The 72,089-nt window shown below is 33.7% G+C and overlaps 3 protein-coding genes across 3 annotated transcripts; all 3 read right to left on the reverse strand.

Moving 5' to 3' along the window:
* Window positions 1–28,038: 28,038 nt before the first annotated feature.
* LOC137404731 (uncharacterized) lies at window positions 28,039–29,019 on the reverse strand. The gene has a single exon (XM_068090963.1). It carries the CDS (start codon window positions 29,017–29,019, stop codon window positions 28,039–28,041), a length of 981 nt encoding a protein of 326 aa, XP_067947064.1.
* Window positions 29,020–29,356: 337 nt separating this feature from the next.
* LOC137404732 (uncharacterized) lies at window positions 29,357–30,076 on the reverse strand. The gene has a single exon (XM_068090964.1). It carries the CDS (start codon window positions 30,074–30,076, stop codon window positions 29,357–29,359), a length of 720 nt encoding a protein of 239 aa, XP_067947065.1.
* A 51-nt stretch (window positions 30,077–30,127) lies between these two features.
* On the reverse strand, window positions 30,128–33,841 carry LOC137404734 (uncharacterized). Its single transcript, XM_068090965.1, has one exon. It carries the CDS (start codon window positions 33,839–33,841, stop codon window positions 30,128–30,130), a length of 3,714 nt encoding a protein of 1,237 aa, XP_067947066.1.
* Window positions 33,842–72,089: the final 38,248 nt, after the last annotated feature.

Here is a 72,089-nt window from a genome sequence, read left to right on the forward strand (position 1 = left end):
TTCATTTCTCAGTTTAAAACTTTGAGCATTAAAATGTATTGAAACTTTAGAAATGTTTTCATTTTTAATGAGGTCAACCTTAATTTATAGCTTTTGAGTTTTTTCTAACTCCACACGGCCGATAGCATTGTTAATCATGAATTTACACAAAACTTTAGGAAATGTTATTTGAAAGTTTCCTAGTTTTACTATCAGTTGCGATTGTTTGTATACTTGAGTTGATGTGACTGCAGGAATTTTTCAGTATTGAAATTGAAAAAACTTGATCGCTATTAACCAAAAAAAGATATACATCTGAAAGGTCACTAGTTGCTATCATTGCTATAGCTGATACCGACTATTGCAGCATTATGCGTCGCTATTTCGTTGGCTTCTTTGCAGTTATAGATGCTATAATTCAACTTTCGCTTGACCTGAGCATTTTACTGTGATCAAGTTTTATAAATTTCATTCTTGAAACGTCTTTGTAATCAGATCATCTCAAACATCTAAAAAGTTTGTAAAACATAGAAAAATGTCAATACTTTTTGATGAAATATATTGAAACTTTTTGCAAGTTCATCTATTAGTAATTTAAAAACAATTTCTTCCTGGTTTACTCTTGGAGGTTACTTTCACCCTTACAAACAATAAAGTGTGTAACTAGAACAGTAGCTGTTTTGCAGATTTTGCCACTAATTACTTTCATCACCAAAACACTCAAAGGCTCAAACACTCAAAAATGAATGACAGCTGTTGGTTTCTTCCATTTAATCATCTCTTATTTGATGTTGCAAGGACTTCATATACACATAGCTTTTTAATGCTGCAAGTTTCATGATGTCTAGTTAACGCTGTCGCAAGTATATTAATTGATCAAACCTTTGTTTACAGAGTGAATATATTTGCAAAACGATTAACAATTTGTACATGGGGATACATAGAACGTCCTAGCTTTTTTATTTACAGGAATAACTACATGAAAATTTAAATACATGTAACTCACACACATAGTAGTCACTACACCCTCACCCACGTTGTAGCACTACTAGTAGTTATATCATGACCGTTGGCACGTTCAGATTCATCACTATCACTACTTGTTTCTGACTCTACATCAAAATCATTGGCATCGATATCGCTTCCACTAGAATTCATCACTTCCATTTATCAGTTTAAACCACATAATCAGCAATATCTTCTTCGTAGTTGGTTGCTGTGGCAAATTTTCGACTCGGTCTTTCCGTTTGACTTGCCATTTTTTTGTTTTGATAGTAGTTTTAGGCGTAGTAGTAGTTCGCGATAGAAGATGTTTCGGTGGTAGTTGATTGCCGTAGTGGTAACCATAGAAACTTTGTTTTTTGTTAGGTTTGACTGACTATTATAGCAAACAAAATAAGATTATGTTTAATAAGATAAAGCTAAAAGAATATTCGATAGACTAAAAAAATAATCTATAATCAAATGTCTGACAAAAAACGGCTTTTGAGATTTCCCAAACAGCATAAATGTCGTTATATGCTCAAAACTACCGGTGACATTAATGTCGCTGCGCTTACAGAAAGGTTAAAGCTATCTTTATTGTTAGATAAAGTACAAACCACTTTGAGTTTTTTAAAAGCTTCAACTTGTCTTTCTAATCTTATTATTTGTCGTGGTGGTAAAACAGTTTTAACTGAACTTGCAGACCAAATACAATTGTTCAAGTATGGAGTAACTTCTTTGCTTTGAATTAAAGCTAAAACAGAATTTTGTAAATATTTTAGGAGCTCAAAGATGGTTTACAATTTTGTTTTAGTGTTTATATTGCTTTGTACAATATTTACTGACACATTGAATACTTTACAAGTACTCTCTGTCTTAATAGGGCTGTGAAAGATTGAACAAATATCGATGTTGTAAAGTATTACCAAATTAATTTTATTTATAACTCTTTATTAATTTTATTGCACATCATTCTACTAGATAATAAGCTAATCTAAAGTTTAATATTTTAGGAGTCAATACACAAATGCAGGCCAATTAAGGACTACACAATCTTTATTTATAATCCTGAAGGAAGAGTGCTATACTCAGCTACAAATGTTATGGCTGGTAACATCACTGTTGAAGGAGCTCTTCCATTCACTAGATACTCTGTGTTCATAGAGGCAACCAATGATGCTGATTTAAGAAGTCAGTCAAATACATACTTCACTACAGCTGAGACTAGTGAGTCATAGTTTTTCAGTTTTCTAAAGCATATTCTTATTATGTTATACTGCCAACAATATGAAGTCACTTTTCATAAAGTTCCACTTTAAACTTGGTAACTGTTCAACAATCATCCAACCTTTAACAAAGGGAAGTGTGCAGAGATTTCGCTCACTTTATATGTGAACCATGTGCAATGGACAGAAGATTTTGTATCCAAGTTAAATTAAGAATCTTTACAAACTGTTGCAACAAAATTGTTCATTCTCTTTTATTTATAATTAAACAAATAAACAATTGCAAGTAGTTGAAGTACCGCCAAAAAATCACTTATGTTTAAAATGGAACTATGTTTAGAAAAATTTTGAAATAACACTATTCAAATATCAGTATTTCTTAAATGACTGACTTTGACAGTTTAAAGAAACATCACTATTTTTTTCTAAATACATTTTGCTCCGTTCGAGAAATTAATGAACAATCATGGGTGTGTTGAATATCTAATAATTATACTTTCAAAGCAAGAGATTTAAATTTCAATAAAGATTTTTTAATCTGAAAGATTTTCAATTTTTTTAGATTCAACCACTTTAAAGTAAGTTTTAGTTATTTTTTCCAACCATAGCAAGTTACTGAGAATTAATACTTTTTTTAAATTGTGCGCAAATTTGTATATTAAGCAGTCAAAAGCACATGTATGCTTTTTGATTCCTCTTTTGTATGCAGTTGCTTAGTGAGAAAAAGAAATAACTATGGTAAAAAAATCTAGTTCAATTGCATGAATTTAACATGAGAAGGATAAAGTTGTTCATCTTCAGAGACCTTAAAACAATGCAAAAATTTTAAAGAACAAATTTTTTTACAGTCAAAAAAAGTTTGGTAATTACTCTATTGCATGTAAAATATTTAAAGAAACTCATCAAGAATTCCCTAAAATTAAAGAAATGCATAGGTGGGTTTGAAACTTTAATTTACATACATGTAGTTTTCATATGGAATCGAAAATCATGTGTAGTTACATCAAATTAAAATATCTTATCGGCTGAGCAAACGAATCATAAAACGTCACATTAAATTAGGCATGTTCACTTGAAAAGACATCGGCAATGTTCTATGAACGAAAAAATATGGTAAAAGTAAAATCTGAATTAAATTTTACGAATAATACAAACCTAAATGTACTTTGGTCATATATCACTATATATAACTGTGTTTAAATTTACAAATATAACAGCGCATATACGTATATATTTATATATATATGGCTATATATACTATATATACAGGATATATACTGTATATATACTATTTATATACATTATACCTACTGAATATACTATATATATACACTATATATACAGTATATATAGTGTATACACTATATATACAGTATATATACTATATTTATGTCTATATAGTATATATGCAGTATATATAGTATATATATAGTATACCTACAATATACATGTATATATATATATATATATATATATATAAATATATATATATATAAATTGTTTCCTCACCCCGGATACCCCGTATGGGTGGTAAATTCTGCTCTAACTCGGGTCTCCTACCAGAGACCTGGGAGTTTGAGCACTCGCCTCAAGATCTTAGCTGTTCCCAATAGCGCACTTTGCTGCAACTCACCTGAGTTGATTGGCGTTGGTATTTGGGCAAGCCACATTTTATGCGCCGGTGTTATTGCGCCCAGTGCCCCAATGACTACTGGGATTACAGGTGTTCTTACATTCCAGCATTTTTCAATTTCTTCTCTAAGAGGGAGATCATTTTCTACCTTTTCTTTTTCTTTGCTGGCTATATTGTAGTCATTGGGTACTGCTATATCTATTATAGTAGCCCTCTTGTTCTCCTTGTCTACCTCCACTATATCTGGTTGGTTTTCTAGGACATGCTTGTCAGTTTGGATGTAGAAGTCCCAGAAGATCTTAGCGAGGTCATTTTCATTCACCTTACCAGGAGCTTCCCACGAGTGTTGTGGTTTATTGAGGCCATACTCATCACATAGACTTCTATACACAATACCTGCAACATGATTATGCTGCTCAGTGTATGCGTTCCCTGCTAGCTGCCTGCATGCACTGATGATGTGTTGGATGGTCTCAGGTGCATCTTTGCACAGTCTGCATCTAGGATGTCTCTAGTGTGATAGACTTTTGTTTGGAGTTGCCTTGTTGGTAGCCCTTGCTCCTGGGCTGCCATGATTAGCGACTCTGTAATGGCAGTTAGGTTTCCTTTGTTAGGCCACATATATGTCTGGTGAAGATCGCCATCGTTAGATATTTGTTGGTGGTAAGCACCATGAAGAGGTTTTGTGTGTCAGTCAATTTCCTCATCATCAGGGCGTAGGTCCGTTGTAAGAGCAGCCGATTGAAATTCAGCTAGCAAATTATCTGAGATGGCCATGGTATGGCGCCTTACAGTGCCTCGCCTTGCGCGTTCACAACTCGAGTTGTACAACTCGAGTTGCACAACTCGAGTTGTGAACACGCAACGTGACTTTTCAAAAGTAAGTTGCAATATATCGGTATTACGGTAGCATAACCGTAGATCTAGTTATATTAACAATGGTACATCAATAGGCACCCGTTAGCTAATAGAAATTAAACTGTATGTACTGTAAAACTAGAGCTAATAGCGAATTGTTAGAATTAGACTGTGCCGAGTTTGCAACTCGAGTTGTACAACTCGAGTTGTGCAACTAGAGTTGTACAACTTGAGTTATGTTTACAAACTCAAGTTGTACAACTCGAGTTGTGCAACTCGAGTTGTACAACTCGAGTTGCACACTCGGCACAGTATAATTCTAATAATTCGCTATTAGCTTTAGTTTTACAGTACATACATATAGTCTGGTGGCCCCAGGACATTTTTGTGTCATTTTAACAAATCTTAGATTTAATTGATAGAATAAAACATCTCCTAACTTTTTTATTATACTTACCGGAATTATTCTTGTCAAGCAGTGATTATTTGCCATTAAAAGATGGGTAGAAATGCATAAATGAGATTTCCCTTGCGCCATGCGTAATTAGCCAAATCAGCCAATCAGCTAGGTAAACATAAATCTATGCATTTGTTTAATACGGGGCGTATTTGCATTCACCGATAACATTTGTGCCCTTAGTCTGTTTCCGCTGTTCCGTGTTAGAAACTGACGTATACGTCGGTTAGTAGTAGCGCAAATTTAGTATCTTTTTTTTAAATTGATTACCACAGCTAGCTATTATCAGTTACATAATTCATTATAATCACGTTTTACATGCTAAGAAGTCAACAAAGTTTTACTAACGGAAAAAAGCGATAATCCAAAGTTTTTATGAGATGTAGAGCACCATCTACAAACAGTCAGATTGCAGCTCGCAGTGTTAGTCGTATGTAAATACCACACCGAATGCTTGAGGAAGATTGCTAGTGAGTCGAAATAACAAAGAGCTTCTCAAGTTGTAAAGAATTTCAAGCCCCTGAAAAAAATAAGGTGAGATGATAGCAAACTCATTTACTTAATATTTATGAATAATTAATCAAAGACTAAATGCATTGCTTTATTGAAAATCTTGCGTTTTCTTCACTGTGTACTATAGTCAGTTGGATCAATGAGTGATAGGTGTTGATTATAATGAATCAAACTCTCAAGTCAAACTTTTCAGTCCAGATTTTATATATCGGTTACAAACTATACAATAAACTAATCTCTGTCGTAGGTATTGTTGCTGTGTCTTCAGACACTCACTGTTTCATATACTCAATAGCTTAACTCAATTTGTTTAATTTTTAGGCTAAAACGGTAGCACTACATAACATTATAAGCTACTTATATTACTTACACTTATACTTACTTATACTAGAATACCTAGATTGGGTATTTTTTTAATAAACCAGTAATACTGGACTATTTGTAATATAGAATGCCTCTGCTGATTTTTATTAAGACTTAGCTCGCCTATTTACAAAATTGGAGACTGTATTGCTCTTTGAAACGTCAAACCAATATCAACACAAAGTGTAGTACCTTTATGCAAATGTATGATTGTTATTTAACTGATTGTTTGGTTAGTTTTAAGTTACTATATTGTGTCATGCAGAACTTATCAGTACTGTATTATTGTGTTATTACACTATATTCTATTGTATTGTATTATAATAGCTGTATTATGTTGTATTAAACTGATTTGAATTGTGCTATAGGACTGATATGTTGCATTATGTTGTGTCATATTATATATATTAATACATATTTTGTTGTATTTTAATCAATTGTATTATATTGTATTGTTATAGCACTCACATATCAATTATTACCTTACAGAAGTATGCGATGTATGATTTAACTAATTATTGTTGTGGTTAAAGCTAAAGGAGGTACATCTATTACTTTTATGTAGGGCTATGCACATTGCGTACACATTCAAATCAGTATTGTAGCTCTTGCTATTTTCAAGTTTTAATCTTATTGCTACATGCTTTGATAGGTTGTTTTTCTGGTAGGTTATGATCGATAAATATTGCACCATAAATGTATGTCAGCTCTTATATGTCTATATGATCATTTTGTATTTTGAACTCATTGTCTCTAATGGATGCGATTCTTTACATTGTAGTCGGCCGCCAGGGACTTGATATGACAAACATTTCTCGCCATCACCTTAGCCACTGATCTGCCAGAAACCCTCTTCATACTCGTTACATTGATACTTGTACAACTACTGATTGACAGGCTATACTGTATACCTCATTGGGTACACTGGTTGTGACGCAGACTAACTAACAAATCTAATGTAAACTTAATCTTTTTAATGAAATTATTACTATTAAAATTATTTCTTTTTTATTTAACTGACATCAATATGCAAAAATTCTGGCTTAGCTTAAGATTTATTGTACTGGTAGCATGTTAAAACCATGCAGTATTTTGAAACCATGTATGGTTGAAATGTTGAATATAACCAGTATGATGGAATGTGTGGTGCAGTATGTTCGATAACAACCAACTTTCTGGATGATTAATTAATATCATGTGTTTGTATGGGTATCTTAGTACTTATGATGACTAGTATGAAGATTATGAAGACTTATGAAGACTAGTATGATTATTATATAGCATGTTTACCAAAGTACATAGTCTGTTTATCATGATACATCAAAAACTGTTAACTGTTTCTAGAAAGCATATTGCAAAGTATTTAATAAAACTATTACATAATTGTAATCTTAAAGCTCATCATCACCGTCTAATTGATTACCATCCTCAATCTCGTCAGTGATTTTATTACTGCACTCTTCACAGCCGCATAGACTTGCAAACTCTTTTTTTTGTATGAGCAACTGGTCCATTAGACGAGCTGCCTAGGAATAGCTCTTTGCTCATCAGGAAAGCATTGCCCAAAAAACCCATCATCATCTTTACTCCAGACATGGTTTGTGGGATCTGGGGGCACCATTAATGGTTGAATTTTCCACTGCTGTATTGCTGCTTAGTAATTGACCCTCATTAAATGCCGACGGAGAGAACCCTCTTGGTGGAAGGTTTTTTTCATAAGATGTCCTTGATGAGAACATCCTGTATCTGGCGTCGGCTTCACTTGTAGAATCAGACTTGCCATAAATATGCAGTGTTAAATGTGTTAATGCGTTGAACAACCTTTATCTAATATAATGTGGTAGTTGATTATATTGAATTATGTAATCCATGACAGCTAGCTTTGGAAATCGGTATAAGTAGTAAATTAAAGTTTTCGATCATTACTCCAAACGCCGGCGGTCGCTCGATGAGACAGGAAACTGACTACAAACCTAATTGATATCGGGGTAATTTAATACCCCCGTACTACAACATGAGGTAAATGTTGGTCTACGAATCTGATTAGCTGGTCCGGCTGACTGCACACGGCGTAAGAAAAAATTTATTTTTGTATAACTTCTCACCATTTAATGGCAAATTACTCTTAGCTTATCAACTAAAATAGTGGTAAGAAACTAAATTAGTAATGAATAAAATAGAAACATGTTAAAAGTGTCAATTTACCATAGACCCCATCTTCTGCCACCTGTCGACACGATAATGCCCTGTGGCCACCAGACTAATAGTTTAATTTCTATTAGCTAACAGGTGCCTATTGATATACCATTGTTAATATAACCAGATCTACGGTTATTCTACCGTAATACCAATATATTGCACCTTACTTTTGAAAAGTTGTGTTGCACGATCACAACTCGAGTTGTGCAACTCGAGTTGATCAACTCGAGTTGCGAACACGAAACGTGAGGCACTGTAAGGCGCCATACCATGGAGGCTGCATATGCTTTGATGCTTTGCTCCTCCTCTTTCACTGTCTGCTGTACACTCTTGAGTCCCCTACCGCCATCTTTCCTATCAAGATACAATATAGTAGTATCAGACTTTGGGTAGAGTGCTCCATGCATGGTCAGCAGTTTACGAGTTGCTATATCTGTTTCTTTGATGGCTTCCTCTGTCCACTTTATTATGCCTGCTGGATATCTTATTACTAGCAGTGCATAGGTATTTATTGCCATGATTTGGTTCTTGGGCTACTGGCTAAAAACGGATGAAATGGACTCGGACTGATATATATATATATATATATACATATATATATATATATATATACATATATATATATATATATATATATATATATAATTTATAAAGAACTGAACACTTTGAAAACTGTTTACTACTTAAAGCTTCATGGTTGTTACCATTTATCAAGTAAAACTAAAATGATCTGAATCTCATGTGGCTGTATGCAAAAACACATCGAATAGCTTAACGATAAAAGCCAGCTATATACAATAAAACAAATTATTTGGTTCATGTCACAGCATTGCAAATCAAGTGATTATTTGATTGCCTGCACTTTGACACAAGCTCGTTTCGTGAGTTTAAACTTGCAAGCTCAGGTTTGTATAGAATGAAGTACTTTTACCAGATGCACAAATTGCACCGCTTACTACTCTCATTTTAACTACTGTAACGCTGTAATTTGTGTATTTGGGAGAAGTACTTCATTCCATACAAACCTGAGCTTGGAAGTTTAAACTCACGAAACGAGATTGTGTCAAAGTGCAGGCATTCAAATAAGCGCTTGATCTGCAATGCTGCGACATGAACCAAATAAATTGTGGTACTATATATAGCTGGCTTTTATCGTTTGGCTACTTGGTGTGTTATTGCATACAATCATATGAGCTTCACATCATTTTAATTTTACCTAATGAACAATAACAGCCATGAAACTTTAAGTAGTAAACAGTTTTAAAAGTTTTCAGTTCCTAATATATTTTATATAAATGCTCTATTTTAATATGGAGCATTCTCTTCTAGTGAACTGCAACTTTCTTCTTCATCTGTATATAATTATATATATATATATATATATATATATATATATATATATATACCCATATTTCCGAGTTAGGAGTTGAATAAATATATACCAGTTAGGAGGTTGCGGAATATAAGGGATTAGGAGTTAACGCAAATATATATGGGTAAGCCTCCTATATGGTCTAATTTATCTACATTGTAGATATATATATATTTATTCACCTCCTAATTATTATATAATTTTATGGAAATTTTAGGAGAATATGGTATCATACAATATATATTCATCGCCTTATCATACTTTGTATATATGCATACTAGAAAAACTGTCAAAACTTGGAGAATGTCTAGATGGTTGTTGTAAATTACATATCAATTTGAAGGTAAAATAATTCATACCTCAATGAGTAAGCAAAAATAATGATTACCAGTTAGCAGATTGCTACAAATTACACATAAATTAGAATGTTACCATTGTAACTTATGTAATAGTTACAATGGAAACATTACATAGCTTGGCATAGCTTACATACCCTTTAGTAAGATGCCGCAACTTATATCATTTAGGAGTTTGCTATAACTTGTTTCTTTTAGAAGCTGTACATATAATAAGAAGATTTACATATAATAAAGTATGTTGCTATAACTTATAGATCATTTGGGAAATTGATATAATTTGAATTTCACATAGTTGGTAGCAATTATCTATATATCAGTTAGGAGGCTGCTATGGATTATATATTAATTAGGAGGCAGCTGATATTTATATATCATTTAGGAGGTTGCTATAACTTACATATCATTGCAGAGGCTGCTATGAGTTACATATAATTTACGATGTTGCTATCACTTATAGATCACCTAAGACCTTGCTATAATTTGATATTTCCATAGTTGATAGCTATTATTTATATATCAGTTAGGAGGCTGCTATGGATTATATATTAATTAGGAGGCTGCTGATATTTATATATCATTTAGGAGGTTGCTATAACTTACATATCATTGCAGAGGCTGCTATGAGTTACATAGAATTTAGGATGTTGCTATGACTTATAGATCACCTAAGACCTTGCTATAATTTGAATTTTCATAGTTGATAGCAGTTATTTATATATCAGTTAGTAGGCTGCTATGAATTATATATTAATTAGGAGGCTGCTGCTATTTATATATCATTTAGGAGGTTGCTATAACTTACATATCATTGCAGAGACTGGTATGAGTTACATATGATTTAGGATGATGCTGTCACTTATAGATCACCTAAGACCTTGCTATAATTTGAATTTTCCATAGTTGATAGCTATTATTTATATATCAGTTAGGAGGCTGCTATGGATTATATATTAATTAGGAGGCTGCTGATATTTATATATCATTTAGGAGTTTGCTATATCTTACATATCATTGCAGAGGCTGGTATGAGTTACATATGATTTAGGATGATGCTGTCACTTATAGATCACCTAAGACCTTGCTATAATTTGAATTTTCCATAGTTGATAGCTATAATTTATATATCAGTTAGGAGGCTGCTATGGATTATATATTAATTAGGAGGCTGAGCTTGGAATCAAACCTGAGCTTGGAAGTTTAAACTCACGAAACGAGATTGTGTCAAAGTGCAGGCATTCAAATAAGCGCTTGATCTGCAATGCTGCGACATGAACCAAATAAATTGTGGTACTATATATAGCTGGCTTTTATCGTTTGGCTACTTGGTGTGTTATTGCATACAATCATATGAGCTTCACATCATTTTAATTTTACCTAATGAACAATAACAGCCATGAAACTTTAAGTAGTAAACAGTTTTAAAAGTTTTCAGTTCCTAATATATTTTATATAAATGCTCTATTTTAATATGGAGCATTCTCTTCTAGTGAACTGCAACTTTCTTCTTCATCTATATATAATTATATATATATATATATATATATATATATATATAAATACATATATAAATATATACATATATATATATATATGAAATTTTTTATATATATACAATGTATTTACATAAATTATTCTATATATGTATATATAAAAAATCAATCAAAAAGACTATAACTTCAGATAAAACACTTTATTACTATTAGTTTCATGTTTGGTAAGAGCAATCTTCAAATAAAATGTTAGCACCAGTTTTGGTTACGTATATACAGTTAGAAATATTAAAATTACTAAAACTTCGTAGCTGGAAGATTACGGATTCATAGAAACATTAGGTTTCGAAATTGGACAGTAGAAACTTGCTAGCATGTGTGCAGGCGCTAACGAGTTCAGTGTGTTTATTCAATGAACCAAGGTGTGGCCTGTATAAAATATAAAATGTTTCTTGTAAGCACAAGGTACAGGTTTTACAGCCATTTGCCAGCGGTATGAACTGCTCCAGTATTCTCCGGTTTATAGAATAGTTAGTGGTTGAATCCTTCAACCGCCATATGTGCTTGCTGCGTTCAGTGGCAGTTCTTTTATTTTGTTGTGTAAATGACGCTTTGTGATTGTTATAGCGTGTTTTAAATGAAGTTTCTGTTAAGCCAATGTAGTTAGTTTCACCATCAAGGGAATTGACAGTGGCTTGGTAAGTTATAGCGGACTGCAAACATTTCCTCTGTAGTATGCAGTTGGCTTTTACATGACAGTTGCAAGCATTTGCTGGTGAGTTTTTCCTAGTAGATTCTTTGCTCTTCAAGAGTTTTAGGTTTTGCGAGTCGATGATTGTTTTTATTTTTTCCATACAGCTCTACCTGATTTTCAGAGTGTTCTTCTTAAACATGGTGTGCAGTTTGTGGTTCTCAGGAAATGGTTTTCTGATAATTCTTAAGAATTACCTGCCAATGTTGGTTGCGACACGTTTTTTGAATTGGGGGGTTATACTAAGCAGTGTTACGCGCTCGGTTTTTCCTTTTAAATTGAGGAATTGTTCCTATAAGAGAGTATTGGAGTTTGTGGTTTTACTCACTATTCTTTAAGGCTGTTTGGGAGATTTTGGTCGACGACACAAATGTATTGGGGTCAGAGGAGAGCGCGCAAAGCCTGCTGTTTACACCTGCTGGAAGGTTTTTAATGATGTTTATAGGGTGGTTGGTTTATGAGCTCACATAAATTAGCAAATAATTTGGCTTGTTGAAAGGCTTAAAATTGTCGTTGTTTAAATCCAGGGTAATGTTGAGGTAGTTCACTGACTTTCTGTTTGTATCAATAGTGGTCTGCACTCCATGGTTTTTGAATATCTCGCATAAGTCTTTTTTAATTTTTTCTGTTTGTCATGAAGTGTGTTTTATCATTCCCAGCCCGTCATCTCTGTACAGTCCAAATGAATTGCCATATTTTGCTGCAAATTTGCTTAGTATGAAGTTTTCATGAAGCTCACACGTCTCGGCTAAAATGGAGCATCCCATGGTTACATCAAAGTGTTCCTCTGAGGAGGTTTTAGACCAGCTGCCTTTGCCTAAGTATAGTATAGACTTCTTGTCGCGGGTTTTGATATTTCTTTCATATTCTGAAATCTTGTCATATTTACTAGCAAAATCTAGGGCTACGTTTTACAGTTTGGCAGAGATGGAAGGATAAAATTCCACAATATTGAATATTATTAATGCATGTTGATTTCTGCGTGGTATGTTCGAGAACTATTCAATGACATCTGTTGTTTTCTTCCATTTGTTGAGTTGTAGTTCTGCTTTGATATTCAGACTTTAGGTACATAAGTAAAAGTGTAAAATCCGAGCAGAGTGATCAGTACCAGTGCTGTTGAGGAGCAGAATACCCTTGCTCCACAACAGTTGAGCACTCTTCTTAACTATTCGACAATGGAGAATATTAACTTTGGATACTCTGTAAAGAGCATCTCAATACCAGCAAATACAGCAAACCAGAAGAAAACATATTCTTCAGACAGAAAAACTATGCCAGAGAATGAGATGGAGAGCATTCTTTCTTTTCAACGCTGAAGCTAGACCTACAGCAGTAAACATATATGGATTAAACTCTAGGCGATCTCCACCACAAATCTTGGAACTTCTGAGCTTTGACGAAAAACTTCTAAGCATGATAAAAAACATCAAATTCCAACCTATCCACTGTGAATTCCAAAAAAGCTAACGTTGCTCAGACGTAAACACACCACATATTCACAAAATCTTCTAATAGCAGCCGATAAACCTACCAACTTTTACTAGCTTGAGACACAGATATATAAACAAATATTACAAAACAGTGTAACAAAGTCTTACAAAAAACTTGACAAGTCAGCTACCGCCTCTATAACATTGGAAGCTAAATCCATTGCCCAGAAACTCGATATGGATGACAGATTACCAACTACAGCAGAGTGACAGACGTTTCTCACCCTAAAAGACCACAAAGACCACTTCGCAAGTCACCCTACTTGCAGATTGATGAACCCAGCAAAGCCTCAACTCGGCAGAAGTAATAAACAAATCTTAGACCGCATAAATCTGAATATCAAAGCGGAACTAAAAATCAACCAATTGAAGAAAACCACATATGTCATTGAATGGTTCTCGAACATACCACGCAGAGATTAACATGCATTTATGATATTTGATAACATAGAATTTTATCCTCCCATCTCAGGCAAACTATTAAATGCAGTCCTAGACTTTCCTAGTAAATATTACCACATTTCAAGTTATGAAAAAAGTATCGTAACACACGCTAAAAGATCCGTACTAAACTCAGGCATGACAGCTGGTCTAAAACCTCCTCAGCGGAGCAGTTTGACGTAACTATGGGATGCTTCGACGGAGCCGAGAGGTGTGAGCTTGTCTGAAACTTCATACTAAGCTAATTAGCAGCAAAGTACGGCAATTCCTTTGGACTGGGAGATAACGGGCTGGGAATAATAAAAGACACTTCACAACAAATAGAAAAATTCAAAAAGACCCCTGCAAGATATTCAAAAACCATGTACTGCGGATCACAAGGGATGCCAGCAGAAAGTCAGTAAACTAACTCGACATTACCTTGGATTTAAACAACGGCAATTACAAGCCTTTCAACAAGCCAAATAACTTGCAAATTTATGTGAGCTCAAATTCCAATCACCCTAGAAACATTATTAAAAACCTACCAGCAGGTATAAACAGGAGGCTGTGCGCGCTCTTCTCTGACAGCACTACATTAGAGTCATCTACCAAAATCTACCAAACACCCTTAAAAAATAGTGGGTGCAACCACAAACGCCAATACTTTTCTATAGCAACAACACCTCAATTTAAAATGAAAAACCGAGCGTGTAACACTACTTGGTATACCCCCCCCCCCCCATTCAGCAAACATGTCGCAACCAACATCGGCAGACAACTTTTAAGACTCGTCAGGAAAGAATTTCCTGAGAACCACCCACTGCACACCAAATTCAATAAGTACACTCTAAAATCAGCTACATCTATATAAAAAATGTGAAAAACATCATCGACTCGCACACCCTAAAACTCTTGAAGAGCAAAGAATCTATTAGGAAAAACTCACAAGCAAATGCTTGCAACTGTCGTGTAAAAGCCAACTGCCCACTAAAAAGGAAATGTTGGCAGTCTGCTATAATTTACCAAGCCACTTTCAATTCCCTCGATGATAAAGCTAACTACATTGGCTTAACAGAAACTTCATTTAAAACGCGCTATAACAATCACAAAGCATCATTTACACAACAAAATAAAAGAACTGCCACTGAAATCAGCAAGCACATATTTGAGTTGAGGGATTCAAACACTAACTATTTCATCAACTGGAGAATACTGGACCAGTCCATGTTGCTGGCCAACGGCTCTAAAAATGGACCTTGTGCCTACAAGAATATTTTTATATTATATACAAGCCACACCTTGGTTCATTGAAAAAACGCAGTGAACTCGTCAGCGCCTGCAGACATGCTAGCAAGTTTCTACTGTCCAATTTTAAAACCTAATGCTTTTATGAATCCATAATCTTTTAGCTATGAAGTTTTAGTAATTTTAATAGTTCTAGCTGTATATAAGTAACCAAAACTGGTGCTAACAGTTTATCTGAAGATTGTGCTTACCAAGCATGAAACTAATAGTAATAAAGTGTTTTATCTAAAGTTATAGTCTGTTTTATTGATTTAAATTGCTCTAATTTTATCAGTGAGCACTCTGCTCGGATCTTTCTTTTTTACTTATGTATATCTATATATATCTGTATATATAAAAAATGGTTTCCTCACCCCGGTTAACTCTTATGGTTGGTTATTTCTGCTCTAACTCGGGCTTCCTACCAAAGGCATGGGAGTTTCAGCACTTTTTTCAAGGTCTTAGCTGTTCCCAATAGCACACTTTTCTGCAACTCACCTGTGTTGATTGCTGTCGGTATTTGGGCAAGCCACACTTTATGCGCCAGTGTTATTGCGCCCAGTGCCTCAATGACTATTGGGATTACAGTTGTTCTTACATCTCTGCATTTTTCAATATCTTCTCTAAAAGGGAGATATTTCTCTACCTTTTCTTTTTCTTTGCTGGTTATATTGTAGTCATTGAGTACTGCTATATATATTATACTGGCCTTCTTGTCTCCTTGTCCACCACTACTATATCTGATTAGTTAGCTGGAACATGCTTGTTCGTCCAGATTTAGAAGTCTCAGAGAATCTCATCTTTATTGAACTTACCAGGAGCTTCCCACGAGTGTTGTGGTTTATTGAGGCAATATTCATCACATAGACTTCTATACACAACGCCTGTGACATGATTAAGCCATTCAATGAATGAATTTTCTGCTAGATGCTTGCATCCGCTGATGATGTGTTGGATGGTCTCAAGTGCATATTTGCACAGTCTGCATCTAGGAACATCTTTCGTGTGATAGATCTTTGTTTGAAGTGGCCTTGTTGGGAGCACTTGTTCCTGGGCTGCCACGATTAGCGACTCTGTATTGGCTGTTAGGTTTCCTTTGTTCAGCCACATATATGTCTGGTGAAGATCACCAACCTTAGGTGTTGGTCAGTAGTAAGTAGCATGAAGAGGCTTCATGTGCCAGTCAATTTCCTCATCATCAGGGAGAATCTCCATTGTCAGAACAGCCGATTAAAATTCAGTTGCAACTTATCTGAAGTGGCCATGGAAGCTGCATAGGCTTTGATGCTTTGTTTTTCCTCTTTCAGTTTCTTATGTACACTTTTTAGTCCCCTACCATCATCTTTCCTATCAAGAAACAATCTGGTAGTATCAGATTTTGGGTAGAGTGCTCTATGCATGGTCAGCAGTTTACGAGTTGCTATATCTGTTTTCTTGATGGCTTCCTTAGTCCACTTGACTAAGCCTGCTGGATATCTTGTTACTGGCAGTGCATAGGTATTTATTGCCATGACTTGGTTCTTGTCATTGAGCTGGCTCTGTAGAACCCGCCGAAGGCGTTTTTTTGTATTCAGTAATGGCTTTGTGATGTACCTCGGCTTTGTGGTTGATGTTGCTTTGCAAAATCCCTAAGTACTTGTACCCTTCTTCTATATATTTGATGGTACCATTTGGCAATATTAGGCCATCTGTTAGCATATAATGGTCTTTCATAAGAGTTAGCCTTCCACATTTCTCAAGACCAAAGGTCATTCCGATGTCCTTGCTGAGTACCTGAGTGAGGTGTATTAGCGAACCAACGTCCCATTCCTTGTTAGTGTGCAGCTTGATGTCATCCATGTGGAAGAGGTGGTTTATATTGGTGCCACTGTTAATCTGGTACCCATATTGGGTCTTTTCCAGCATATTGCTTGGAGGGTTTAGGCATATGCAGAATACCAGCGGTTATAAGAAGTCACATTGATGGATGCCTCGCTTAATTTTTACACTCGCCAGCTTTTTTCTATTAGCTTCTAGTTCCGTCTTCCATTTGGTCATTGACATCTTGATGAATGCAACAAGAGCAGGGTGAACGTTGTACATACTGAGGCACTCAAGTATTCAACTAACGGGAGTTGAGTCATAGGCCTACATATATATATATATAAAATTGGGTAAAAATGAAAGTTAAAGTTAAGTTTAAAACAACTTTATTACTAATAGTTTCATATTGCCATGCAATAATCATCAGATAAAATTGTTAGCACTGAAAACGACTTATATATAGATGGAAATAAAAGCGTAGGTCTTAAAATACCTAAATACACCACTGATACGTAGGATTAAAATTAGCAAGCAACACGATTTAAAGCCTCAACAAAGCAGAAGTTTAAAAGTTAAGTCTTAAAATTGCTTAAAAGGAATTTGCCAGCATGTCTACATGTTGAAACTAGTTCGCAGCGTTTGTTTAAGGTAGCAATGTTAGGATTGTATATAATATAAAATTTCTCATACAGACATAGGTTGCATCTGCCTGTGGTCTTGTTGTATGATGTAGCTCTTTTGACTATGCTCCACTTGATGTTATATTCTATGCCTTGGTCTTTTAAGGTCCATATGTGCTTACTGAGCTCGGTGCTTGATCTTTTCTCTACATTTCTAAAGGTTGTCATATGATTGTAATAGCGTTGTTTGAATGTGGTGTCAGTCAATCCTATGTAATGTTCGTCTGCAGATTGATCATTGGTGGTGACTGTCGCCTTATATATAATTGACTTGCTCAGGCACTTTCCTTGTAGTGGGCAGCCATTCTTATGTCGGCAGTTGCATTCTCTTGGTTCTGTAGTTATAGGGGTCTCATTGTGATGCTGCAGCAATCTGGTATTATGAGCGCTAATGATACTGCTCACATTGTTCATACAGCTGTAGCTTAATTTCACAAAGTTTCTATTGAAGATCTTACGAAGAGCGTGTGATTTAGGGAACTCTGTGTCCAGGATATTAAAGAAAATCTTACCGATGTTATTAGCTACATTTTTGCTGAATGGCGGGTTGTACCATAGTATCGGTCTTCGTCTTCGAGTCTACTGTATATATATATATATATATATATATGTCATATATGTATATATGACATCTATATATGCTATATATGCTATATATGTATATAAAGCATGTCCTAGCAAACCAACCAGATATAGTGGTGGTAGACAAGGAGAACAAGAGGGCTACTATAATAGATATAGCAGTACCCAATGACTACAATATAGCCAGCAAAGAAAAAGAAAAGGTAGGGAAATATCTCTCTCTTGGAGAAAAAATTGAAAAATGCTGGAATGTAAGAACAACTGTAATCCCAGTAGTCATTGGGGCACTGGGCGCAATAACACCGGCGCATAAAATGTGGCTTGCCCAAATACCAACAACAATCAACTCAGGTGAGTTGCAGAAAAGTGCGCTATTGGGAACAGCTAAGATCTTGAGGCGAGTGCTCAAACTCCCAGGTCTCTGGTAGGAGACCCGAGTTAGAGCAGAATTTACCACCCATACGGGGTATCCGGGGTGAGGAAAAAATTTTATATATATATATATATACATGCTCTTTCTTAAAATAAAGCACGAGCTTTTTTAAGCAAGCTTATATTTTAGAGCTTTTGCTTTAAAATAGCTCTTGCTTTTAGTAATTGAGCACTATGTTAGAAAAGTTTGGAACTGACATTCTATTCTATTAATTTATATATATGTACATATATATATATATATATATCTCAGAATGTATGAAGAAATTTGACGCTTGCTATCACGGTTCAGCTTTACTTGTTATAGAAAAGTCAGAACTCACAGCAGAAATATGATGAATTATTGGCCCACGGCAAATCTAAAGTTTACTTCAGTAAAACACACAAAAATTCAGCATCCGGTTGCTGTTTAGTAAGCTAAGTTTTATAAGCTATAAGCAATGTTTTTGTTATACATCTGCCTCAGAGGTGAGAAATCCTAATGATGTGTACTGCGTGTAGTACAGTGTATTGTAAAATCTTTATTCTGACCATAACTAGTGAATACACTAAAGTTACTTTAGGTAATAATAGCTACTAAGGATAGTGTACTAATGAGTTTTTATTTGTTATTATATAAATATTGTATTTAAACTTTGCCAATTTTTAACAGGAGATCCTTGAATTTAAAAAGTTAGTTGCACTTTTATACCACTCTGAACTACATTTTTGCTTCTTTGATAGCAACACTGAAATTAGTTTAAATCATATAATTGCTTACCAACTAATCTTTTCATTTTATTCACAGTGAAAGATACTTGGTTGATTCATTACAGTCTAATTAGTTAACATTTACAATTAAACACATCTTGTTTCATTTTTTATATTTATTTTAACTACAAAAGACTTTCAACAAAGCTAAATTCAAAACTTTTAAATATAGTTACACGCGGAAGATAGTTAACATCTATGTAAGCTATATACAATGTATATACAGCTTCAATTGCTGTGAACCCTCCTATTTGTACATCTTCTCTAGTTGAATGCCAATATAGGGTTAGTATTAAAAACTACACTGTGATGGCATGCAAACAAAGGTCTTTCACTTTTAGAAGTTATTGGCAAAAATTACTTTGCTTTATTGTAGCTTTTTGTGCAAAAATATAAATAGTGATGAACAAGCACAAATATTTACTTTTGATCAAACAATTTCAATATCAACGCAAAATCAATTCCTGTTTTCGATTCCAGTATTATCATATTGGTTAAACCAATCATCTATTATTTTGTGTCTTTTATACTTTTGTTAAACTTACCCTTGTTAACTTGTGAAAATATTTTTGTAAAGTATGACTGCTTATCAGAATAATTGTTTCCCATATGGATATACGCTGTATATGATGTTATTTATAGATATACACGTATATATTGTTATACATCTATATATATTTATATATGCAACAATTAATACTTTAATATTTACGCGTATATATATACAAACATATACTTATAGGTATATATACAAACATATACTTACATGTATATGTAAACATATGTATGTATACAAATTCATGTAAATATACATATTTATGCATGCAAAAATACCCAAAATTTTTTATATTTATAAAGACATATATGCGTATACATTTGACTATTACTTATGTATACACGTATATATGAGTTAAATACATACAAATTTTTCAATCTAATTAGATTGACTGACTAGAATTTCAAGGGATTATCGCTCAAATGCTTATGGCCATTGTACATATCTTACAGAGTAATCACAAGTCCTTGCTTTGCAGTTTAGATTTGCTTTCCTCTAATTATTTTTAGTGTGAGCATAAGCTGTCAGTTGCTTAGTGAGTTTAATTGTATGAGGTTGTTAGTTACATGCTTGTTGTCATTAAGGTAAAAATGTTTTTTCTGCGAAAAATTATCTTTGTTAACATATGCAACGTTTGACATTTTGACTTTTTAACTTCATATAAATGTAAAGTGTTTAGTCTAATTGGAAAAGAACTAGGAACCAAGATTAAACAAAAGTAAATGTGATCATTTAAAAAACAATTAGCAAGTAATTCCTATTTAAAACTTGAGCCGCAAAGAAATTACCACACAAAATGCTTTTAAAATGTCACGATAAACATAATGTGAAATAGAATTAAAGCCAAGAATATGCTTTATAACTAATAACCTTGAGAATCGATACATAGCAGTCTGTCTATAGAAAAACTTTTGATTGAAGCAGAAGTTATCCATTAAACACAATGAATAAAATGATGGTGGCAAAAATGTAGTTGCAATATCAAATTCAAATATATTACTGAAGCGCACAGGGGTAAGCAATCTTTTCTGAATGACAAGAAAACTTAGAGGTCATTTTAACTCATGGTAATGTAACATACTACCGTCCTTGCAAAAAACACTAGGTAACCCAACATACTGCTGCCCCTGTGAAAACTATTATTTACACTTTTAGTCAGTAACTTTAGGAGTTGCTGAATTGGAAGTTCCTACGAGCAAAACTTGATGCAAAAAATAAAGGCATGCAAAACAAGATGGCACATTGGAAAATGACATAAAATGTTTGAAACACAAGTTTTTAATTAAAAAGCAGGACTTTAATTAGTTATAAAAATCAAACCTCAAACAAACCAATTAAAAAATTATGAAACAGTTAAAATGAAAAACCCAGGCAAAATTGTGTTTGCACGCAATGATTAGGAGGTGCAAGTGTCTGAACGTAGCTAGGAACACTGATAAAAAAATTGAACTTGACAGATTTTGAACCTGAACATTCGGATGCAAGGATGTGAAGCCAAGCGCAGGTTGACGGTAAGCCGTAATAAGTACGTGTATTATTCCACAGTATGTCAAGATAGACGTAGTAGTAGAGTAGGGTATCTTATGCCTGGCTGCATAACTAGAGTATCAGAGTTCAACTCTAATTACTAGTGGTTTGTTTTGTTCGGTTTTAATTATTATAATTGGACAAACTGACATTGACTAACCAAAAACACAAAAAATAAAGTTGTTATAGTTTTATGTTGTAACATGACTTGAGAGAATTTGATGATACAGAAACTTGTTAATTATTTTAGCGGTACCAGAAGAACCTAAGGTCACGATCCAATCTAATACAAGTTGTATCATAATCAATTTAGAGAAACCAGATGTACCAAATGGTGTAATTAAGAACTATGAGGTAAGTTGGTACGCAATGACTTTACATAAGTATCTGTAATACCTATTTTTATTGAAAATTACAGAAACCTGAAGCTTTACATGAACACAACTCGATTAGCCTCAAATTTTAATTGATGTTGTGTCAGAAAAAGCTGAAGAATATGTTAAAACACTTGTAAAATATGCCCTAAAAGTTTTTTCCCAGAGAAATTAGCAAATTTCATTAATTTTCTAGACCGTTTTTTAAAGCCTTGACATATTTTTAGCAGCTTCTATCTCAAAAAAGATCTTTTTTTGCTGTACAAAATTGCATCAGTTTAAATGCGGTTTTTTTCAATGTTACCTGTTGACCATCATTGTTTATTTTTTATCAATACATCAGTAGCAAAGGGAAAGCCGTTACTGCATATTCTTGCAGTATGTGTTGGAAAAAAATATTTTCAAATTTAAGTTTTTGTGCAAAATTTATGAATTTTTAATTCTATTAGCAAGGTTTTTATACATACATACACAGCTGTATAACACAAATAAGCAAACGTACAAATTTATTTTACCATATTTTTTTCTCATTAATTATTGTTTCGTTTTGACATCCAGGTTACCTGTAGCTATCCAGAAGATATTAAAATGTCACTGAGGTTGAAAGCAGATTCTAATAAGACAGCCAAAGCAGAGTTTTGTGCAATTCCATCAGCCACTTTAGTTGATTGCTCCAGTTTCGCTACCAACTCCATTGGACCAGGAAAAGAGTCACAAAATAGTTTATACACTAAGCTTAAACGTGAGTTTCTATACTTTGATTCAGATTATCAGCCAATATATAAGCAGAGGACATTCAACAAGAACTTGCTTAAAAATTGCAATAGTTAAAAAGAGATGTTTACTAAAGTGTGGGAATGTTCGGTAGTGTAAATTAAAAGTATTAATGTTGTATTCTTACATTTTGTCTGCTTATCTAGGTAAGTGCCATATTGTAAGCTTAAAATGGGTCAAAAAAGTGCCAAATAATGTATAATTTTGCCATTAAGATTAACTGAAATGGTCATTGTAGAAATTAACAAAAATGTATTCTGTAAAACATGCCAAAAAACAATTCAGATAAATGACGTTGAATTTACTTCATCAATGAAACTTAGCATTGTTGTGTTCTGCTAAGATTACTGGTCAAAAATATCAATATTTTTAAATATATATAATGGTTCAATAGTTGTAAACACAGAAAAGTCTATGTTGGAAGAAATTAAAGAAAGTCCAAAGGGTCCATCGCTCAAGATCAAGATAAAAAAGATTGACACAGAGAAAGGCACAATAGGGTAAGACTTATTTTGCAATGCACCAATAACAATGTATAACATAGTTCCAAACTGGCTGTGAACATAGTTGGTTTCCATTTGGTAACCTTGATTGGAAGAGTCAGGTATAAAGTAAATGTATGTAAAAGTCTCCAAATCTGTGGATTTTTCAATGAATGCTTCCAAAATTCAAGTAAATTAAAGTCCCAAGAAATAAATTTGAACTGTCAGTCTCCAGAGCAATAAAGCCTACAACAAAACTAAGTAAATAGACAGAGAACATACCAAATGTGGACTTGCCTTAACTTACCCACTTGTGGCCAGTTTAAATAAGATGGCACATTATAGTACACTTGAAAACTCACTGACACCAGCCAAAAAAAAATTCAAAATACAATGGGCTGCCAAATTTGAGCTTTCACTTGGTTTATATCTCTCCAATATCAAAAAAAATAAGCATTAAAAGCAGTTCAGTTAAAACCTTTGCAAAGAATTCATTCAAGTTAACGATCAAAGTCACAATCATAGTTCATGTAAATATAACTAATAAACTTTGAAGCAACTAGGAAAAATATTATTAATATTTTACTTATTCTTCAAGTAGGCCATCTATTTGTTTCAAAAAAAACAAGCCTGTCTTTTTTTTACCAAAAAAATTCTCATCATTTATCAATACACAACAGGCAATAGAACAATTTAGCCCTTTTGATAATATGTTATTGTGTTTGTCTATGTTTCTAATAGTAAGTATGCAAATTTTGTAGTGTGAGCTCAGTCTAATCTTACAGCCTTACAATCAAATTATGTATTCAGATTATATCTAGTGCTGCTATCAAAGCAGAGCAGCGGAAAAACAACACGGAATGTAACTGACTGTGGATGTACAGAAGAGTCGGTAAAGCAAAACTACATAGACAAAAGAGAGTGCCACTGCTATACAACAGCTGAGTTGACTGCAGGAAATGTTGGAGAGGAGCTGATATTCACGATTGGAGATAATGACGATCATGGAGGATTTCTAAATGCAGAGCTAGAAGCACAAGTGGAATACAATGTTTACATTGCTGTAAAAGTTGACGCTGAAGTATGAAAACGATTCATTATTTTTATTTGTGTATGATGGAATATTGCTTAAAAACATGTAATAATATGTTTGCTAATCACCAAAAATTTGTAACATTTATCAATGGTAAAATTATTAAAGGGCAACACTTACAGACAACATGTTTTTTGTGTTAGTAGTATACACCGTAGCCAATGTTACCTACAAGTGGTAAGTGGTAAGGTAAACACTTGATTTAATAAATGTCAGTTTATAATTTCATTGTAAAGTTCTTTCAAAGCATTTAATTATTCATCAGCCTTCTTAGACATACGTGATGTCATAGTAGTGTACGCCGTATCCTATATTAGCTACAAGTGATAAGCGGTAAAAGAAACTACTTGATTAAACAAACTCTAATTTATAACTTTATAGGTCTTTCAAAGCATTTAGGCATTCATCAGCCTTCTTAGACATAAGTGATGCTAAAGCCTCGATTTTTACCAAGTTTTCTGTATCTCTCCTTGTCATTCTGTGCGATTTTGTGGTTGATATTCATTAATATTTTTTCTTGCCTCAGAGAAATGTAAGTTGAGGCCTATATAAAATAAGAACTGCTTTGTTTTGCAGAAAGTCAGTGATCCACTTATTGCTCTTCATCCTGATTATATAACTGTCTCTAGTAAGTACTTGTTTCTCCTTTTCATTTTTGCTATTTTGTAAAGGCTCGATTTTTGTTAACTCTTGCAATGAGAGAGTTAGCATAAAGGCAGTAATTTCAAACTAAAGCAGTAAATAAAGTTTTTAGATATCTGTCTATAACAGAAACGTTTGCTTCTTAATTCTGACATTTTTATTTTAGCCTTTTTTTACAGCACAAAGCCCCAGATCTGGAACAGCCCTCATCGTTGGAGCTTCTGTTGGTTGCGTAGTTCTGGTTGCACTAGCGCTAATGCTTGTTTTCCTAATTGTCAAAAGGTAAACAACTATCTCCAATTTAACTCTCTTCAAGATATGTATTGTTTAGCTATTATTTTTAGGATTTGTAGCCAATATGATTAACTGGTATTCTTTCTAGAATAGTCTGCTATTACAGTTCTAGGCACTGAGAAATATTTGCAGTTAAAATGATTGATCCTTGACTGTTTTTTCGAAAAGAAATGTTTGAACTTTCCATACACTGTGCGAAAACTACTTCATAGAAATACAAAGCTGGCTAACCTTGCAAATTTGAATCTTGAAGGACAGCTAAATACATGTATTTGTATTTTGCCATCTATCAACATACTTATATCTCCTTGGTTGTATAATTGATCATTTTGTACTCATCTTTCTCACCTTCAGCTAACAAAATTTTAAGCTTTTATCTAGGCTATTTTTGCAAGTTAGTTTAAAGCCTTGTCAGCTATACTCCGCTGACAAGGTTTTAGCTAATATAGGAGAAATAATCATACTAGTTTGTAGTAGTACCTGTTTTACAATAAATAATCTTGGAAGATGAAATATGAAAACTATGAAAATCACATTGTAACAATTTCATAAAACCTATTTCAACCTACATGAATAAATACCTCAAATAAAAAAAGCTATTACCTGATGCACATATCTACTTGCAATACAAGATGTTTAGTTTGCCTAACCCTTTATTACCTAATGTTCTAACTAGAAACTTCACATGTCATATTTTGCAATGAAGTTTCTGATACGCTTGAGAAATTTTTTTTCGAACTAAGTGAGTTGTTCCTGACTGAAAAGCTGTTTTTTACCATAAATTAGTAATAAGCTTTGATTGAAATACACCAGCATGTGGTTACTTTTATGTGACTTCAGCTTGTGATTACTTTAGCAATTATTTACTGAACAAATATTATTACACACTAGATAAAAAAGTTAGAGATTTTTTTAATCTCATCAGATAAGATGATGAACTTAATATACATCTAATGTTATTTTTATATGAGTGTAATGTTTTATACGTTTGAAAGACGATGCTTTTGAGTTGCTTTAAAAACCAAGTTTTTCAATCAAAATCAGCTTGTGAATTTACCACTGAAAACTTTGTGGAAATGTTTAGTACAAGACAATTTAGTTAATATGACATGCTCTTTGAAGATAGTGAAACAACATATAATGATTACATTATATTGTCTACACTGTTTCTGATTAAATGTGATTTGAGCTGATTTAGGTCTTGAAAATACTGACCATTCTACTACATAAATATAGACTGGCCTTGTGATATTGAATCTCAAAAAGTTGCAAGTAAAATCTTGATAAAACTGCTCACTTCACTTAAACTCACAATTTACAAGAAGAGAAGTTTGTTACTTTGTATGTTTTTAGATGTCCAAAACAGAGAATGAAAAATAACAAGCAAATGACTATGTCATCAATAAAGAGAAAATCAACTACTACTGACTGTACTAAAAGTCCACAAGGTACCGTTGAATAATTGCATAGGAAATCTTGAATCTACGTTTTTATGATTTGCCATAATGAGTGGGTTAAACAATTTACGTATACAGTGGAATTTTACCAGTAACCAAAATATATTTGAATATTAAAAGTGGCAAGATTCATACATATACATTGACTCTAATTATACGCTCATTTGTGTTAGACTGTTTTTAGACAAATTGCAGTTTTTTGTGTTAACGATTTTTATTCCATTTTAGCCAATAGTGCCAAAAAAACATTCATTTCCAGCGGTTCATGCTACTTTCTCTCTTTATTTCTTTCCCTGGTATTGCATGTTTCAAACTTTACCATCTCTCTCTCTCTATATATATATATATATATATATATATATATATATATATATATATATATATATATATATGTATATATATATATATATATAAATGTATATATAAAAAAAATTTAGCTGTACCAGGTTATGTCTAAGGGTGTGCGTCTACGGGTGCAATAGGACTAGACACAATTCTTTGAAGTTGAATAGGTTATTTTATTATGCGTGCCAGTTCTTATTATGCACCGTGAAAGCTAAAATAAAAGTTGTAATGTTAAGAGCAAAATACGTAAAATCGGCAAGAATGCGATAAGAAATACGTTTATAAAAAAAAGTTTAGTAATTACCTTTTGCCCTTTAATGTTCTGGTACGGCTAGGTTTATGTTAGTTTATAATCATGTATGAGTTGTCTCGCCGTAGTAGTTTCTAACTAATAAAGAAAATAGATTTTAAGAAATATTAATACGCAAATAATTCAAGTTGGTTAAAAAGAAAAACGACAAAATCAGAAATTGGATAAATATTAAATGGTAAATACCTTGTACTTAAGAATAGAGTGGTATAGTTGTCCAATACACGGTATATTAACTCAACCAAACTACAGAGACCGATGTGACCAACTGATCTGCACTAGATGAAAAGCGTAGGTAATCCTAAGCCGTTCTGCATGACTAACTGAGAAAACGGCACTAAAACTATCGGCCGATACCGCCCCGTGACCGGACGCATTGCAACGGCGAAAACGCACCCTAGCCAAATAGTTTCACTGCACCACTTACACGCATTGACTCAGCATTGTTAGTTTCGTTAAGGCATAAATTAACTAAGTTAAATATAAGGGTTAGTCCAATATAAAAGGCTGTCCTTTACACTCCCCCCGGAAATCTTTCCTGGAAGGAACGATTTCAAACTCGAGTCAGAATGATCAGCTTGTTCAGCGGTCTTTCTATCTCCGTAGCTTGTTTGATGGCTCTACCTTGTCGGTCTGATTGAGTGTTGTCTAGTGTTAACTTCGCTCTTCTACCTCTTCCATCATGGCTTTCGATCATCTCTGTTACTTTAGCCAGCTTCCACTGGTTTCGTAGTGGGTTAGCATCCATCACAAAAACTATGTCGCCGACTTTTAGCGACTCTTTCTCATCGGTCCACTTCGGTCTATGCTGCAAGGTTTGCAGATATCCCAGTCTCCATTTCTTCCAGAAGATGTTGGCCAAATGTTGTATTCTTCGCCACTGTTTTCTGGAGTAGGCATCTGCGTCTTTTAAGTCCCCTGGTGGTGGTAGGCAAACATCTGATTTGAAGTGCAGCAGGTGGTTTGGTGTGAGAGGATGGCTGTTGGGGTCATTTAGATCTTCCACTGTGAGCGGTCTGCTGTTTATAATGTTGGTAGCCTCGTAAAAGAGTGTTCGGAGAGAGGAACTAGTAAGCTGTGCGTGTCTTTCTTGGATTAGTCCTTTTAGAGCCTGTCTCGCTGTTCTAATCTGTCTTTCCCAAACGCCTCCCATGTGGCTTGACGATGAGGTGTTAAAAAGAAATTCACATTCAAACTTTTCTGCAAGTTTTTTGTGCAGTTCTTCATTTATTTCAGCCAGGTTTTTTTTCAGTTCTGTCTGTGCACCTCTGAAATTAGTGCCTTGGTCTGAATAGAGTGACTTCACATTGCCTCGCATGGCTATTAGGCATCTGAGTGAGTTCAGAAACGCATCCGTGGTCAAATTGTCTAGCATTTCTATGTGGACTGCTCGAGATGTTAGGCATGTGAACATCAGTCCGTAGCGTTTAACTTCACGGCGTCCATCTTTGGCGTGAAACGGCCCAAAACAATCCATTCCGGAGTAGTGGAATGGTGTGGCTGGTTCCAATCGTACGGCTGGTAGGTCCACCATTTTTTGAGTCTCCGTATTTCCTCTTAGTTTTTTGCATATTACGCAATTGTGTATTACCGTAGACACTGCGGTAGATAGTCCTGTGATCCAATATCCGTTCTGTCGTATTGTAGCAGTTGTCAGTTCTCTTCCAGAGTGACCAGTTAGTCGATGATAGTACTGTACGATCAAGTTTGTGATGTGGCATGTCTTTGGCAAAATTGCTGGGTGCTTCAAGTCGATGGTGAGAGTGGTAGAGTATTTTAGCCTCCCTCCTATGCGTATGATACCATCGTCATCTGTGTACGGGTCTGTTTAAGATGTTTGTTCTCTAGTCGACTTTGGGCTGTTTTGATGATTAGCCTGATAGCTTTTTTTCTCCGTTGTAGGGTGTTAGTTTTTGTTTTTTCTTATGTATGGCAACCCTGATGAACACCGCGAAGGTGTTGACTAGCGTTTCCCATTTAGAGTACCGCTCCATCATCCCTAAAAGTCCAGGTATTTCTTTTACAGAAGTAGAGAGGCAACGTGCTTCAGGTAGCTTATCCGTTGTTTTTTCCAGTTTCGTTGTGGGTATTTTGATGTCTGACTGCTGAAGGAAACTTGGTGGATTAATCCAATGTCGAATTATGTCTTTCACTTTAGAACCCCTGGATGCGTGGTCAGCAGGGTTATTTCCAGATGCTATGTGGTGCCATTGTGTAGGTGTTGACACATCTCGAATTTGCTGGATACGATTTGCTACGTAGACTTTGAATTTCTTAGCATCATTTGAAATGTAGTTTAGTACAATCATAGAATCACACCAGTAGTGTGTAGCAGTGTTGGCCGGCAGCAAGTCTTTCAGCTCCCTCTCAAGTACGCTCACTAGTTGCGTGGCAACAACAGCAGCTTGAAGTTCCATGCGCGGAATCGTGATCATCTTGAGGGGTGCCACTCTTGCTTTTCCAAGCAGGTAACTACACTTCACTTCTCTTTCTTTGGTTATTTGTCTGAGGTAGGCACATGCACCATAGCCAGTAGTGCTTGCATCCGAAAAACAGTGTATTTCACATTTAGCAGCATCTTCCTCTATCATGTTAGATCTTACTATACGTAGTTCTGAAAGATCTCGTAGTCCTCTTGTCCACTAGTGCCACATTGGTGTCAGGTCAGATGGTAGTTTACTTTCCCAATCTGCTTTGCGTCTACACAGCTCCTGTAGTATCTGTTTTCCCGTAATTATGAAAGGTGCTAGGAACCCTAGCGGATCATATATTGAAGCTATCAGGGATAGTATTTCTCGTCTAGTTTGCATCTCCTTAGAGACCGGCATGGTAAAACGAAAGGTGTCCGTTTCTACACACCAGAGTACTCCTAATGCTCTCTCTGGTTGTGTTGGAGTAGTCGTGGTTATAGTGGCTTCCTGCAGGTTCTGTGATCTTTCTGAAGGAGGAACAGTTTCCAGCACCTCTGATGAGTTTGTTACAAATTTGTGTAGTCTGATGTTGCCTTTCTTGCAGAGATCTCTAGCTGACTCTATAAGCTCCTTTGCTTCTTGCTCACTACTGACTGATATCAATCCGTCATCTACATATAGAGATTGTTGAATGAAGTCTGCAGCTTTCGGATGTGTGCTCTGGTGTTTCTGTGCCAGATATCTCAATCCGAATGTGGCGCAACCAGGTGAAGATGTAGCGCCGAAAAGGTGCACAACCATTCTGTATACCTTGACTGTCTCCATTTTGTCATCCCACCACAGGAATCTGAAGTAGTCTCTGTCATGCTCCGCCACCCGAAACTGATGAAACATTTTCTCGATGTCACACATGATGGCAATTTTCTTTGCTCTGAATCTCAGAAGCACTCCTAATAATCCGTTCAGGAGATCGGGACCTTGCAGTAAGTGGTCGTTGATGGACTGTTGTCTGAACTTCGCACTGCCATCAAATACTACTCTGATCTTGTCAGGTTTCTTTGAGTAAAAAACTGCGAAGTGTGGTAAAAACCAACACTCTCCTTTCTTTCCAGGTGTAGTGACCTCTTCTGCATGACCCTGATCCAGTAAGTTGGTCATAAACTCTGTGTACTGCTGTCTGAACATAGGTTCGCTTTGGAGTTTTTTTCCTAGTAGATGGAGTCGTTTCTCGGCCATCTTTTGGTTGTCTGGTAGATCGGTAGGTCTCTCATGAAACGGCAGTGGCATGGTGACGAAGTTCTCAGAATCCTGGTGGATGTTCTTGCTCAGTTGTTGCAGAAATGATCTATCTTCCATAGAGATTGATTTGCTATGGTCTTTAATGTCTGTGAAATCTGTCTGCATGATTTTTGTAATCTCGTTTGAAAAACTCTTTTCCTTTATCGTTGTTTTGCATTCAAAAGCTAGCTGATTTCCAGCCTCTGACTCTTTCATGATTACTCTGTGGCTGATTCCTAATCTATCTGCACTTTCTCTCTGGTCTACTGTGCCCACGATTCTCCATCCCAATTCAGTCTTGACAGCGTAAAGAACATTACCCTCTGCTCTGATGGTCTCTATTGGGGCTAATGCACTCATGCAATCATATCCTATCAGCAGACCAGCATCACACTCAAAGAGTTCTTCTAGCTCATTCTCCACGTGTTGAAGATGAGGCCAGGAAGTAGTTTTGCTTCTTGTAGGAACATGATCTTTGTCAAATGGAATAAACTGTCTTGTGTATGTCGGTGGAAGGTTCAGTTTCTTAGACTGCCTGTATCCTCTTACTTGAAGGTTACTGATCTTCAGACTTTCTGTTGTTTCTTTTTTGGAAGTGAGGGTAGTGATTGTCAGGTTTGTTTTAGTTGCTGGGCATTTGAGCTTGTCAAACAGGTTGTCTAACATGAAGGTAGAGCTGCTCTGGGTATCGAGCATAGCATAGGTAAGTAGTTCCTGATGAGGTTTATTCTTGTGTGACACCCAAACAGGTACAATCATTGCTGATGTAAATCCGTCTGTTGTGCTCTGTACTTTGCCGCAGGCTTGAACAGTTTCAATATTTTCTTTCTTCTTTTCTTCAGGTTTCTCCTCGGTATGTAGGCAGTCAGGGTGGCGTCTGGAGCATTTGGTACACTGCGCTCTATTCTGACACATTTTGTACGAATGACCAGGCCGCAGGCAACCAGAGCATAGCTGCTTCTCTTTGATCAGTTTTATCACCTCTGCGTGAGGCTTCCTGCGTAGATGACCACAGTCAACACTCATATGATTGGTCATTTCACAGTTGTAGCAAAATTTATGGGAAGGCCGACTTGAAGTTTTCTTCTCGGTAAGTGTCTTCTCTGTTGATTTGACAGTTAGTGTAGCTGACTTTTTGGGTTTGTTGTTTATAGCTAGCTTCACCATTGCAGTAGCACCACGACCTTTTGTTGTCACCTCTGTCCCATTAACTTCTACTTCATCTTGTAGAAATTCTGTCAGGTCTTTCAGCTTTGGATATACTTTGTGTTTGCGTTTGTATGATGTGACTTTTCTCTTCCATTGATTGACTAGCCAGTCTGGTAGCTTATCGACTACTTTTCGTATCTCACTCCAATCATTTAGTGAGCACAAAGCTGGAATGTCATCCATGGTAATTAGACACTGATGCAGAAATTCTGAATAGTCGGTGAGTGCATTTTGGTCTTTACCACCAATCTTTGGCCAGCTGTCCAATTCTTTCTTGTAGGCATCGCATATCTTGAAGTCATCGCCAAACTTCTCTCTCAAAGCCTGTCGGGCTTGTTTGGTAGCATTAGGTGACTTCAATCTGAAGTAGCGCTGTATCGTTTTTCTAGCTGGACCTGCTACGCTTCTCTGTAAATGTCTCATCTTTTCCTCTTCAGATATTCCACTTTTGTCGACTACTGCTGAAAATGCCATCTCCCAGTCAGCATACTCCAGAGGATCCCCATTGAACACGTACAGGCTGGGTACTGGTACTCTTTGCAGCTCCATGCTCTGCGCAAAACTTGTAGCAATCCCCTGTGCAAACTCCTTGGCTAGTGCTATACCTCCATGCGTGTCTTGACTAGAGCAGCTTAGAAGGTCTGTTTCTTTGCTGCTAGTTTCCCTTTTCATTGCCTCAACCAAAGCTCGTGTTTTGGAAACAGCTGACTTAACAGATTGATTGTGAACGGATGATGTGGTTTGTATACTGGATTTTTGTTCTACCACACTGTCCTCTTCTTCAGAGTTTGCCCCTTCGTCATTACATTCTTTTGCGGAAAAGAGTAGCTGATTTGCTTTTCGAGTGAGGCTTCTGACATTCTGACTAATCTTGTCCATGTCCTGTTGAGTACTGCCATACAGCTTTCCATTTGACCATCTGCGTAAATCTTCGTATACTTGGATTATTTCCTGATCCACTTTCGCTAGGGTGCTGATCCAGGTCTCCAGCTTTGTGTTTCGGGTAGGGCTGCTAGCTATGTCTTTCTGACAGTCAGCGAATGTACTAAAAGCCTTCGATTTCAGTTGTGAGAATTTGTTTTGTAAAGATTGAATTATAGTGTCGCGAAACGTACCTACAGTAGCATGCAGCTCAGCCATAGTTTGACATAACTCTGAGATTTCTTCACTCAGCTCATTTTCCTCATCATGTGATACACCTTTAAGTGTCTTAAAAATTTCATCTATCAGCAGTATAGTGTAATTGTATGGTTTAGTGTACTCCAAAAACTCTTTCAGTTCCTCAGGCTCTAGCGACACATCAGTACCAGTACTATCACCAGTGTTAGCTGCTTGTTGTATTTTAGTGCTTATGTTGAGTACAGCATTGTTTGCATCAGATAGCTCAGCTTTGATAAAGGCTCTCAATGCATCTTCATTCATATGACGTAAGCTACGCCTGTAGGCCTGTACACTCATGCTTGGTTGAGTAATACAGCGGAGTTATAGTACATGTATGTGGAAATTTCACTAGATTTATCAGGCTGCCTTATTGTTTACTCAAGTTTGGCTAACAATACAATGACATGCGCGGAATGAGGGCACAGGAATACAACACAGGCTGTCGGAACCCCAACGCAATCACAACACGCCCTCCAGCAGGAACCAGTAAGGGCCGACGATATCAGGGCTTTAACTACTGTGAATCCCCCGAAAATGAATAAATCGGTAAAGCAGTAACTTTTCAAAGCAGAATTGGTCAACCCAGTCTCCGTTTACAAATAATCTGATTGTAGAGTAAACTAAGGAATATAATGAGAAAGGATTAAAGGAAAATTAAACAAAATTCTGCATAAAGTAACTAGATAAGGTTCAGGTTTAAGTGTAGATAGATAACGTTCGTAGATGTGTTTACTTAGCTGTCCATCGTTCCGTAACGGTGTGCAATGTCTGCGTACCTTGTTTCCAACGGCGTCTCCGGCTCCTGGACATGGTGGTCTGGTTGATAGTCTCGATAGGTAAGCTTTCACTGTAGCTGTACCAGGTTATGTCTAAGGGTGTGCGTCTACGGGTGCAATAGGACTAGACACAATTCTTTAAGGTTGAACAGGTTATTTTATTATGCGTGCCAGTTCTTGGTATGCACCGTGAAAGCTAAAATAAAAGTTGTAATGTTAAGAGCAAAATACGTAAAATCGGCAAGAATGCGATAAGAAATACGTTTATAAAAAAAAAGATTAGTAATTACCTTTTGCCCTTTAATGTTCTGGTACGGCTAGGTTTATGTTAGTTTATAATCATGTATGAGTTGTCTCGCCGTAGTAGTTTCTAACTAATAAAGAAAATAGATTTTAAGAAATATTAATACGCAAATAATTCAAGTTGGTTAAAAAGAAAAACGACAAAATCAGAAATTGGATAAATATTAAATGGTAAATACCTTGTACTTAAGAATAGAGTGGTATAGTTGTCCAATACACGGTATATTAACTCAACCAAACTACAGAGACCGGTGTGACCAACTGATCTGCACTAGATGAAAAGCGTAGGTAATCCTAAGCCGTTCTGCATGACTAACTGAGAAAACGGCACTAAAACTATCGGCCGATACCGCCCCGTGACCAGACGCATTGCAACGGCGAAAACGCACCCCAGCCAAATAGTTTCACTGCACCACTCACACGCATTGACTCAGCATTGTTAGTTTCGTTAAGGCATAAATTAACTAAGTTAAATATAAGGGTTAGTCCAATATAAAAGGCTGTCCTTTACAAAAAATATATATGTATATTTATATATATATATATGTATATATATATTAAATATAAATATACATATATATATATTAAATATAAATATATATTCATAAATATATATATATATTAATCTCAAAGTTTTTAATCTTCGTGTATGACCACCTATAGTCAACAAAGTCTTGGAATTAAAATCTTGCATTGTGCTCGACTCAAACTCCTGAGGATGGCAACAGCAGGTGGCTATTCGAATTGTTTAACCACAAGTCTACGAAGCCTCTTATTTGAAGTTTTTACTATATTTTATTTTCCTGAGTGCATGTGCTAAATGACGTATTAACTGATATATAGCATGTAGAGGTTATGATGACCCTGCTATAAAATACTTTTTTTTAATTTTTTTGATGACTATATACGTTGAGAAATACATGTTGCTCGCCACAGTGAGTCTAGCTTTATCCGTTATGATAAAAAACAGGTTCACAAACAAATATGTAATAAAATTCTAATTGAATGTTTAAATTTACTTTTGTAAGCTAAGTTCATTTTAGCGAGATTCAGAATTTATGTTAGAAGTCTGTATCAAAATTAAAACTTTACCACAAATTTAACTCAACTTTACCACATTACCTAATACTAAGTAGCATGTTGTGATGTTACATTTTCTTCCATACCATAACCACAAAAAGCTCTAAGGTTTTTGTAGGTAACTATAGTTACTAAAGTCGACATATTGTTTTATTACAACTCTTTAATAAAAATAGTAAGTTTTACCAGGTGATTGCGTCAAATAAATACCATGAGTTTCTATACCACTCTATACAATACTTTTGCCTTACGATGCAATAACTGAAACAAACTAAAATCATATACATGTAATAGTATACCAAATGATTTTTCAATTTAGTCATATCTAAACAGACTATATTTATCCAGTACTTGCTAATGATTTCACTCACATTTATATTTAAACACCTGTATGGTTGTATAATCCTTCCTAGGTTATTTCATTAAATCACTTATTTTGTTTTGATTATTATTTACTCTTTTATGCTTTTTGTTCATTCTTTCATTTGAACGTTACAGCTGTTTAAAACATTTTGAAACATTTTTACACATTCAAATTGCAAAAACAAACACTTTTCTCATGATATGAAGTTTAAAAGTTCAAACAGTAAACGTATATGTTAAATAGAAATAAATTTCCTTTCTAAAGATTTTTATGCACCCAGGCAACCATGGATATTAATCTAATTTTGTCTAAAAACAACACAGTTCGTAGAAGTGGTGTTATTAGTGGAACAATTTTAAACAATGCCAACAACTCCAAACTTTAAACAGTCTATTTACTTTCTACCCACACATAATATTTCACCAGATTCAGCCCATTTACTAAAATAAACTTTTTACTAACCTACAAGCAATAACTGTTGTTACTGAACCGTTATCGCAGTTTCGCAAAACGGCTCACTCAAATCTAACAATATCTCAACATGAAATCTTGCCAGGTAACAATTCAGGAGCATGTTGTCTGCTCAATGATACAAAATCTAATAGCTAAAACTGAATCTACCAATATTAATTAGGGACATATATTATCTTTGTTATTTATCTTGCTTTGGGAACTTATCATAAAAACCATCTGTGCAAAGCTCTGCTATATGTAGATTACTACTAAAATAGTACTATACATTAACCTAAGTGATACCCAAAAGCAAATCACTGCAGGAGCAGGGATGATAAATGTCATTGAAAAAAATTAATGAGTTTAGCTAAAATGGAAATAACACCAAACACTTTTTTATCTCTGGAACTGCTAAAAAGAAGCAATGTTTTATCACGTTTGCTGCATCGACTCTAAATAGTACTATATATGTACTACAAAATAGTGCTATATATTAGCCTTTGTGATATCCAAAAGCAAATAACTGTAGGAGCAAAGATGGTAAATGCCATTGCACAAATAAGCCACGAGTTGAGCTAAAATGGAAATATAACTAAAGACATTTTTAAAGTTCTGGGACTGCTAACAAAAAAGAGATTTTCCCAGCTTTTCTGCATCGACTGAAAATAGATTTTACAATTTTTAGAATAGAAACCGACGATAAAAAAGATAAAAAAATGCTTTATTTAGGAGTTAGCAAGCCCAAAATGCACCAGACTAATCAACTATGTTTGTCTGAACACAAAACAGCTAAAATCTAGAATGTTCCTGTCTGCTGGATATGTAACGAGAAAACTTAAGGAATTAAACAAAAATGCATGCACTTAAACTACATTTAGAGCACTGATGTAGTTGCACAACAAGCAACCATTCTAAAACAGGTCAGGTTCAGAACCAGCACTAATTCAAGACTTTGTAGGAAACTATGCTACACACTGTAAAAAGCAAATATGAACAAACGCTCGTGACGCCGTTGGATATGAGCGCAATTGGCTAGATTTATACATTTTTGGCAGCGCTGCCAAATTGACTTGCTGAAGCAACCATGAGTATCTGATGAGAATACATTCATGGCTGGGAAAATCATTTGGCTAATACAAAGTTGATGTAAGATACCCGCCTAACTCAGATTGGCCAACACTGAAAATATTTTAGTGATGTGCCAGATCGATTATCCTTGTAAGTCTTTGAGCCATGCTAACGTTACCTAACTGTTACTCTCTCATTAAGGAAATTATTTATTTTCTCTTCAAAACGGATGTGGCAGTATGAATGTGTAAATTCAGTACAAAACAATTATAATTTTCTGCAGTGCATATACTTGCAGTTGCACAATTTGGTCAGATACAGTATCTGCTATCAGTATCTTTGTCAGCAAAAACACAAAAACAACCTGCGTGGTAAAGAAAAAATTCATTGCTCACACTGAGCAATCGACTGAGAGATTATATACTTTATAAATTTTTACTTTAGAAAACTATATATTACGAAACAGGAATATGTCAATGACGGAAATCACCAAATTCTGCCTTATGGCTAAAATATTTCTGGGGTCATGAGAGTGAGTTTAATTTTTTTGCAGAAATATGTAGAGGCCTTTTTATGAAAGGTACAGACGACAAGCATGGTTTGCTATGACGTTGTTTTAGAATGTTCTTGTGATAGCATTCTAGTGACATGGCACAATGCAGTGTAATGTTCTTAGCTCATCATTTTCAAGTAATGTTAATAGCATCTACATTGTACTTGCATTTATAACTGAAGGTAAAGACCTGGGATTTAATTAGAGACATCTACCTATTGAAAATATTTAAACATTTTGTTACATTGAACCTAATTATTCACCACTGAAGCCTTGAAATTTAATTATACTAATGATGATTTATTTTCTCTTGGATTTGCAGGAAAAAGAGAAGGAACAGAAGATCCCGCATACTCAGATATACAAGTTGTCAGTGAAGAGGTTACTGTGTATGACTCTGTTGACTCTGAACCTGCTTATGAAATGATGAAAAGCGATCTGACTGAGCACATCTACAGTGCTGTAAATAATCCTGACAGCAATGAAGTGCACGCCGCATCATCACCTCAGTATGCAAATGTTGAGCCTGCATATGAAACAATCAAAAAGTAGTCTAAAGACCATGTTTACAGTGTTGCAGAAATATTGGCTTCAAAATAAAATGACAATTCATATATTTCAAAGTTTATACGTTGTGACTCATATATCTCAGAAAAAAAATTAGCACAATTTATGTTTAAGATGAAAAATTTGTAACATTTGTTTGATTTTATCACAGTGTGTTTACATTGTTTACGGTACTAGCTCAGCACATAATAAGCTTTTCTATAAATATCTTTTCCAAATTTTTCTATATTAAAAATGCTTGAAAGTTCAAAATATCACATGACTTTTTGATCGTTTGTTCAAAAATAAAGTTTGCAAACTTAAATGAGAAAGTAAATCTATCTAGTAAAAGTTACTGTTGCAAATGTTTACAAATGTTTGGTCAATATTTTTTATAGCTGCATGCCGGAGATAACTCACATCATAATGTATATTTGTGATTTAGACTAAGACGGGAAGCATTTTAATATTTACATGTACATGAGCTGAATTATTATGTTTCCAATTTAGCTTAAAATATCATTTAATTTAGATAGATCATTAAAATTGCAAATCATATCAAGCCATGCTAGCTTTTGGAAGATAACTAATTGTTGATTTATTGGTTTCTTCCAAAACTTTCATTACTCTCGAGAGGTAAAGTTGTCATATTAGAAATCTTTTTTACTGCTCAGGTAGTATGAATCAATGAAAAAAATAACACAGTCAGAAAATACAAAGCAGTAGGGCAGTCATACTGCAGTTATCCCTTTTAGCATTTTCAAGATAACTATAATTCGCATTGATCTTTTGAAAACACAATATAGTAAAGCATAAATAGTTTAGTCTAACTAAGTGTTACACTTTAGTGGTACAGACAATACCAAAATAAATGAACATGGTTTTTGTCAGCCATCTGGCGGTTCAGTGACCATGTCAAGAATAATTTGCCAAGCTATGAAGTCTATAGTTGTGAATGTTAGACGATCTTGTTCAGTTTTGCCAAATTTTTTGTCTGGAAAAGCAAAATATTTGCCAGTGGCTGAATAAGAAACTGAACATTAACATCCAATTAAATTTACCTATGACGCCTTAATTGTAGCAATACAAGTAATACGTTTTGAGATGACAATTTCTTCATGGATTTCACATGTTAACATGAACATGCTGTCTTCATCAAGTTCGTTATCCAAAATGTTCCAACAGTACCAGTGCTAATTACCAAAATCACAACACATTTTAGCTAAGGTCAAACTGTGTATCTGTACATCTAATCTAATGAGTATCTAGGTAAACATAAAATAATACCGACAATCAAAGAGGCCTACCATAGTTTTCTCTATCAAGTCAAATATTAACTTGAACAAAAGGCAAATTGGGAGCCAGAAACTCACATGCTGAATAATCAAAACTTCTGAGTTCTCAGACTGAATCATAAAAGGTAAAAAAGATCATTGAGCGTATATTGTTTTTAAAATGATAACATACACTAAGCAAGATTGAGCACAACAGATATTTTGTTTTCTTCTGATAATTGAAATTAGAGTTCTATGGGCAGCTTAATTGCTAGTGATCTATTGGCTAAACTAATCGCATAAATCATTGATTTCCTAAATTATTACTTTATTCAGGCTGTCTATTATAAGTTAAGGCTTTAACAACCGACTGAGGAACATTAAACGCAATGAAAGTCACCATAATTCATGAAACTTGTGTAGAAATAAGTTATGATCTGTTGGTGAATCAAGAAAGTGAATTCAGAATGCTTCAGAAAGATATCACATCAACATATGAAGACAGGATTCAGAAGTGGGGAGACAGATGAGGGTTGATCTCTCTATCAATTTTTAAAATGAAAGTTCTCGATAACTTGCAAGTGGCAAGGTAGTGAATTAGTTATCAGTATATTTGGATTTGAATTCCCACAAATACTAGTTGTTCTTTATGTACTACTAAAGAAATGCATTTTTTTAAAACAAATTTTTTTTTTGACACAAAACATTTGCAATTTCTGTTATTAAATTGAGGAATTTGCTTATTTCTGTGTCTGTCCTAACCATGCGTAAGTTAATATAAAAAGTTGGAAGTTTAGTTAAAATGGATTAGTACAGAATGTTTGTTACTTCTTATGCTACATTATCATTCAATAATTACACTAACTTTCCAACTGTGTGAAACTTTTAAACTTACGCTAGTAACTTGCACAAATATTATAATCTTTACCATTGTAGGAACCGTATCTGTCCGAAACCAGCTAAGATCGTTAAAATAATAATTGCACCTCAAGTGAGTTGAACCATTTCATTTTGATGCACGAAAGTGAACCTATGAACAATACTAGTAAGGCACACAGCCATGGTGCCAATATTTGGAATAACTTTGTATATAATTATTACACTTGATGATCACATGACTGCAATAATGTAAGTGTTCATATTTTTATCAGTCACTAATGATTAAATTATATTTGCATATTTTAATACTGGTTGTTGATAAAATTATTAATCAATCACCGAAAATTAATAAATAAAATTATTCAATTGGGCCAACTTAACGGTTAAACATACACTTGATTATATGTAACATATATACTTTATAAACATATCCGTATATATGTTTCTAAAATGTAGAAAAATATGTATAAATTTCAAACTCTCTATTTGCATGCACATGTATTTTTTTTGGCGTGCCCAGCTATAGATATTGAAATTTTGTAAACAAAAGCTCACATTCTGCTGGATGCAAACTCACAAAAAGAACGCAGCTAAATGTTAGTAATCAAAATGTCTAACTAGGAGTTTGCAAAGGCCCTTACCATTCATAGCTCTTGCTACATGCTGTATACACCCTTTTTTCAGATGCAAGCGTTTAATGGCGTATTGAATAAAATATCATTAACTATGAAACGCATCACCTCACTGTTTATTTTTGTGAACTACTGTTTTTGGCTTTTTTTAACGTTCATTGGTTAAATCGGCGATCAAAGGTTTTCATGCGAACAAATGTATTATCTCGCGTAGGAAAAGCTTCTACATTCTCTCTCTGTTTGGTCAGACAAAGGCAGTGCATTATCTCCTTTTTATATTTATATCAGTATCGAGATGTACAAGTACCGTAACATTCAAAGTTTTGATGGATGCCTTCCTCTAAAACAGTAACCCTTTTATACACACACACTTTTATGCTCGAATTGTCCTTATTGATTAAAAATATTCAGTATTTTTATTTTGTATTTTTGCTATATATTAATTGTATTCCACTGTCATTTTTTATGTAATCGTCGCAAAACAGACTTAAATTAGCTATTTATTGTTTATTATTATTTCATGTTTACATTTTTAAACTTTCATAGTTTTTTATATTTTTTTCATTTCACTTTCCCTGCACAAAACATTTTTCTCATGATATGAAGTTTGAAAGTTACAGCTGTTTGACAAAGTTCAAAATGTTTACGATTTTATTATTCTTTACCTAACTTATTTTAACTGCACAAAACTATGTTCTCTTTATATGAAAATTGCTCCAAACCAATGGAGTTTCTGGGTTCCAACCCCCTACCAAGCGGATTTTTCACTGCTAAATTTCAATAGCTCTTACTGGACAAAGGTTGAACAAATGGAAAAAACAGCAAAAAAACCAATTCTGAAATGTATATATTAATATATACAGTATATATACATGTACATGTAGATATGTAAATAAATATATGCATACATATATGGATACACATATATATATATACATATATATAGTAACTAAAAGCTAGGGTAAATGAATATAAAATAGAACTCTACACTAATAACCTAAAAGACAATCAGTGGAATATGAAATAATAAAAAAATTATTGAGAAGAAAGTAAAATTTCAGTAATTTTCCTACAATATTGTTTCGAGCGACGCACTCCTCAGGCATGTTTTTTTAACAAAAGTCTATTGTGCAAGGGACGTTTCATGCGCGGCATTCAGTAATCTCCTTGTGATGACGATTAATTTCCCGCGTTGATCGCTTCCATTTTTTACCTGTTGTATGAATCTAATCTTACCGTTTAGTTGCTGCTCTCTGAACATACGGATCAAATTTACCTGTTAATTCTGTTAATCTACCCTGTAAGTTATCTACAATACTTCGCTTTTTCATGCTTTTATTTCTTGTTTTTGTGGTCAAACATACGTATGTATCAGTATTCTTGCAGTCAATGAAATGCGCCATGTCTACAAATCAACAGCTCCTGTTGCTGATAGCCTCTCCGACCTCTTATCACCCATCATAGAAATACATGAAATAGAGCAACTGGTTGAGTGTGTCGGTACTGATAGAAAAGTCAGCAAACTTATGACAGATTTAAAAAGCTAACCTTTATTGTTACCAGTTTAGTATATTCTACATGTGCTTTTTTTTAAACTTATCACAAAATGTTTTTCTTGCAACATAATTTTGGCAATGAGTAGGGCTTGACTAGATGTATGCGTAAGCGCGCAGACATGTTGATGTATTCGAATCTCTCAAGTTGCAAAAGCACTTTATTTTATCACTGTCCATTTTACAAATTCAAATGTAATGTGTTTGTTCGTTGGTGTAAAGGGATGCGTGTACAACCTGGAGCGTTCATCAATAATGACATTTTACAAATGATAGATGAGCCTTTTGACATTCAGACTTCACTGCACTGGAGACCTCAATTATTGAATGGAATCTATGAGCAAAATACTGTCATCTACAATTACAAAAACCACATTTTGCCTTTTTTATTTTCGTTCTTTTTCAGCAATTCAACTGGTCGATTGCTTATGATTTTTGATAAATAGGCTTTTTAATTATATTTTACATCTTCAGAAACGGAGAATGGTCACCTATCAGGGAAAGGCTTTCAAAAAGATAGGATCAGTGACTCTAGAATGTCAGCATGTAGCAGACCATAATGCTGAAAAGAAATTTAACTCAAAATTAGCTTTGAGTAAGCTCTTAATACCCAACAACAATGATGATCTACTCTTGCTTTGTGTGACCAAATGATCAAACCTCTTGTACCAGAAGTTCACACAACTACATCCATAGAACCACAGCTTTGTTACTACGGAGTCTTTATGTTTCCTATTTTTTCGCGAAAACCTGTAATAGACAGACTATGTAGCGCAGTCAGAACATGTGACCAGCCTACAATTAGATTGTAATGCAACAAATTAGGAACAGTCATATTTACGCCCATTGTAGACATTCTGCCCAATTTAAGATGTTTTCGAACTACAGTAAACCCTTGCCATACTATTTTATTTAACGTGTACCAGTGTTAACATTGCAAGACATAAATTTCTAAATGTCTCTAAAGTATTTCTAAATTTCTAACTTTAAAAATTAAATTTCCAAATTTCTAAAGTATTAAACCAATGAAAATTGCCTATCGCAAACATCCCCTGGTAAAACTCCTCAAAATGTTGTATGCGTACCATACCTAATAAAATTCAGTAACAATAAAATATTTTAACCTTAGTAACTGTAGTTACCTACAGCTATTTTAGTGGTTATGATCTGCAATAAAATGTCGCATTACAATGTACTGTATCATGTGCAGTATATGTGGTAGGAAGTTCTTACTTTTGCGACACACATAATAAAAAACCTTCAATTTAACTTAAATGAGTTTAAGTTACTGAATTCAGAAAACAAGGATGTATCTCTTTTAGGCGTTGTGACAGGGAACTTGTCAGATAGCATATAGGCATCTTTGTTATTTCGACATAATCAGCACACCAACTGCCAAATTCCCATTTCAAGAAAAATCTTTATTGATATCGTATGCTAAAAATTTTGTATGGCGAATGCAGAAAACTTCGCCTTCCATAAAGCGATCATATGGTGCAACAGGTTTTTCATAACCCGATTACCCGATAATGCATAACCCGATACCAACTTTTGTAAAATTGAGTTAGTTATGCAAATGCAAACTATCTGTGATTTGAATTGAGTCGATGGAACAACTTCCTCTATATGTGTACACACAATAGGCAAATACTGTGGTTCAATGTGCATGCACACACGCACGCACGCACGCACACACGCACGCACTCACACACAATTTGTGTACAAAGGAACTTATGGTTAAAACCCAACTACCATGTTCCCTCTCTATTATAGCAATATACCTCCACAACATGAAGGAGCTGCAAGGTAGTGAAGAATAGAAGCCGCAAGAATGTAAAACTTATTTCAACCAAACATGGTTTAGCAATGGATTAAACAAGGTGAGGTTGTCAGCACACTGATTAGATAGGTTAAAAAAGATGTTTACATTTATTTGATTTTGATTTATTCTTATAGTACTGCATCACAATGTGTGTATGGTATATCCATCATCAATGCAAATCTTGCAATACCACTGCAAGGATTGTGAAAAATATAATTTTATATGTGCACCCGTTTGTTTACGAATGAACTGAAAGCCAATAAAATGAATGAACTTAACTGACCAATCAAAAGATACTTGAAACTTTTTTTGATAGAACTGTCTTTTAGTGTATTGTAGTAACATAATGCACAGTTTTTTGGCTGTAATAACAATAAATCGGAATTTCTGGCAGATTGAGTTTTTTTTATGTGTGTGCTTGGAAACTTCATAGATTTGCTATGGGTGGTAATATGCTGTAATATGATTGTAAATTTCTGGTAATAATTGTTGGATATATGTTTGCAAATAAGGATGCTTGCTATTCCCAAGTTCAGCGTAGTGTGCAAATACAGTTTCCTAATACTTAAGAATGTTTTAGATTTCCTCTCACAAATGAGTTTTGTCTCAATAAACGGCTCAATCCAGTGTTCAGAGAGAATGACTTCCACACACCACAGAGTCGGTTCTGAACATTTTCGATCTGACCACTGACTACTACCTTGCATCAGATGGTAAAATGATGCCTAGTCATCTGAAGCCACATAGACCCAGCTTACAGAAATATTCACAAAAAGAAGAGTAGTTGAAAGGTGTAATTTCTTGTTACCAGCTTGAAGATAACATTTGTGAATGAAATTTCCTAACACAATCTGAACTCTAACGGTTTTTCATTCTTTTACAGGGCAATTACTTCTTCATGAACTGAACATGGAAAATCATCTATATTAAAACCTTCCTCGTCATCATTAATTCTGCATCAGTTACATTGTCAAAGTATTGTTTGAGAGTATCATTTATACTTTATTATCAATTGTCCATGAAAAAAACGCTTGTTTTACTTATATGTGACGCCATGTTTTATTATTTCTGGTTTGCATAGCAATGGCTTCGTGAGGCAAATTTGTGTTGTGTTCAGCTTCTATTAGTAAGGCAGAGTTCCAGTATTGAAAGAGCATACTTTATTGGCTTAAGAAAATTTAACTTAAAAAACACAACATACTTGAGTGGCAATAAGTTTGCTAACTTGCTATCGCCATTACTCTAATTTAATACTTGCAACTTAACCCCACTTAACGATATCGTGACCAAAAGCATGTTTTACTGCATTAATTTATAATTATTTAATTCGTGCATTGTCCAATCATGATTGTAAGTTCCAATTTATTGCTAATGTACTTTTGTGAAGTTACTAGTTATTTGCAGTATTGATAAAAACTATGATCATTGAATCATCATTCAAAACTCTAGATACAGTAGACATCCTTACATTGTAATTAATACGGTAGCAGAACATCATAGAGATTTTGCTTCATATGAAGGGTAAAATGCATACAATTAGTGTATTCTGTTTTAATATTATTTAAAAATAGTCATTTAAGACCTTCAAAATGAGAAAAAGCTAAACTTAACTTTGTAACTCATTGACAACACTCACAAGTATACTCCCCTTATATTACCATTGCAAGACTACTGATGCATGTAATGTTGCCTTTGAATTTTAACTATTGCAACTATTGACATCTTTAATTTTCTACATAAAGTTTCTGAATGCTATAAAAATGATTGTGTAAAAGCACTCAATTTTACTTTTGAATTTCTTTTCAGTAACGGGTTCTAAGCTATGAAAACCTTTTATATATCTAAATGAAGTAGAAAAGAACAAAAATATATCATTAATATATTCCAACTCCAACATATTTATGTAATATCCAATATCCTTATTTTGCCAAGAAAAATACACGTTGGAGATTTTGCACCGACTTCGTGCTTTAAGTTACATTGATGCTTTAATGTAATCAGTAAAGTTTACATAAAATGGGTTTATGTTATGGGAAAATTTACTGGACATTTTTAAACTAGTAAAACTACATAACACACACTTGGGCAGCATCAGCAGACACAAACTCAAACATAGAGAGACAAATGACAGAATGGTACAAAGTAACTGCTGTGGATCATCAATGCACTCAATCCTAGCAGTGCTCAGTTTGATAACAGCTCTCTACAGGCTGATACACAGTCTTTACTTTTTGAATAGATAAACAGGTATGGTTGTCGATTCACCTGTATTCGATAGTGATTACTCGTAGTATCATGGATATGAGAAAATAAAGTTCAAGTTTATAATATAATTATCCTGTTTATGCTTCTCATACAGCTTATTTTTATACAACATTCAACTGTTTTGCTACCAAAAATCTTTTCTAGTTCTAGCTGAATCTTTTTTTCATTCACTCAAACGTTTGCAATGCGTCGCCAAAAAATTGTTATAACTTGAGAAAGAATGAAAATATCAACTTAAATTTAAAAACAGGTTTTTTTAAAGAAGAACTTTTCCTTAGAAAGTGATAAAAAATTTTAAATCAATTTCATTACCAACAAAATTTTTTTACAAACTTTGTTGTAAAAGGTTTCGGCTTGTTATAGTGAAAGAGTTAATCGCCTTGTTATTTCTTCATAGACTCATAGGGCACATGCCACAGAATAAAAATTATTAAAAGCCCTCACAGAAAGATAGGATCCAAAATACCATTTGAATAGAAATACAAATGCAAACCAAGGCTACAGACCGAGCACATGACCAATCACCTCTGACTGTAAACATAAATGAATGAGGCTAATTCTCTACAAATAATTCAGGTATATATACATGTATATATATATATATATATATATATATATATATATATATATATATATATATATATATATATATATATATATATATATATATATATATATATATATATATATATATATATATGACATCTATATATGCTATATATGTATATATAGCATGTCCTAGCAAACCAACCAGATATAGTGGTGGTAGACAAGGAGAACAAGAAGGCTACTATAATAGATATAGCAGTACCCAATGACTACAATATAGCCAGCAAAGAAAAAGAAAAGGAAGGGAAATATCTCTCTCTTGGAGAAAAAATTGAAAAATGCTGGAATGTAAGAACAACTGTAATCCCAGTAGTCATCGGGGCACTGGGCGCAATAACACCGGCGCATAAAATGTGGCTTGCCCCAATACCAACAACAATCAACTCAGGTGAGTTGCAGAAAAGTGCGCTATTGGAAACGGCTAAGATCTTGAGGCGAGTGCTCAAACTCTCAGATCTCTGGTAGGAGACCCGAGTTAGAGCAGAATTTACCACCCATATGGGGAATCCGGGGTAAGGAAGCAATTTTCTTTTATATATCTTTTAGCAACTATCTAGAAATAGTACATCAGTAGATGACAAGACATACCACATAATATTTAGAGCCACATGCTTCTGTAGTATAACTGGTTAAAACATTGGTGAAGCTATTTTATAAATGATTGGGTTGGGGAATGTTTCTTCTGTATCTATGATGAGCTGAGGACTTGCTTCTCCAAATAAGCCATGGTCAGAGGACAGAGTGTGCATGCTACTACATGATTCAGAAGCCTTTTTTAGGTTGATCAGCGTTAGACATAAATCTGAAACATAAGTATTTCAACTGATAAGTTACCTTCAAGTCTAATGCAAAAAATAGAAAACTGTCTCCAATATGCTGACAAGAGAATATGTAGAAAGAGTCATACTTAACGAAAACATCACTTGCTAAATAATGTATTGGATAATTGTTAACAAACTAATACAGAAATTAGATGGTGTGCATGTTTCCAGTTTTGTGTTCCCACGATTTCTTTAATGTTTAACTTCATTCGGCATTGCTCATCAAACTCATAAAAACGTCTTGGTTTCATCACTATTATATAGACGGGACAATTTGCTGAATTCTTTCACCACATTGTCGCCAATCCCACAAAAATAAAATGTTGAGGCTGACTTTAAATAATATTCTCTAGCCAAACCAGTTGATCAGGTTACCAATTTAACAGGCATGGTTTAATCAAGGTGATATGAATCACTATCAAGCAATGATTACAACTATAATGACTGTGATTCACTAATCAAATTGAATATTTAAATAATATGTTAACACATATAAACAGATTCTGAATGCTACAACATATGATAGTTATTGATACATAAACTGTAACAACTTGGAAGTTCCAGTACCACAGATACTAAAACTATAATAGCAAATGTAATAATCGTAAATAACCCTCAAGTAATGTTTGTGAAACATATTAGCTGTCTATTAAACAAGTACAATGGCACAGCATGAACATGATGTATACTGACCAGAATATAATGCAGCTTTTTACGTTATGCGTTCATGATCATTATAAGAACGGCTACAAATCTTTTAAAACAGCATCTATGGAAACAAAGAAAACAAGGATTGCGGTACTTGATTCTGGCAATTTATGTCTAACTTACTTAGAAAGCCCTGATACAACAGAGCTGCTTGAAGTAAGTTGATCTGAGTCTGAGCTGAAGCTCTCATTAGAGTCTGTCTTCTCCATACACCAGCTAGATGAAACAACACCAGAACTCATCAAAAATATTTCCTGAAAGTGAAACCATTAATCATCAATGGCACAACATATTTGTAATAGTTTTATTAAATACTTTGCAATATGCTTTCTAGAATCAATTAAAAGTTTTCGAAGTATTATGATAAACAGACAGTGCACTTTGGTAAACATGCTATATCATATACTAATCATACAATGTACCAAGATACACATACAAAGTCCTTTAATACTAATTAATCATCCAGAAAGTTATTTGTCATGAAACATACTGCAGCAATTTTGTTTTAACACGCTACCAGTACAATAAATCTAAAACTAAGCAAAAGATTGCGCATTTAAATGTCCAGCAATGTAATAATTTCACTCAAAAAATTGAACCTTATTTGCTGGTTGGTCTGTGTTACAACCAGTGTATCCAACAAGGTATACAGTATAGCCTGTCAATCAGTTGCTTTACAGGTCCCATTGTAAATAGTATAAAAAAGGTTCCTGGCAGACCTGTGGCTAATATGGGGGCAAAAAAATTGTGTCATTTTGAGTCCCTGGCGGCTGACTAAAAAGTCAAGAATCGCATCCATTACAGACAATGAGTTCAAAATACAAAATTTTCATAGAGACATATAAGAGCTTACATGTATATTAATGGTGCAATAAGTATCCATCAAAACCTGTCAGAAAAACTGGTCTATTATAACATGTAGCTATAAGTTTGAAACTTTCTTTAAAATAAGAAAAGGTACAGGACTGATTTGGATTTGTAGGCAATATGCATAGCCCTACATGAAAAAAATAACTAGACACACTTTGGATCTTGCCACAACAATATTTAGTTAACTCATATGTCACATACTTCTGTAATGTAATAATTCATATGTGAGTTCTATAACAATGCAATATAATGTAATAAATTAAAATACCATGAAATATGTATCAATAAATAACTTTCAGCACTTCTTACAAAATATTAACACTTTCATTAGTACCTGAACCAGTAATAATCAAATTAGCTCCCGCAAGCTAAGCAAAAGTGCACAAACTAAACCTAGTCAAAATACGATAAAATGGCAAAGCAATTTCAACACTGATTTTGTGTGTGAGTTCGGATTAGTTTTGTATAAGATAACTACTCGTATCGTTTCACAACCTTCTTGAAGTCAGATTTGGCTAGAATTACGTGGTTTAGTTGAAGACCATGTTTCACTACATGTGAAACATGTAGTGAAAAAAGCTATGTTTTGATTGTACGCTATAAAATAAAATTAATGCACAATTTAGCGGGCTGTTAAGGGATTGCAGTACCACAACAAGTCAAGTAAACCGGTCTAATGCTAAATAATTTGCTATGTAATAAGCAAGAAGTTGCAGCCTCAAAACATTGAATTCAAGTTAAAAAATTTATTTTTAATTTAACGTTAAGAAATGGCAAGTTAAGCTATGCATGGCAGTTTTTAAGCACTATTTTTATTTGGTGTGGGGATTTGTAGGTTATGGCATCAGCTTACATCAGCAACTTTAGAAGCAGTAATATTGAGCTATTTTACAGAAAAGGATAGTCGTCTCAAGGATTTGTATGATAATTTCATATCTGACTTTGAGCACAGAATCAATCTACTGTCTCTTAAGAAAATTGATATGAGTTGTCTTTTTGACTTTGGATGTGGGTAAATCGGTGCCATTAATTGAATAGTAAAATTATTTAGTAATTGCTAAAATCATTAATTGGTGCTATTTCCTAGGCAACTCTATGCTTTGGCAAGGCTATTCATCAAAGCATTTGCTCTGCAAATAGTCTAACTTTTAAAGAATACTGTGCATGCGGTAGACTAACTATTCTAATGGCAACAATGATATGCCACTTTCACCGTGTTGTCTGTATTTCCAATTAAACAGCTTACCTGTGACCATTGCAAGTATGAGTTATTGAACGTTTGGCTTAAAGACTGATGTTCTATCACTGGAACGCTCAAGTCAAGTTAGCTAACATCATTTCTGCATAATATACTCTATTAATGTTTTCTTAGCAATTTTCATAATAGCTATTATTTTTTATCATTTATAATAAAGTTTTATATAATGTAAATTATGGTAGACATATAATAGTGCAATTTAGGTGAGTTTAATTTTGTTCAACCTAAATATTGTCCAACTTTTCTGATCAACCATACATTTTGTTTTTGACTAATAACATGGTCATTTGAGCATACATTGGTTTTGGCATTTGAGGTAAGTTTTAAAATATGTCATTCAAAATTTCTTTGTTCATCAGTAAACATCCGTCAAGTCCTTTTACAACAGTTTGATTTTGTTTTGTTTGAATAACAAAAAAATGTTTCATACCTCCCCTTTTCAGTTTTATAATGATATATTACAAAAAGACTACCGATGCTGATATCAAGTGTCTCAATAAGAAGGAGGCAATGTTTTTCTAGAATTAAAACAAAGGATAAAAGCATGAACAAACACCCTCAAATAAGCTCCTTCAAGGATTTTTGAAACCATCCAGTGCTTGTATTGACATACCGTAGATATTTTTAATTGTTATAAGTTTAGAATTATTTATAAATAATTTCTTAGTTTACGAAGTTCTTGTTGGCCTAATCCAAGTTAAACTATTGCCTTTTCTGTACCACAATTTTTGTTCTTCTCTATCAAATTGGCAATGCTACAAATCAATCCATCTTTGTTAAGCGTAGAGGTATTGTGAGAATGAACCCTTTTTATTGATAGTTATCTCAGTTTTTCCCATTCTCTTCTTTTTTTATGTTTATTTAATGAAGTCGTTAGCATGCATTTCACAAAATTGTCCATCATCAATTTTTTGGCCCAAAATGATTAAAAAAATTATCTTATCATATTATCTTATGGTAATCTTAGAAAAATCTTATGATATTCTTTACTCCCACATGTGCTAGTCTGAACATATGAAAAAAATATTGAAACTGATTAGCTTCATATGTGGCAGTTTAGTTTTCCTGCCAAAAATTTTTTAAAATTGCTTCTTAAAGTCAAAAAATATACATATATGTTCTGCTAATATGCAGTATTAATCTGTGCTTATTGCAAATTTCATTGTAAATACAAGCTTGTTCTCCACTGTGATTTTAAATTTGTATAGGGCTTGTAGTAAGTAATTGGTGCATCACATTTACACCCAAGCTAAATAGAGGTTTGTGTCTCTGGCTGTTCCCGGTACCTGCTAACTCATTCCAATGTCGCTTTTCAGTAATCCAGATTTTGTGTGCGCTGTTTCGGGCATTCTCTTATCAAGTTTAATGTTACTGCTGATACTAAAATTCATAGCATGTAACAAATCAGGGCACTGTGTAGAAATCTGCAGCTTTTCACCTCTAAATATTTGAATGAAATTTCGTTGCATTGATTGAAGTTTATTTGTCAAACACAAAAGTGAACATTTATTAAATTTTTAAAGCTGACATAACAATACGAAATTTGTATTTGACACAAATAAAATTGTTTAGCAATTTTTTTCTACTAGCCTACTTGCTTAATTAATGATTTATTGTTGTTAAATAAAGTGTTCAGAGTCTAAATTCTTTGAAATATCACATACAACTCTCTGTTTATGATTCCATGGCAGATGAGTGCCTTCAGAGAAAAATCCTTATGCTTTATATCTTGAAGTCTCATGACGTAGTCAGTGAAGCGATCAAATAATAGGTAAACTTCAAAAACCAAAATAGTTAAATTGAAATAATAGGTGATATAAACTGTACTAAAAGCTAACGTGTTTTGGATGAGTATATCAAACTTGAAAGATCATGTTGTACAATGTTTCTACTAATCTTTGAGCTTAAACGTTGACTTGCAACAAAATTCCCATTACAGTTATTTGATATCAAAATATTTACCATGTCTTATTCTGTTTTGTTGTATGTAGGTGCAAAATATGTGGAAATGTGATTACAAGCGCTTAAAACCTCAAACCATAATTTTTTTGTTTATTTTAATCAATCTCTGATGGTTCTTTGACCTATTGTTGTGCTTAATTGGTCTCATTCAAAAGGTTTTGGTGTTGCAACTGTTATTTGTTTTTGAGAATTGGGCTCTTTCGTAGTCATTTAGTCTTCTCCATCAATGAATTTTAAATGTTTACCACTGTAAAATATTTATTAGATTAAAACATAGAAGTATTAGCATTTCGGATATTCATCATCATGCAATGTACTTGTATGCTTCTTTGATGAATTAAAAACACTGCAGTTTTGTTCACTCATATCCATCTCAAAGGGTCATTATATAAACTTTTGCTGTTATCAATGTATGCACTAAAGCCCGCAGCATAAAAATACCATTAATTGTACTTGATGATAATGAATTATACATGAGAGGAATATTTACAATTGTACTGATCGATACTTAAGAAAAGTTGGTTTTTGAAACCGTGCTTTAGGAGAAGTGTCACAATGTTAAACCAACCAACCAACAAAATAATAACCACTGAGCTTTGCAAGCATCAGATTAAAGTGTGCAATTATACTATATATATATATACGTCTGTCTCACATAAAATAACTTTTCTTAGCATTTTTTTTGTTTCGTTGCAGCTTTTTGTTAGTAGTTGTATGTCTTCTATTTAATGATGCTTAGCATCTACATCAAAATGTACAAAGCTTGCGTTTAAGCTGAATTCAATGATTAAATTGAAAATTATCGTTTTGTGACCAATATCGTCATCCTACAGAGTTGCTGGCTGAAATGAAGCATTCAACAAGAATTGCTGATGGGATTCTAAAAAATCCAATTTTGTGGACTGTTCTGTGTCTGCTTCCAATTTTAGTGTTTCAAGGTGTTCTGGACAGCTACAGGTAACCAAGACACTAAAGTAAAATATTATTTTAAACAAACACATTTTAATGATATTAATTTGAGTGTAATATATATACAGTATGCATGTGTATAGCATAGCAGCATGTGGCGACATAACAATGTGTAATGATGTAAAGTGTGTAAAAAGTTTGCTGAAGGACAATTGTAAAAAAGCCTGCGTAGCAGCTGGTATTATATGAAATCCCTACTTTAGTCTTTTTCCGGGATCTCGTGAGGCTTTTTAAAACGCAACTATACTTTATTCAACATTACTACAAACAATGACATTGAATCACTAAGCAATTGAACAGTCAAACTAATAATCTCGACACACAGAAATTTTCAGATTAAAACTAATTTAAAATATAATGTGAAAGCAAACAGTCATGTTGTGTCATATAAAAACAGTCCAGTAATAAATATTAATTGTCTTATGAAAACCTCAAGTTTACATCAGCCGTTTGTCATTTTAAAACTGAGTTGAAGACAAAAATGATTTTGAAAATTAACATATTTGATAGCAAACACTCTACAGGTGTATGCATAAAAAAATGGCCAAATATAGCAAACACATATTGAATTTTACAACTTTGCTCACAGGTGATCACAGTTGATCACTCATTGAGTAAGTCACCAAGATGTTAGATTTGGTGACATAGTTTACTAAAGTGATATTGATTTTTGTTTAGACAAGTGTAGATTCCTAGTTATGAGTCTTTGTTGAACTGAAGTAAATTTATACTGAAACCTAGCCTATAGTCTACAATTTTTGTTTGATGAACTTTTGTTCAGGCGCATTAAGCTTTCATATGTTGGTTTATTGCAAGTATTATGTATCATATGCTCATTTGTGTCAATATCTCAATTTGCTGCAACTTTGTGAACCGTTTACTGGCTTATTAGTGCAGTCTTATTAATTGAGACACACTTGAACAATAAATATATCATTCCTTGCACAACCTGAGAATTAATTGGTAATTTATATTTAACATGGTGCATGAGGTTGAATTATAGCTCATTTTGGTTACTAAAGTTGGCTCAGAATAAACTCAAGCTCTCATATACTCAAGTACATCTGATGCACTTGAGTATATGAGAAACATAACTATCTAAATCAGTCCTCCCACAAAGTGAGTGAAGTGACTGTATTCTTAACAAAATTGACTGTTTGACAAGCCATTTGAGACAGTTGATACCCCGAAAAGTTTAGATTGCTGTATCTATGCATATGATAATGATTGTAATGTATTTAACAGTATGAACTAGAGGTAGTGTGGCTTATAAAAACAAAAAAACGTGCTCTCATTATTTCTAGCTGTAGCCACTACATAGATCTCTGAATTTTCAGTCGAACATCCTTGATTGAATGAATGTGAAATAGGGAAAATCCAGAGGTGAGACCAACAATTTAGAGATTCTACCTAAGAAATAAAACTTTTTCACTATTGCACTCTATGGGAGATTATCAGAATGCAAACAAATCTAAACCTTACTTCAGATGTGCTAATATTTTCATTAAAAAGTCATGATGCCGAAAAATAATGTGATTATGAGTTTAAGAGTGTTTAAAAAAGTATTGGAAACAAAGTAATGAAGAAAACATTCAAAACAATTGGTATATCGCTTTATCAGTTTTCTGTGAAACATATTCTGTTTTCCCTGCTGACTGAATTATAGTGCATGAGGGTTACAAAGTTGAGCCTATTTATTGCCAATTAAATGTAATTTTTTGGTGTTGTTACTACGAAATTTCTAAAACTAATCAATCAAAAACACACATGAGTTTCTAGACACCTAACTTACACCTTTGAAAAAACCGCTTTAATTGTAATGAATGCATAGCAAGGCTAAGCGAGTTGGCTTGTTTGGCTTATTAAATGTTGGATTCCACTCATATTAGAAATTGTGACTGACAAACGCATTTTAAACTATTTTATTGTTGATTAACGAATAACCAGAACACTTTTACTAAAAAGAGCCAAAAGAATAATTAATGAGACTTTAATATACTTCAGGGCAATATAGGTGGAAATATTTTAAAAGCAAACCAAAATACCGCTTTCTGTTAAAGATTCTGTCAAATTAAGGCGTTGCACAATTTTTATGAAATCACCAATAAATTTGCACTTTTTTACTCATGCTTCCGCAGGAAGCTTTGACATTGAAAGAAATTAGTTTCAAACACTATAGAACTTTTCTTATGAATTTATTTGTCATTGTAAAACATTGAAATAGAGTTTTTGGTGAGAAAATTCACCCTCCTAAAAGCATTGTTGCTTAATTTTTTTATGGAATGAAAGTAAGGGATTCTTCAATAACATTTTTACCATTCTGGGGCAACAATATGACTACTATTTATGTACATAGCTGTCTCACAACACTACAGACTGAACTTGGATGCTCGAACAGCAAATTATTAGATTTTATTTTCACTTTTTCAAGAAAAAACGACAAATCATTCACTTGTTTTTTTAATGATAGTTGAGATGTAATAGGTCCTTATTATTGACATAAAACTAATAGAACAATATTTATTTTGGGTAGAAATAAAAACTTGTTGGAGCATGACAAATGTTGTTTCCTTATTATGTACTTAGTTTATTTTTGCATTACTATATCTAACTTTCTGAAAACCAACTTTGTTTTTTAAATGTCCCAGATTCATATAAGTCATGATTGTTGAAACATTGAAACTCATTCTTAGCCAATTATTATAGCATTTGACCCTGAAGCTTTAGTGAGTTATGTTGACTTCAGAATGATGATGTGTGTGCTCGTTCTATAGCCAGGTGTTTTGCTGTATGAGTTGATAATTACACATCTCACTATGCTGTCAGCTCTTGGCTTAACTTTCAGAAGTCAGTCTTTCAGTTTGCGTACAGACTTAATGAACTTGAGCAAGCTTCTTATTTAATTCGGAGCTGGCTTGGTCAGTTGGTTCTATCTATTTATTGAACTGTTTTCAACAATATGATGATCAGAGCCGTACCACTGTGATCATTTACTACTGGGTTTTTATGTAGTCCGGTCATCTCATTAAGCAGTGGGTCAGTGAAGTTGATTTGTTTTGCTGTTGGAGTTGTTTTTTCCTTGAACGTTTCAGTTATTACTCCACACAGCTCTTCCGAAATAGTTACTTTTGTTTCATTTTGGTGTGTTAATTTTTGAGTTTTAATGTTGCCATGACGGCTAAAATATGTGATAGGCAAAATTCAAATGCTGATGAAAACTTTAGCTTCCTAGCTATTTGACGAGTTTGCTCTTTTTTGCAGCATGACTGTTTAAATGGGACATGATCAGTGCTCAAGAACAATTATTGGCTATACTTTATTGGCAGAGTCTAAAGTGTTAAATTGCTAAGAAACTTTCAAGTAGTATCTAACTGCTGTTGTAGAACTTTTCCTGTTGCGGCTGAGTTTTTTTAAGGAATATGAAATAAACTGCTCTTCCTCACTTTTATATTTAAAAAAGTAGTTTGAGCAGGCCATCAAGGTGGGCATCATCGTCTAGTATGTATTGCGCTTTGACATGCCAAACCCTTACTAGTGAGTTGAAAAAAACTACTTCAATTCTTGAAACACTGTCATTACCATATCGGCTGATCAATGGAATTACACCCTATTGTCGTCAGTCTGTTTATTTGTTTGTCAGTATAAGTGGAAGTGAGCAAGTGGCTTTTTAGTCTTGCGCTGACTCAAACAACTGGCTCTAGCTCTTGTTTGACATTTTTCGAATGCAAAGACATAGGTACACGGCAGCATCACTGCTAGGCTTTTTATATGGTCCTGGCATTTCCTTATGCAGGGGTTCATGAAGTTGATCTGTTTGGCCGTTGGAGTAGTCTTTTTCTAGATAGCTTTGGTTGTTTCGATCCCTACACAATTCTTACTAATTAGGTCCTTTTTTTCTTTCAGTATGTTGGAATTGCTGAGCATCAGAGTTTTCATGATGGTTGGCAAATGTATGGAGGAGACAATTTTTAAAAAATGTTAAAAATTTCTCTTTGTGCAGTATGGCCGCATTTATTGTACTGTACATGATCAATCCTTAAGAACAATAATTAACCATGCAGGCAAGGTCGGAATAGTTAAACTGCTGAGACAACTTCAAACAGTTTTTTCTTGTTGTGCAGGAATTTTTTGCAGCCTAGTGTTTTAGAATAGTAGAAGATAAGCTGCTGATCCCATTTTAGATTAGAAGAAGTTCTGTGTGTACTCCATTTAAGCTGGCATCGGTGTCCGGTATATATTGCTTGATTTGATCTGACAGCCCAGTACCGGTTGGCTGAGTAGGAACTCCTTCAATTCTTGAAAAGTTGACTTTGCATTAGTTGACCATTAGAATTGTGCCCTATTAATAAGAGTTTGTTTATTGATTTGTCAATTTTGGCATAGGCTGAATCGAATCAAATTTTGTAGCCAACAATTCACAGAAAAGTCTTCAGTGGGGTCTAGCATTTAGGAGTTGTACGTTCGCAAACAAGTTTTATTTTGTATTGATCATTTTTGTATTCTACTGCTCTCTAAAGTTTACATTTACCTAACTTCTAAGATTAATTACGGCCAGGAGTCATAAGGAAAAGCTCTAAAATAAAAAAATATAAAAAAAAACATTGAAATCAGAAAAATGTGTAATGCTCATAATCTTAATAAACTACCACTGACTTCGTCTCAGTCACTAATTGTTCAGCTGTTTGTGTTGGCTGTCGATAAACATTGACAGTGTAAAATTATTTGGATTGCTCATTCAAAATTTTAATTAAGTCACGACAAAACAACAACAGAATTCAAACTATAACACCAGATTCCTAGAAACCAATCTACTTTTACCATTATTTACAATGCTTCAGGGAAAAAAAGCAATCGAATACAAGTACCCTCACAGTTGAACAGTCTTCCAAATGACTTATGCAAAACCTCTGCATTCACTAGTTTTAGTGTTAATGTTGAAAGCCATTTGTTAAGCCTAAATTAATCAAAAACTGCTGTATAGATGCGCCACTTTTTGTGGGCCCAGCGTCTTAACTACCTGCAGTGCGACTGCACATGTGAGCCTTGTCATGCCTTAAAAGGTACGAACTAAGAATTCATTTATTTTGTGTATTTTAATCAATATTATAACCATGTTTTTATTTTGCTAAATGTTTTATCTCTACAAATTGATGAAATAAAATATACCCACACACAAGCGCACTGGCACACACAAAGCTCACATTGGTTGGGCTTAAAATTCAAATTGTCTTGTTAGGAATTTTAAAGTACAGCGGTAGTATTTATGAATATGATTTGAAGTCTTTGCTAAAAAGGATCACATATTTTTTTCTTTCCCATACAGCTGAGGTGACTAAGACTGCCTATAATTGTGATTTATACATGCTATCATATGTCTAATCAGCTCGATTTCAAGCAGTTGTTAGTCATAATTTTGGATGGATTTTGATTTGAAATTCTATCCTAGTCTAGGCTTTTTCTGAATTTGGCTTGCTATCATGCAGTTTTGACTATACTAGTTTTTGTAAAAAATGGTCTTATTCAAGTGTGTGTGTGTGTGTGCATGCGCGCGCGCGTGCGTGCGTGCGTGCGTGCGTGCGTGCGTGCGTGTGTGTGTGTGTGTGTGTGTGTGTGTGTGAGTGACTCGACAATCTCAGACGTCTTTCAGTATGGTTGTCAGCCATTGACAACAGGCCAACCCTTTTGGAAGTTTTTTACATTCATGATTTTTTTCTGCTACTGGATGTTCAAGCTGCCTTTCACGTGTTAAATCCTCCAAGCCTGCAGTCCTTTTAATATAGATTGATGAACTGTCCAGGCCTCTGCACAGTATTATAGAGTTGATGGAACCACCGCCAGATGCACTTCAAACTTCAATCTGAATAAAACATGTTTGTTTTTCACAATGTCTGGGAAAGCCCACCAAAGGCAGTACTTACTTCACTGATTCTTGCTTGGAGTTCTTCTGAAACCCAGAAGTTGTGAATACAGCACTTCCAAAGTATTTTAAGTGTTTGACTTTAACTGGTGGTTTTTGGTTGACCAAAAAAATATTTGGCTCTAAAAAAGGAAGGAGTTTGATTGGTTTTAACATTCACTCACTCATTTTTACCTTAATCTTCAAGCTAGACCAAAATGCTGCCCTGGCGGTTTTATAAGAGTAACTTCATGTCAGAAGACAACTGAGCCACAAATGCATTATCAATAGCAAACGGCTACTCTCGAATCTGGTACTGGGTGATACGTGTTCTGACCTTGAAATGATAAATGTAACTATCTGTGCCATTTCTTGTTTGTATACAGTTTGACGGATTACAGAAATTACACCTACAAGAGGATTCGGCTACAAGAGGTTTCGCCTACACTTCCTGGAGGTTACGTCTACACTTCCTCGAGGTTACGTCTACACTTCCTGGAGATTACATCTACAGTTATGGAGATGATGCGTACCATTCATTGTTGAAGGAAGAATGTAAGAAAAATGGTAAAAAATAATGCAATAATAGTGGTTTTGCTTAAAATTAATTGAAAAATATTCTACTGATTAAAGTCATCTATCAATAGGTACAAAAGTCGTTGAAGTGTAAACTAAAACAATTTATTATCTCATTTCCTTTCTTGGCTTTCTTAATGATTACTACCCCTGGTACTATTACTACTGGTGGCTCTTCGGAGCCACAAAAACGCTAAGATGTGTGTTTAAAATCTCAAAGCTTTGGTAGGTACTTTGAGTCTGATAAAATCGTCACCATCTTCTGGTGATAGTACCATTTGTTTTACTACAAATTATTATTTATTGATAGTTTGTAATTAATTAATAGTCTGCAACTAACGGTGAACTAGTATTAATAATTCAATATATTGGGCATTGGTCTGTCTGCTTATAGTAATTTAATAGTGAAACGAGTTTGGGTAAATGAGTGAGACAAAATAATATGATTACTTGCAAATAAATAATAACAAAATAAATAGTTGTTTTATAACTAAATTGTTCCATTTCTCTGGTCAATTTTAATGTTTTACGCATTGCTTTGTTTTAGCTTGCTTTGTAAAACATTGTTTTAGCAATGTCTTATGCAGTGCTAATATATACATAGTAGTAGTAATAGTATATCTTTGGTATAATATACAATATATATACATAATATATATTACATACAATTGTGTATTGGTTTTATTATTTTGTGTTGCAAGCAAGGTTGATTGATCGACGGGTTGAATCATGAGTTAAAACTGTTTGTCTTGGGATGGCTAATTGTGATAAGTGACATTACATTAGAAAATTCATCCTCTGAACAGTACAATTAGTCTAAAACTAAATTATGAAAAGCAAACACTGTGTAGCACTATATGCAAATACTATACGCTACCATTTTCCATGTATGTAGCTTTGTACGCAACATCTAAATTGCAAGACCCAGGTAGCAAATGGGACCAATGTCAATATTGGTATATTGATATTGGTCATGATCAATAAGTCGATATCACCACCCAGAGTTTTACTAAAAACATTATGACAAAGTTTAACTCATCTGTCGTTCAAGGTTTCAAAGTAATTAATTTCTCATAGTTGAAGAAAACTAATTCTGCCTTTTTGTCTATACAAAAATATCAGTGCAGCGTTTTGAGTTCACTTTAGTAAAGTAATATCCTTTGTAAGGTAAAGGTCCCAAACCATGCAGCCATACTCAGGATCAGGTCTAACTCGTGAAGTATCAGCTATCTTTTTTGTCTTTTGATCTACATCTTTCGGAATCATTGTAAGCATGCCGATTAATTGCTCTTCCTCGGATTCAATTTTAAAAATATGTTGATTAAATTTCAGATCTTTCTGCAACTCTACCATGAAATAAGGATTAGAAGTCACACTTTGAAGATGGTTATCACATAAGATGAGAAAATTATTTGTATCCATCGGCAAAGACGACTTGCCAATGGAGAGATGGTAATACTTTTGTGGATTAAATTTCATGTGCCAAATTTCGGCTCAAGATTCAAGAAAGCATAAATCTTGTTGCAGCGTGGGAGCTTTGTCTTGTGTAGCTGTTGAGGCTCCGCCTTACCAGCTAAGTTGTCAGTTCATCTTTTGCAACTTTCTTGGAACTCGCATGGAGTCCCTTAATACCTCGTCTCGAAGCCTACCAAGCATCATTCTATGCAATATGTAGCAGGCATAAAAAAAAGCTCTAGAGTCTAGACTCTCTCAACAAGCTGTTTGGGAGTTGTCTGTTAGAGTTTTTCTGTTGTTGAACACACGACTCCTTTCTTAAAGCTAGTCAAAACAGGCTAAACTAGCTCATACAATGATTAGCAGGGTTTTTGACTCACAACATATGAAGCAAAAGTTTAATCATTATTTTACTGTTTGAACATTTTAGAATATTATACCTATAACCCAGCTTAGGTTGATTTGTTCTGTATCTTGCAAAAATTATGTGCATTTAACAATTAATTCTATGTTATGTACATTAGGACAATTTATTTCCAGCATCAAAATTAATTGATAACCTAAATCAGTGAATTCCTAGTTTGTAGATACTTGCAATTATTTTGTCAAGTCTGGTGCTAGTGAAAAGTCCTACATAATTCTACTCTGAAAATTTCATCTAAAATTTACGAATCCAACGGCTATGTTACTGTTTTTATACCTCTCAGAGATATCTTGATGTCTGCTATGTGCTCTATCTTGCTCCATCTGAGATGGTACGTTGTCAATGAGAGGTACAGCTGTGGCGATCATTCCAGTGACAGGTGATTCTGCCAGAGGTATGGGTATACAATCTTTCTTTCCGCAGTATAAAATAATATTATTAATGCGGGTGATTGGCATACAAATCAGAAAGTAGTGCATTATCATTACAGTGTCATAAGTATTTGTTATAAATTCAAAAAATTACAACAAATGTTTATATTTGGTATAAATTCAAAAGTTTATAGCAAATATAAATATATTTATGTGTTTATATTTATTATGAATATATAAATACATGTAGTATTTTATTTTTATTTTGCATATTATTTTATCTTAGTTTCAAAAAGTATAAAGATATTTGATTTTATATTGGTAAATAATAACCATAAATAAAATTTATTTATATCTTAAGTAAAAAATTTATAAACTCAAACCTTTTTAATGATCTGAACCACAGTATTCTCAACAACATAAAAATGCTACTCTAAACAGGCATCACCCATGACAGTGCTGGTGTATGAGTCCTTGGTAATTTTATTCTTTTAACATCAGTCTAGAGCTACTAATATTATTAGAGCATTACACAGCTTGCATGAAAATAGTGACAACTGTGGGCCTGCCCTTCTCTGTTATGCGAAATCAACAGAAGTCAATTTTTGTTGTTTTGCAATGCTTTCACCTTAAACATATTACACAACCAATCTGTAGACAACCAGTCACAGATGAACAACCCGTAATCTAGTACTTAGTACTCTACGGTTAAGGTTTTTTGAGGGAATTTTACCAAATTAGTATTTAAAAAGAAACCAATTTTACAAATAGTTTTTTATCTCATATAAAGTTAACTCATTAATTTATGGTAAGCCAAAACACTTACAATACTTGTTTATAATTGCCGCCATTTTTATCCGCATAACTCTGTGCAAATTTTTTGATCCGCTCAGTGTTGTGTTTCTGATGTATCGAGTTAGAGAAAGTAAATTGCATGATCATACTTTCTAATATTCTCAAAAACATATTGCTTTTTCATGACCTTCTACTCTACTTTGTAGAACATTGAAATTCGATTGAGAAAGAATGATGACAGTCAGAAGATAGGGTGATATGACGATACATACATTATCAAACAAATACTAGTACAAGTACAGATACCACCATTTCAAGATGTATCACCATAGATATATATACCTAGATTGGCCAATAATAGCTAGTCCCATTGGTGGCCTTGTCAGACTTAAATGCCATGATGCAACGTACTCATATTGTACCATATGCAGCTAGATTGTTTCATTTTTTAAATAGTTTAAAAAGAGATTATTGGAGAATTAATAAAAATACGTAAATGAGACAAGACTGTTGTACAAAACTACTGAGTCATGATCAAATCTCTGACTACTATACATTTGCAGCACTCAATTTTATTGAAACGAATTTTAGTATTACACTTATTATTATATTTTTTCAATAATATTTAGTTTTTAGAAATTTTTGGCACTTATAACAGTCAATAAAAAAGGTCGACTAAAAGTGTTTCACAATCTTTTGGTAGTGACCAAAATTGTGAAAGAAAAACTAAGGTCAGTTTTGATTTTTTGGCAAAACTCCTGTAATTATGAAGAGGCAAGCAATTTTGTAGTTAGCTAATAGTATTAGTTGTTACAAAGTTTAAAAACCTCACATTCAGGTAGTACATTTACAGAACTTTAAAATTCTAGCTGATCTTTATGTTTCTTGATATGATGAGGAAATTAGAATTTTTCAGGAGTTCTACTTTCATTGATTAATATAAAGTTTCTGTATATATTACTGTAGCTTACTTTTTATGAGCATGATTAAAAGATAACCAATAACCAATGGTTTGACACACTTGCAGCAATTAATTTTAAAATAAATTTAATATAAATAGCTAGCTTTGGTCATCTTATCTAAGATCAGTTCGCGTACACTTAGCCGGCTAAAGAAAATAACTCAGGATGGCAGTATGAGGCGGCAGCTTTTGATAATGAAGCTGATCAATTTTCCACTTTTTTGCACCGTGGAAAACTAACTGGAGTGAGGCTCTTTTGTTTGGTGTGGAGCAAAGATGTAGCAGATCTCAATGCTTTCATTAGTGTGAAAGATCCTGTCTGACCCTTGACCTCTTCACACCAGAACAATCAGCATCTTAAGTATGTATAATATACATACATATTATAATATATGTGCCTGCCTCCCCTCCTCTTTTGTGTGCGCTTGTTTTTTTATAGGTAATGCCGTGCCTTACAATTAAAAAATTTAAAAGTCATGATAAACAGGGTAACACCACATATGAATATAGTAAGTTTAGGTCGATAAGATACTTCTGCCATTTCGAAGTCTACTATTAGTAAGATTATTACATTGTTGAACAGTAATCATGTAATGAAAGATGTTTTTCTCGATAAAGTCAACCTTTCATACTGAATAGTTACTAATCATCCTTAAACTCATCAAGCTTTTATTAAAAGTTCATATCTAGTAAAATGTATTGTTGCTTTTGATGCCAAACTATGATCTGCGCAAAATGGTTTAGATCAAGCTGGTTATATCAATACTAGCATACACTTTGGTACATCGTTTGTCTAGATAGAAAATCTACAGTTTGAAATTCCTACAAGGACTGCACGATCTGGCTTTCCTGCCCAATATTACACTCTATAAGGTAATATCTAGCAGGTTAAGAAGGCAAAGTTTGGTATATTTTGGACAATTGGGTAAGGCGGTACTTTTTTATTCTAAATCTTACCTTTTCGTGTTAGCAAATATGATTTGACTATACCCAATTATATTTGAAATTAATTCATATTTATTTATGTCTGATTATCTAACGCATAATAGGAACATAAGTCGACATCAGTCTCAGGGAGTGTTCTGATTTTTTAACTGATGACATGTTCATTAGCATTATATTGCTTTTTTTAATTAGTTTGCTTATTCACCTTATCATATCACTTCACTTTGTAAAGATATTATAAACATTAGTTTTTAAGTGCACAATAAGTAAATGTTGTGCGCAACATTTCAAGATAACATTTATATGCTCGTTTGTCTAACAAATTGTTGCTCTACTTTGTTCTAGACTAATTTCAGGTCACAGAGACATACTATATTCATAATAACTTTGTTCCACAAAAGTTTTGTATTTATGCTTTTTGCATTATCAAATTGTTAGGTCGAATAAAGTTTTACGGTAAGTTGTCATTGGCACCAAAAGAGTAATTATTATTGATATGCTAGGTCTTTTACTAAAGTTACGTAATTCTATTATATTTATTAGGTTACAGTCAGACACACGCTAAACAAATAACAGTATAAAATGAGATTTGTTATTTATGCCTAAAGCATTGCAAATATTCACAATAATTACCGTTTTGTTTGTATTCATAACCTTTTGGGTAGCACCAGTTTACATTGTACAACTTGTACATTCAACTTCCTTATGTCAGTTGTTAGTATTAAGTTTACATGAATATGCGTTGTGCAGTCTGAACCAAAGGCTACATTGTGAGTGCTGGATGTTTTTAATGCAAGTTTTATGCCTCCCTTCAACGTAAATTGTGCTGTTTGTTTAGTTAAAAAAGTACTGGAACCATTAATTATGCAGTGATAGATTTGATAGCCTGTCATACTGTCATCTCAAGAAAAATCTAAGTTGGAAGTGTTTCAGAAACTTCAGAAGTTATTTAAGCAGTTGTGATACAGTAGGAGTATATGTCGCCAGCCCACAATACTTCGCAGACATGAGTGCCATTAAAAATGAATCTAACAAACAGTTTGCAATGAGAGTATATTCCAACGTTTTTATTAATTACTATATGTGCAATGTCTTACTGGTCTGTTGTCTATCTCAATCGCGTTTCTGTTTCAGCATCAGTATTATCATAAACTTATTAACTTCAAAATGGTAAAATTGATTTTCCATCATGTATGTAACAGGTCCTCTACTTTTTGCTAAATCTATTAACTATTTGAGTTGGTTATTTTCCAGGAATATTCGGCAAAAATTTTCTTTCTAGAAAATAGCTCATATTTGTAGCATATTTACTGTATAATTCATTGGAGGTTCCCCTTTGTGGCTCATGGCAAAATTGTGCTTCGGTTTTAATTTTTTTCCATAGCTATATTCAATTATATCATTTTTTGTATACTACATTTAGTGTTTTCACACCAAGATTGGCAAGATTTGGTATAATTCGGCAATTTTGAAAAGCAAGATTTGGTTATACCAAATTTTGCCTCACAAAGAACATATTTGGTAATACCAAAGAATAAGATTTGGTTATACCAAATCTTTTTTTGGTATTACAAAATAATTTTTGGTAAAACCAATCGAATTTGAAACGGGTTAATATTAAATTACGCCTGAATATTTGACGCATCATTCATTCAAAACCTTAACTTCCACCTTCACCACAGTTAGCTTCAATGTGTGTCATCATTCGTCAATAGCCGATCAGATCAACATTTGATACCTCTCCAAAAACTATTGTGAAGGCTGCTCTCAGTCTAACCATTTATTTGCGTGCTTTGCGCCATCAAATACGTTTACATCAGCATAAATTTAATCTTCACATTGCAATTTTACTTATAACTGTTACTTTTGCAAGTTTCATTGGACTCATTTATGTTACTTTGAGATCTAGTCGATAGTTGTAGTTGTATTATTCTGTAATCTGGTTGAGCTAATTATTTTGTTTAATTTTCTAGAAACTATCTACATGTAGTTCATGCTGATAAATAATATAGAGCACAAAACACGAAAGCTAGTCATGGCACCATGAGAGTCATTCTCTGCTCCTTTTTCATCCGAGTTTATTTGTAGTTTTTCATAGCAACTTTTTTAGGAAGTTCTGCTAGAATATTTGTTGTTAAGCAGCATTTGTAATTGCCAATACATTTACTATTGTATTTTTTATAGAACTAGCACCTGTAAACAATAAATTTACCAAGTAATACAAAATTTCGGCTCCTCTCAGTCATCTGAGTTAAAAGCAACTTTTTCTAGCGGCTGCCTCCAGTTTTTGAGGGAATGAAAGACACACATTGTTATTGAAGCACACCGGTAGCAAATTTTAACAGCGTGTCTAATAATCTGCTGTATTCTATTTGCTAGACTAAAACACTCAGCGGAAAGTTCTATATATTCATGGTTGATTATACTTGTACCAGTTATGTGTTAATTTGTCCCATAAATGGTTTGAGTGCACATCATGAATTACAAAAATTATCATCAAGCATACGTTTAATTTTAATCCCATTTGATGAATCTCAAAGATGTATCAATTTAATTTTAATAGAAACATTGATAGCTTGATAGAAAAATTTACTATAAGTATGTAACATCTGTGCAGTGTGTCAGTCAGATAACTCTTGTGCACAATCTCGCGTGTAAACATGTATCAATTTATGAATGAATACTGGCTTTTTGATATTGTCAAGCATCAAAAGTTAATACTCTGCAGTACATTAAGGCTTATAAAAAAGACCCTTTTGTTCAACCAAGAATTACTCTTGAGCTTGACGTCACATAGTTTATATCTAAGTTATATTTAGAAAATGAAGGAGTTTCTTCATTCTCATAACTTACTGCCCCCCGATTCTTAGGCGTGACCTGCTCTGTATCACCTGATCTGAATAACTTTGATATTTGTAGGACAAACACAATACATTGTTGGCATGACTCATCAAATTGTGGATAGTAAGCTTAGTTGATCTCATGATTCTATTTACACTCTAATAACATTTCAAATAGTGCACAACTAGAACAAACATTTAAATAATGTTGCTAAAACTATTAGAGATGATAGCCAATTTAAAGATATTGATGCTTTAGAAAAAAAATGTGGAAGTGACCTACTTGAACATATAACGTGTCAAAAGAACATGCTGAGCTGCCAGGTTAAATCTTGAAAATTGGTAAAATCAAAGGTATTAGCGACATTTGAAACTAAATGTAATATCGAGACATGTAAACACTAGATCTTCTGATTAATACTGAAAAAAAGTAATTTTTGGCAGAATGAAAATTGCAAAATAATTATATTACAAAAATCAAAAGTATGGCTACTGACTAGATATTCCTTCACTGTCAGTACAATAAGGCATGACTATTATATCTTTAGTATTATATGCTTGTTTACTAGTAGTTGATTTTGGCTTACCAAAGGACAGCTATGCTGAGTAGTAAATATTCAGATGCATCTGGAGATAGATTTTACCACGCCGGCAAGGCAGTCTATGGAAAGACAAATTACATTTTACATACAGTGCTGAACAACAGGTACATCAGTGGACTGTAAACCTAGGGCCTAAATACATTGTTGACAGTATGACTGTGTCTAAGAAACCCTTTGGTAAGTCATTTGAGACATTCTCAGTTATTAGGCTACAAAAAGTGTACCGCTACACAATGCATTTTTTATGTCAGTCTGTGATGACTAATGATGATTATTCAAAAATTATCGAGTGAGTGTTGGTTGGTGCAAAATATATGTAGTTTTATTTGCCATCAACCATTTAAATTTATAACAGCAAGTGACATGTTTCTGTAGTGTAATCTTCTGCATCATGCTGTATCTTTAAAGTTTGTGTCAATTAATCATGTAAATTTTGATTACTTTTAATAACTTTGATTTCAAGCTTGACTTGCAGAGCAAAGAAAATGTGAAAAATAAGTTGGTTTATGGTGACAGATAATAATGACTGAACATACTAACTCATGGAATTTTTACAGCTCAAAATTCTTATAGTCAATCATTGAAGGCACTCAAATCATTTGCCAAGTTCTTTTATGCCCATTCAGGTAAAAGAGTTTGAGTTTTACAGATGAGCTTTGCAATCAAAAGAATCAATAGCCTACAATTCATAAAAAAGCTGTTTTATCTAGCATTTGTACAGAGCATTACAGTAGATTATTGAAAAACATTTGACCTTCTTGTTAACTAAACAGAGCTCTATAAGTGTGCAGTTTTTATTTGAGGGTGACTTGCTGTGAAATCTAGGGCAGCACTTATCAGTATGTGTTGTTTTGACTAACTGCGTATAGCGGCAAACAAAGTTATGTACATATTAGATTATTGTCAGATTGAAACATGAAACAGTTTAGCTCTTAGCAATAATACAGAAAAGAGGAGAGCTGACTAGCAATACTGTGTAGTTGAATTTGAATTTGGTTTATTTTTTGATGGGTTCCAGCAATAAAAAAACTGTAATATTTGTTAAAATGTATCTGTTTTTATTTTTTCATATTAGCTGCTACGAAATTGGCTGCCAACTTGATGCTTTTTTGCAATCAAATTACTGTTTGATTAGTTTGTGGTTTATTAGTTTTCTGATTAGCAATAATACGTAATTGATTTTAATTTTTGTTCTGTTTTGATGATACTCAGCTATAGAAATTACATTCTTTGTTAAAAATGTCTGTATTTAATTATGTCATATTAGCTGATTTGAAATTATTGGCTGTCAATTTAATGTTTTTGCAATTAAGGTGCTGTTGGATTAGTTTTATAGAAATACTTAATAAACAATGTATCAACAGTTCTTCATTGTAATTTGAATTAGGTATTATACTATGACTTGATTTTCATGGTCTCATTCTGAATTAATATCATGATTAGCTTTCAATATATGTTTTGCTGTGATAATAGTACGTATGCTCTATCATGGTATTGCATTTCTCCAAACTTCACATTTGCTCTACTGAGAACTTGAGGATTTTCCAAAACTTTTCAATCTGATTAGCTTTGTAGATAAGAGTAGTATACTGAACATTCATTGACCATTTACCTTACATTTTATGGTTTTCCTTCCTATCAAACTGATTAGTGTTTGTTTTGATAGTAGCAAATATTATTGTCTATGTAGATTCAAGACGTCAATAGTTTGTTTCGCAAGTGCTTCATCTATCCTTATTAGATGAAATTTTTCACTGTTTTAATACCAAATTCTACAAATGTCTTTCTGTGATGGGCCAAATAATAGTAATTATTACTCTACATGTACATGTCACACAGTTGATAAGTTCTTTGTTTTAACATTTTAGGCAGCATTGCACAGATTCACTATGACTAGGTCAATGCAAAAGACTTCTGAATGTTGTTTTTCGTTTTGTCATAAACCAATTTAATGCGAATAAATCAAAAAGTTTTTTAACTTCTTCTCTTGCTAGTCAAGGTCAGCTTTTACATACAACTTAGTCTTTGGTTTACCATAAAGTTCATTTTTTTACTGAAAAAAAAACAAACAATATGATTTAGTTTTTTATGATGAATTTTAGTCATCACAATTTGTACACTTTGATATTTTTTTACAAAAACTTGAAAAATGATATGAGTTAGTTTACCTGAAAAACGATTATATTTTATATATAACCCCTGAGATACACACTTTTATTCTTTGCTATTATAAGGTATAGCACAAAATATCACTGTTAAATAATAATATTTTTATTGTGTGTTTTTGTGGTTGAATTATAGTGTGCAAAAGTTCAATTACTTATCAAAAAAGTTTTTGCAGACATCAAATGGTTTGGCCTGCTATATTTATTTTTAATAATTATATTTAAATATTTAATAAAAAGCAGATATCACTATTTAATGTGAAATCTCATCCATTGAGCAGTTTGAAAGAAACAAAGTGTTGTATATAATTCTGAAAATCAGACATATATTTAATGCTGATCTTGCAAATGTAATTGAAAATGGCATTGGCTATAAATGTGATACAATCAAATGCTGAAAATAGTGTTGTTTATAAATGTAAACATTTTTCAACAAAATTCTTTGCAGATCTTCATATATCAGTTGTACACACAATATGTTTTAGTTAACCCTTTAGAGACCGCGCTTACGGGTGGAAAACCCCAATCGTACCAGAGAATTACTAGGGTGATTTGAGCCTTCGTCACGACAGCTTAAAAACTGCATCAACTTATATCAAAATTGAGATAGATACATAAATTAACATGCATAGGAATGCTGAGAAATTTTTTTCTACAAGCTGATACTTTTTTATGTTCAAGCTTGCAACTGCTTTTCTGCGAAAGTCTCAATTTGTTGAAGCTACTAATTTTTTATTTTTGTACGTCATT

This window comes from Watersipora subatra, chromosome 9, assembly GCF_963576615.1.
Source record: "Watersipora subatra chromosome 9, tzWatSuba1.1, whole genome shotgun sequence".
Taxonomy (NCBI): Eukaryota; Metazoa; Bryozoa; class Gymnolaemata; order Cheilostomatida; family Watersiporidae; genus Watersipora; species Watersipora subatra.

Coding starts and splice junctions, on each gene's coding strand:
- LOC137404731 (XM_068090963.1), bottom strand. CDS start 29,019: ATGGTGGACCTACCAGCCGTACGATTGGAACCAGCCACACCATTCCAC.
- LOC137404734 (XM_068090965.1), bottom strand. CDS start 33,841: ATGAGTGTACAGGCCTACAGGCGTAGCTTACGTCATATGAATGAAGAT.
- LOC137404732 (XM_068090964.1), bottom strand. CDS start 30,076: ATGATAGAGGAAGATGCTGCTAAATGTGAAATACACTGTTTTTCGGAT.